This window comes from Lissotriton vulgaris, chromosome 11 (genome assembly GCF_964263255.1).
Source record: "Lissotriton vulgaris chromosome 11, aLisVul1.2, whole genome shotgun sequence".
NCBI lineage: Eukaryota > Metazoa > Chordata > Amphibia > Caudata > Salamandridae > Lissotriton > Lissotriton vulgaris.
In genome coordinates, this window is record NC_141699.1 from 444,510,014 (window position 1) to 444,582,102 (window position 72,089).

At 43.7% G+C, this 72,089-nt stretch overlaps 1 protein-coding gene across 1 annotated transcript; it reads right to left on the bottom strand.

Moving 5' to 3' along the window:
• Positions 1–22,656: 22,656 nt before the first annotated feature.
• Positions 22,657–27,496, bottom strand: LOC147679968 (uncharacterized). Its single transcript, XM_086944772.1, has 2 exons — positions 26,773–27,496; positions 22,657–23,282 (listed from the first exon to the last, which is right to left on the bottom strand). Exons 1-2 carry the CDS (start codon positions 27,494–27,496, stop codon positions 22,657–22,659), a joined length of 1,350 nt encoding a protein of 449 aa, XP_086800898.1.
• Between the last annotated feature and the right edge of the window lie 44,593 nt (positions 27,497–72,089).

Sequence of the window (72,089 nt, forward strand, 5' to 3'; positions counted from 1 at the left end):
TATTTCATAGGTTTGGAAAGCTCAAGACTATGAATGTACAATTATATATAAAGTAGAATGTTTGTCCTCTTGCCCAAAGACAGAAGAATTGCATTTACAAGAAACTGTTGAGAGAGAACTTAATTCATTGCTCACTCATCCTACACAATGGATTTCTCCCACTGTAGTAGTTCCTGAAAGAGACAGTGAAGGAGATGTACGCCTTTGGGTTGACATGCATAGGCCAACAAGGCAATCGAGAGAGAATGACATCCAGGTCCACACATTACTTATATGATAACTCAATTTAATGGTGCAAAGTTTTTCTATCGGCTCGACCTAAACAAAGGAAGTTGAGGAATCGGACAGCTAGATAACAACTTTTCTCTACAAATTAGTCTTTTGCACTGTAAGTGACTCAATTTTGGTGTATCCTTTGCTGCAGAATATTTCCAAGACATCATTTGACGTATCATACAACCTGTTGTAAATGACTTCAACTATACTGATGGGAAATTGGTTTTTGGAGCTACATAGAAAGAGCATGACAAAGCTCTCATTCAGGTATGACATTTCTAAATGATGCTGGATTAACTTTGAATGCTGACAAATGTGAATTTCATAAAAACAGTTCAAAATTCTTTGGCCACTTCTTTTCTGACCAGGGTATAACACTGGATCCAGTGAAAATTCAAGCGCTATTTACTGCTATTCCCCCACAGAACATGTCCTTGTTATGTTCATTCCTCGGGATGGCCTGTTACTGTTCTTGATACATACAAGACTTTGCCATGGGCAGTGCACCGTTACTAGAACTGACGAAAAAGAATGTTTTACTTTATTTGTCACATGAGTGAGATGAGAGTTTCAAGAGAATCAAGCAAGCCACCAAGAATGCCACTGAAATGGCCTACTTTGATCCCAAGCTTCATACAGAGGTTGTACTTGATGCTAGCACAGTTGGGCTAGGGGCAAATTATTGCACAGTACAATGGACAGCGATATGTTCGGAAGCGTGTTGTGGCATACACCAGTAAAAGCTTGTCACAAACTTAACATGCATATTCACAACCTGAGAAAGAAATCTTGGTAGTGCTGTGGGCTTGTGAATATTTCCATATGTTCTTATATGGGAAAACTTTCACAGTTGTGACCGATCAACAAGCACTGTTGACAATATTTGGCAGTCCAAAAGCCATGATGCCTCCTCATATTGAACAGTAGGGTTTGAGATTACAGCCATCATTTATTGTCCAGTGAAAGATCAAAATCTTGCTGATTATTTTTCAAGAGTGCCCGTACAATGCCATGGTACCCATCTAAGACAGCTGAAGTCTACATAAATGTCATTGTAAAATCGTGCAGGTCAGCTGCAATGTTATTAGAAGAAATTGTCACTAACATAAGCCAAGACATGCTGAAGTTTAAAAACATTATTACTCACCAATCATTAAACCAGCACTCTTGACCTCTCATGAGCAACAGTGTGTCTTTAAAATTCAGAAATGCCACTGATGAAATGTCTGTGGCTCATGAAGGTGTTATTGTCTGAGATACAATTATTGTCATTCCGGAGAGTCTATGAGAACAAATAATTGAAGTGGTCTATAAGGGACATTGAGGAAAAGTTGCCACAAAGAGAGCTCTTCGAGACAGACACTGGTTCCTCATCTCAATGAGAGGGTTGAAAGCGAGTTAAAGGCCTGTCATTTATGAAACTGTCTCTCATCTCTCTTTATTCAACACCATTTAAACATGTCAGAAATGCCTAACCCTGCTTGGGAGAGAATTGCTGATGACTCTTTGTCCATTCTCCTCTTGAGAATGGATATCATTTAACGGCCATTGTGATGAATATACCCATTCTCCATTGGTAGAAGCCCTTTCATCCATCATTCAAGAAAACTTCATTGAAAAATAAGAAGGCATCTTTGCAACATGTGATGTTACTGCGATCATGAAATCTGACAATGGCCCACCCTTCAATAGTCGAGAGTTCAGACACTTTCTTAGACATCGCAATGTAACGTATCAGAAAAGCACTTCCCTTTTGCCCCAGGCAAATGGCGTGGATGAATGATTCCTGAGTGGTAAAAAGAAAGCTATGCAGTGTGCTGCTTTAGAGAAGTTCATCCTCAAGGTTGTTTTGAAAACCACTCTTCGACATTACTGATCGACCCCACATTCAAGTGCAGGGGAAAGCCCTGCAACTTTGATGAATGGGAGAGCCATGGTGACTAAGTTACCCCAATGGACCAATCTCAGATCCAAAGACATTTACAAGGAGGATTCTGGTCGCAAACGAAAAATGAAAATCTATGCTGACAAGGAACATAATGTGAAAGATATCTCTTTCAAAAGAGGAGATAGAGAGCTAGTTCGACAATCCAGAAAGCAAATTCTGATGCCACGTTCAAGGCTGAGCACTTTACTGTCAAAACCACCAAAGGACAGATGGCAGAGATTAATTGGACAAGTGGACGCCCAAGGAGGCTCAATAAATAAACAAGAGCTTTTGTAAACCTGCCACCTCCAAGGCGAGCAAGGCCCTTGTACTGTGACAAGCTCCCAAGTTCTTGGCTTTGATTAAAGGAAGCAAAACCAAGCATGACATAATTTTCACCGCAACAAGAAACAGCCAAAAATATTGATTTGCCACCAGCGACTTTAGTTGCTTTTTCCACGAACAAACCAATTGCGTAAAAAAAGAACAGTGTTTTCTGTAAAGTATCTCTTATGCATAACTGCTTCCTGAGACCTCCCAGGAGGGAGGAGCTCTACCTGTTGCCTGCCATCAAAAGCGCCTGTCACCACCGCGGAGTGGGACGCGCGTTGGCCAAGGGCAGGCTGTCTGTGCTCATCAGCGATGGGAAGAGACTGGGCTGGGCCAGCCCCTTTCACATATTAATTGACCATTCCCTCCAAGGTGAGTGTGCATATATTTTTATTGTCCTGCACTGGTCAATATGGGGAAGTGTGGGGGATTACCCCTACAACGACCCGTTACATCTAGCATCGATAGTATGATGGAAAGGGTTGTCAGTATTGTGGCCAACGAGATTAAACTAACTGAGAGGAGCCTTTCGCTTGGTATTGGGGTCTCCCAGGTGATGGGTCCTATGCCAGGGGGAGATAATGTTACCACTTCACCACTTCGTAACTCGAGTGCCCCTTTGCACAATGTTTGTATTAACGATTCTATCATCAATATTGAGGTTTCTCCGGGTGTGGCAAATGATGGTGCAGACACAGCAGCTCCCTCCCTAAATCTGGCATCCACTCCAACATCTGCAGGGTCTGAGGCAGTTTCGGGGCAAAACGAAAGAGAAAGCCAGCGAAACCTGACATTACAAAGAGGAAACAATCAACTCACTTAAGTTCATCCCGTACTACACTGAGTTCTTAGATACACACTTCGGCCTATACTAAGACCTCAGAAGCTCCTACACAAACCTCAAATAAAGAGCTTAGCAAGTCCATCAGCACCCAGACTGATGTAGGATTTCCTCTCTTAGAGTGTTATAATCAAGGGGGCCCATTATTAAACATGACGCAGATACTATATATGGATGCATTAGAGACTTACTGGATAGTAACTTTGATAAGTTGAGGAAAAGATTGTACCATTTGGATATGTTTGTTGCTAATTTAAATTCACAGAACAATCCTACTGAGCCTGCTGACAACAGGATGGCGACAATGATTAATGCGCTTAATTCGAACCCCTATATTCTAGTCAGCGCACCAACAACTATTCAAACTATAGGCACTTGTGTAACCTGCAACAAAGTAAAGGATTGTTTTGCAACAGAATTCAGCAGGGAACAAAATTAAACTGTTGACACTGGTGGTGTTGATAGCTGTGTTGATAGCCGGTTAGCCAAAAACCTGTATTTGATTTGCAATCCTCCTACAATCTCTAATGGTGCCCTAGCCATTGATATTTCTGAAGGCATTAGAAAAGGCAAGGGTGGTTTAGCCTCCGAGTAAACCACAAATCCTAAGCATAGTCGGGATTCACTGGATTTACCACCAGCAGCTTGGCCCTATGTAGTGGTCCTGGCAGGAGTACCATCCCTCAAGGAAAACCAGGTTGAGACATGGGACCAATTACGTAATAAAAGTGTTGACTGGCTGTCTAAACATAAGGGATTTAGGGCAACATTTACTAATAACATCATTATGACATGCAGAGTTGGATGGGTGGGACAGTCTCCAAAAAACATCGAGGGGGACTGTATAGTCCTCAATTTTGGTACTCCATAATTGGTAAAATCAATAGTAATGACACAGGAGACCAACCCTAACATTCCAACTCAAATCTGGGCTTTGCCCTTGGGCTATTTCTATAAGCCACTTTTGAGGGCCTTAAATACTGAAGCTCCTCCCCTCTCCACAAAAGACAGGTTCTTGCCTTTGTCTGATTTGGATAACCAGGACTGACTACCCTCCATAGTAGTGTTATCAAAATCTACTCCCTTACAATCTGAACCCGCAGTTTGTGGCCCCTGTATTTCAACCGTGTCCACCTTTGACCCTGACCTCGACTTAAAAATATTAAGTTGGAATCTGGCCGGCCTGGCTTCTAAATAAAATTTGCCAGAATGGATAGAATTTGTTCAAAAACAGGACATTTTAATATTCCAGGAGACATGGGCCACTAGTGACTTATTTTTGGAGGGGTTTGAGCGCCTTAATTCCGTTGTTCCTATCCCAAACCTGGGTCGCCCATCAGGCGGCCTATCAATTTGGATAAACATCTCTGCAGGTGGGCGTGTAAAGGCCTTGGATACTAATAATGGTAACTTCCAGGCAATTATCTACAAAAGAGGGGTTTCTATTTGTGTTATTCATTTTTATAAAATTGATTTCCAGAACGCACCAAATATTAATTTTGACAATTTATTTTAATTCATAAGCACTATACAGTACTCAAATAGCTTTCCTAATTTGGTAGGGATCTGCTTAGGGGAAGGTTTTAACGCTAACATATTTAGTGGAAGCTACACTGCCATCCACCAAACCAGAAAGACACCCTTATGGAATAGGGGGATTGAATTAACAAATTATTTGGGCACCCACAATTTTGTGGATGTAATAGAGAGCGCCGCAGTGCCTGAAAGGGATAATCTTATTATACCCACATACAGCGGCAGGGGTAGTGCTTCTGTAATTGATTTTGTTTTTATATCCCCCTTATTAGAAGACTGTCTACTTAAAGCTGAGGTTATCAATACTATTCATGGAGATCATAATCCCATCAATGTAACCCTGAGACCTGCTCCTAGACCAACATATAGTCAGGAGTGTGGTGCAAGGGATCTGTCCCCCTCCACTGATAATCTTAGATTGGTTTGGCGTGTGGTTGATAACATAGTTTTATTTGGCAAGATGGTAAAATACCATTTGGATCTTGTTGGCATTTGTTTGACTTTTAAAGAACAAAATTCTGCCATAGTTGGCGCATCACGCAATTATGTGAGGGTATTAAACATATGCTCTTTAGGCCCTTAAGGAAACATCTCCAGGTCCTAGATGGTTTAACAGCGATTGTTCTGCAGCTAACAGAGACCTTAGAAGGGGAATTTGAAAACTTCCCAGAGACCAGGTTGCTATTAAACTATGTAGACAAAGCTATAGGGCAGCCATTAAACTAAGAAAGGAGGAAATAGTGAAAGAACACTGAAACAAATTAGCATGTGCCGCTACGTTGAAGGACGGGAATGGCTTTTGGTTGGCTGTTAAAGACATGAGGTCCTTACGACACCCCCTGTCACCAATTAGTCGTAATATCAGCAGTGAGACACGGGAGAATTATTTTTCAAAAATGTATTTAGTACAAGTCTAAAATAGGGCCTTGAATGTGAATCCGGTAGTTACCAGGGTTCAGATAACCCTTTCTGAAGTGGAGGAAGCAATTCAACAGAGTCTGGGCAATAAGGCCCCAGGCCCAGACAGCTTGCCAATTGATCTTATTAAACACCAGCCTGAATTCTGGGCGCCTCTTTTATTGAATGTTTTTAACAATTTAACGGCTTCTTCAGTTCCAAAAACATGGTCAACGAGTATCATCATGCTAATTTTTTAAAAGGGCAACCGTTCCAATCCAAGTTGTTACAGGCCGATCTCCCTAATCGATAATACACTGAAAATTTTAGGGAGGATACTGTTTCATAAGATCAGGACACGGGCCGAGGAGGACCACATTCTACACTCTTGCCAGTTGGGGTTTAGGAGCAACATCGGCACTGTTGAGCAGTGCCTAAACCTCAACTTGATTATTGGTAAATATATAATAGCTAGAAAATCCCCTATTTACCTTTCCCTTTTTGGACCTTACTTCGGTCTTTGATTTTGTCAACAGTTCACGTCCTTCGTCTATCCTTTTAAAATATGGCCTGGATGAGGTATTAGTGCACTTTTAAGCCTATTTACATAAGGACTTGTATGCCAGGGTGCGCATCGATAAGGGCAAAGAGGTATCGAAGGACATCAGAGTTGGTAGAGGGGTCAGGCAGGGCTGTGTCCTGGCCCCTCTGCTTTTTATTCTCTAAATCAATGATTTGAATGCGTCATTGGTATCACTTACTTCTGATGTCCCTATCTTTAACTGTAACATGCTCCCCGTCCTGGTCTATGCTGATGATGCGGTTTTAATGGCACACACCCCAAATGCTTTACACATACTGGTGCGGGGCTTTGTTGATTTTATGGCAAGTTTGGACCTATGCACCAATTTTAAGAAATCGTTTTTAATGACTTGTGGTTCAAAAAAGTAGTTAAACAATACCATTGTTGTGGATTCAGATAGTTTACAGAGCACTCACACTTTTTCCTATCTGAGGCTGGTTTTTGCTGGGAACGGTTTGTGGGCTGAGCATGTGACGCATAGTGGAAACAAGTTTTCTAAAGACATTAACAATATACTTACCTTTCCTCAACCTAGAAAGACACATGTAGTTTCTGCCATCACCAACATTTTTAAACTACAATGCATCCCATCTGCTACTTATGGTGCAGAATTTTGGGGGTTTAGGCAGTGCAATAGAATTCAGGAGGAAGAAAATTGATTTTGTCACAAATTATTGGGTGCCCCTATCTCCTAATCACAGTATGCTTGTCACAGTGAATTAAAACTCCCTTACATTGAAGACTATATTAAAGCCCGACCCGCTATATTTTGGCTTGCGGTTTCGAAGAATTCCGCGGCAGAGCTAGCAAGGCAAATAACAGATTGCCTTAGCTGCGATAAAGGAAAGGAAATACACTGGCTTGCTGGTGTTAGGAAGAGTTTGATTAGTGTAAATATTGAGTGGATATTTTTAAACCCGACAGACTCGGATGGCATAAGCCAAAAAAGTCTACAGAAGGCACTTTACGCAGTATATAGTAAAACTAGATATGAAACAGAGGGACGGAAACCCTCAGTAGCTAGATATATAATGATTGAGAACACCTCCCATTTATCCTACGGTTACTTACCTCTTAAGATCAATTGCCCGATGGGAGAGGGGTCTGCTTTTCAGACTAAGGGTTGATACAATGACATTTCTGCTCGGTTTCCCATTGGGGTTCAATTCTAATCTCGATTAATCTCCATGCCCCTGTATTGCTCAATGTAAACAAACAATGTTGCACTTTTATTCTTTTTTAGTTTTTATTTGAAATACACAAAACAGTTCTTGATGCTATTTTTTAAGACTATACCCCTGATCGATTACAAGGAAGCATATGGGCAAATTGTTACTCTGAAAGCTGAGGAGTTAACCTTTCGTGTTGGTTCCTTTCTTAAAGTGGCAGTACGCGACCGCAATTCAATGTGTGTGCACCCTTTGAAATCTATTCTTTGCAAAATGTTCTTATTTATATTGCAGATACATCTTGTTGAGATCTTTTTTATATTTTATTTTTAACTACCATGAATTGTATGATGTATTTGTTGAAGCGGATTTACATGAACTCTGTCACCATTTTTAATTGTCTCCCCTTTGAATTGTATTGAATTGACAGATGGTGACTTCGCAAGGTCCTAGGAAGTCCCTTTCAAGAGATTATTCTCACTTCAGACATGTGGCTCATTACTCACCAAACATCAATGTCACTGTAGAGACTAGGGCCCATATGTAGGTAGCCCAATACAGGTCGGCAACAGCCGAAATTACCGAATTTTGGCTGTTACCGACCGGTATTTAGGGTTTGAAATGTAGGAGGCAGGGTTAAGGATTGGGTAATTACCGATTCCTTAAGGAATCAGTAAAATACTGATTTCTTATTTTAAGGAATTGTTATTTACCGAATCCAAAAAGCTATGTAGGAGGCACTCAAGTGAGTGCCTTCTTGCATTCAGTATTCGTTATTTACCACCAATTACAAGTTGGTGGTAAATATTGAAAACCTTTAAAAAAGCAATGTTGTGCTTTTTTAAAAGTGCCATGTGGCAGACATACATGCCCTTAGGGCATGTATGTGTGCCATATGTGCACACATGCACGAGTAAGGGGTGCAACAGGGTGTCAATATGACACACTGCCACCCTTGAATATTTGCTCCCTATTACCGATTCGGAATTTACCGAAAATAGTGAATGGCTTCCCATTCATTCCTATGGGCCTCCAGGCCCATAGGAATGAATTGGAATTACTGAATCCGTAAATACCGATTCTTAAATACCTAATCATACCGATTCGGTAATATTTACCAAATTGTTTCCTACATACCATTTACTGATTCTGAAATACCGAATCAGTAAAATTCGGTATTTTAGAATCTGTAAATGTAGATTACCTACATATGGACAAACAGTGAATGCTCCTGTGATTGTTTGTGTCTCCACATTGCCTTTGCAGATCACTGACACTTCAACTGCCAGCTGTTCATTTCCATAAATGTATTTGTAATCATTTATGTATTTCTTTATTTATAAAAAAGAAGTTATAACTTTTTATTTAACAAAGGGGGAGATGTAGTGTTGTGCAAATAATGAATGACAGAACTCTTTTGATTCCGGATGAACTCTGTAGACCTGTGAGATTGGTGTTGGAGGGTAATGATGTGAATATAGGTTTAGAACACTGAGTTCTTCTTTACACACTGAAGAATAAAGATGTGTATACCTACTCTCCGTGTGTGGTGTAGACATTTGTGAGTGCACAGGCAGGATGCTACACTTATGTCTTACTAAGAGGTGACAAGAGTCCCTGTGAAGGGGGTCTCTTTTCGGCACAGCTCAATTTTCAATTCAAGATTTGAAATTATGGTAGTGTGTATTTCATACCTTTGGTCTGCACCATACTAAAGATTATTTCAAAATGTTTTCTTTCATGAAGAAACAAGTTTCTTATGGTAACATGACAGAATTCCAAATCCATTGTTGTCCCACCTGAGATGATCAGCTTCTGACTGAAATATTTTAGATTATCAGATATGTTTTGCAGTCTAGGGTGAAGAATGTCATTGTCTCAAAAGGGAGCAAGTTAAGAATGCTCAGAATAGAAGGGATATTGTCAAACTTTCCTGCACGATTTTCTAGCGTGTCCACTGCATGAAGTGCTACCTTGAGGAAGGTCCTGATTTTGCTTGGAATATGAACCAGAGGATAGTTGTTTCAGTACAGTCTTAACAGAGGTTGCTTGAAATCCTCTCCCAGGTTCACCGCCTAATCTGCCAGTGCCTGACAGGTCTTTCTTGGTCTGTGCCAGGAAATATATAGCATTAGGGGTGTGAGAAACAGTCACAATTCCTTGCAGGGTGAACCACAAAAGTCATTAAATTAACCTGTGGTTAACTCACTGGTAGCTTGCCACAAAAGCAGTCAGGCTTAATTTAGAGGCAATGTGCAAAGCATTAATGCAGCACACAAACTGTAATAAAGAAAAAACACAAAACAATAAAAAATCTCACACCAATTTAGAATAAAAGAGTACATATTAATAAATTATTTGACACCACAACAACAAAAAAACAATTAGTAGAACCGAAGTTATGAACTTTTAAAGTTTAAACTGAAAAATAACACCTAAAAGATCAAATCACCAAGTCGCACGAGGCAATGTCAAAGTCGAAAAATATGGCTGATCATGATGGAGCTCGAGTAGTAAAAAAAAGTGGATTGGGCCCGGCCCATACTGATCCAACAGTAATTTGTTGTCATAGTTTAATATGTATAGTGATCGATAGAACCACAATGCTGAGGGTCTTTACCTGGTTTTAAAAGCAGCATTATCACAGTTTCTCATAGTGTGGGTGGGCGCACACCCTTATCCAGGGTTTTCTAATACAAAACAAGGATGTGCGGTGCTGGGATGTGCTTGTATGCTTTATAGAAAGCTTCTGTGTAGCCATCAAGGCCGGATGCCTTGAAGTAATCCGTTGAATCAATCATCTGAACTATCTCTTCAGCTGTGAAATGTTCACCAAAAAATTGCTGGTGCTCAGTAGTGAGCCAGCCCACGGCCACTTCATTTAGATAGGCCGTACACTCAGTGCTGTCAGCGTCCAGTTGTGTAATATGGAGATTGGTATAATATTTAAGTAGTACAATCAGTATGCCCACAGTGTCCCTGACTTGAGTACCATCCAGTCACAGCAGTTCAGGTATATAAGAAGCTCCCCTGGGTGACTGTTTAGACTCTGGCAAGCATGCGTCTTGGCCTCTCTCCTCCTCATAGCTGCGGGCTCTGGCATACTTCCACAAGTTGTAAGCTTCATGCTTCACAATCTCCCTGAACTCTGTCAGCAATATAGTACGGTGGTGCAAACAGACCCCAGTGTCTTGTTGAGATCTAAGTCCCTCTCAATGTGAGTTAATGTACTGCGCACGTTACACAATACCCTGCCATATTTCGAAATGCATATATACCTCTTATGTATGCCCTGAAGGCCTCCTGTAGGTTAACTTGGGATTGAACTGAGTCCCTATTAAGTTCAAAATATTCAAGGATGGCTGCGGGAAGTTCAGTGTGAAAGAGTTCATCGTGAAGTTCAATGTTGGGAAATTGCCATTGGCGTTCAAGGCCTCCTGCAATAGGAATATGCAGTGTCATTGCAAATGGTGAATGGTCAGAGAGCGTCTGAGGGAGGTAAGTCACAAAGCTGAGCCACGATGTGGGTGTAGCTGAAAGTAGCCAGTAGTCTATGTATGTCAAGGTGCTGTGGTGCACTGAGTAGAATGTGTAGGCAGGACTGGTAGATTGTTGCAGGTGCCAGGGGTCTCTGAGTGTGTATGTATTGCATTATGTCCAAGAAGATGCTCAGTGAACGGGGTTTCCATACTGAAGCATGCACCATGGTATCTAATGCTGGATCCAGGAGCAGATTAAAATCACCCCGCCCCCCCATGACAGCATGATAGACCTGGTATCATTGGCGTGAGTCCCCCTTCCATTTTTTACTGATTACCTCCTCTATTTTTTATCTGTTTTGCTGGTTAGATGCTTTGGGCACTGTGCCACTGCTATTCAGTGCCACAGTGCAAGCGATCCTTATGTTAAATTGATGTATTGATTAGTGACTCCAAGATTGGGTTATTTGATTTACTAGTCAGACCCTAGTACAATGCACCATGGGTGCCCGGGGCTAGTAAATCAAATGTTGCTGGTGGGCTTAGAGCACTGATTGTGCCACCCACCGGAGCAGCTTGTAAAGTGTGTCTCAGGCCTGCCATTGCAGAGCCTGTGTGCAGTCTGGTACTGCCATGCTGACTGGGCAAGTGCACCCACTTAACCACTAAACCTTCCCTTTTATACATATTAGTCATCCCTATGGTAGGCCAAGGACAGGGTGCATTGTAGGTAAAAGGTAGGACATGCCCTGATGTGTATGGCAAGTCCTGATAGTGAATTACAGGCATTTTCGTTTTTCACTATTGCAAGGCTACCTGTTCCCTATAGACCAGAATGGGCAGTTTGATTATAACATCTTATAACCCTAACTGACTCAGGGAACTAGGTATAAATTTTAGTTTAGTATGCCTCAACTCAGAATGATAAAGTACATATTTTAGTGAAGTTGGTTTTAACATTCTGTGTTTGAAAATACCACTTTTAAAAAGTAGGTATTTTCTTGCCTAACTATCCAAGCCTGCCTCTGCTAGGTTGTGTATTCCTTGCCTGGAGTTTGAGTAACAGGGGCTGGGGTATTCCAAGAGACAGGGTGAGTCAGCACAAGGCTGAATAGAGAGATCTGCATGCAGATGGGTGAGAGAAGTTGCACCTAGGTCCTGAATAGGGCTGTGCCTTCCCTCCAAAATGCTGGATCCACCTCCTGTGGTGTGTCTGATGTCCCTGGCCGACACTATGAAAGGAAAGAATGAGTCTTGTCAACAAAGTGCTCCTGGACTGACCAGAACTGGTTTGGACTAGGTACAGGGCCCTCTGCCTTCAGAGGACAAATGATTTGGCAGTATAAATATGGGGAACCAGACCCCAAGGCTTTAGATCACTTCTGGCACAAGACAAACCTATTATCAAGGAGAAGAACCAAGGAAGCTGCACGAGTTTGGACTGCCCCTCTGCCAGTATGCTGTTTGTTGGGTTGGCCTGCAGTGGTCTCTTCATTGCCAAGGAAAGGAGAAGGAACTTTTAAAGAACTTTCATCATCTTGCAGAATATTACTCCATGGGCTTGATTTGAGCTTGCCTTCTGACTGAAGTCTCAGGTAAACCAGACTTCATCCCCTTCTCTTTGCCTGAATCTGGAACTTGCTGTTTTAACTGCAACAGAAGGAATTCTGCAACACCGACAGCGGTGAGCGACGCCATCATCTGCATTGAAGCCATGAGCGCTGCTCTGACTTGCAATATAGACACAACGCCGGCTGCCTTGCCACATCGACGACAGCGAAACGACATTGTAAGCCTGCCATAGCTGTAAGCACTGCTCCGCTTGCAATGTCGGCCCGACCCGATGCCTGCTGATGTGCCACATCGACTCTGACTCCGACATCATCGCTGAGCCAATCGTCGCCGTGGGTGGTCAAGAATTCATCGACATTGTGACATCGTACGTAACCGTGGTTTCGGCGCCATCGCGACGTTACCTCCTCTCCGGTCAGGAACTGAAGCCTCCCCTGCCTGCGCAATCATCCAGGACACTGATGCATCATCTTCCCCGAAGTAAGAAACCAACGCCGCACCTCCCCGATGCCGTGAGCTGTCTTTGTTTTTGCTTTTCAAAGGTACTGTTCTTTGTGGGTCTGTTTTGACTCCGGGTCCGACGCCACGCACCTTGGGTTCGGCGCCGTACTGTGGGATTCCTTTAACCTTGACGTTGTGATAACTCCAGTTGGGCTTATCTGTTGCTAAAGACCGCTTTTAAATGAATAACCTATTTTTGAACCATTTCTACCATCTTGAAGAATTATTATTGAGTACAGTAGTGTGGATTTTTGTCATTTATGGTCTTGTGATAAGTCTATATAAAGAATACTTATTCTTATAAAACCTGTGTTGTGTCCATCTGTAGTGTTTTCACTGTATTACTGTATGTGTTCACAAATGCTTAACACACTGCCTCTGAGATAAGCATGTCTGCTCATGCCAAGCTATCAAGGGGGTGAGCAGGGTATATCTAGTAGTGTAATCCCTTTTCCCTGACCTAGAAGCAAGGTTCCCTACTTAGTTAAAAGGTGTATCCATTTCCAACTAGAGACCCCCAGTTCTAACAGTGAACCACATTGACACAGTGAGTCAGGGCCTGGGGTGTCTGAAAGAACACCAGTTATCAGTGTTTGGGGCATTAATGTTGACAAACAGAATGCGGTGCCACGCAAGGTGCCCCACCACCAATACATATCTGCCTTCCTCATTTAAATATTTAGCACAGGGTTGAAAAGGTATGCTTTTATGAATCAAATATAAACAGGTGCATTTGGTATGGCACATGAGCACAATAGTGACCTAGTACAATCAAAGAAACACAAACAATCCAAAAATAGCAACCCCCCTCCCGCACCCGGCGGAAACATGCTAAGTGAATACCAAGAGTAACAAAGAACAACAAAGTATTTCCCCACTGCAGCTGTGGTGTAAACCTAGGGGAGTAGCAATGCCACCATGGGTGGCCCTGCTTAAAGAGGTGCTTATTTTAGCCCTGGGATCTTAGATGGTTCCGTACGGCCTGCATGTTCAAAGCATCACCTGCCAGTCTTCAAAAAGAGAGGTCCGTATAGATCAATAGTGGGCCCAGGAGGCTGTCTATCTCCGCATTCAGTGTGTACAGAAACAGCTCGGCAGGAAAGGTTCCTGTCAGTCCATCGGGAAAGGTTCCTGCAAGTCAGGCAGAATTAGTTCAGGGGTGGTACACCCCTGGGGCACACACTTTCCAGCTTGCTATTTGGAGAATGCCCTTGCATCTACTGCAGTGTAAAAAAACAGGCCTTTCCATCGACATCCACATTTCGTACCCAATGCATTTCGAGAACAATCTCTTCTTCAGGGGTCACTGTAAAACATTTGTAAAGAACAACCCATTACAAACAGTGTGATTTAATCAAAGCTGACCCTACTTTAAAACACCTTGTTACATTTGTCCTAAACACGAAAACACGCGCTCCGGCTCTCGTGCAAAATATGTGCAAGATGATATACAACTGAAATTACTAGCTTAACTTTTTACTAACCATTCTCAACCTCAACAAAGATACCACTTAATCTGTTAGGACGTGATAATTTTAAACCTACCTGGTGTATGAGAACAAAACTCTCACACCGCCGAATCTGCCAAACGTGTCATGTTGGTGCATGCACGGGGGCACAAGGTGTGTCACCATGCCTACATGCATGCCCAGTTCCTACACGGGATGGACTTGACATGCCGTGTAAGAACTTGCTTTGGCATTCCTATTGCAGTGCCTTTTTCAAAGGCACAGCAGTGGGCACCCCAACGGACCTCCCGCCATAAAACAAGAAAACTTATATTCAGGCAGGCAGCCGACGGTCAAGTATGGCGGTATGGGGCGGTGGCATGCTGCCCCGCTCTCGTACCGCCCTACTCGTAATCAGGTCCTAAGCCGTTTCAATATGTTTCTTATTTTCCAACTTCTTCTTTGAAGAGTCGGAAGTTTGCTTTGAGTTATTCTTTTTGGAATTACTCCTAATTTGAGGTTTGGTAGGCCTGGCTCCCAAATGATCTCTACCTATGGATGCATGTTTATTTTAATGATTTTAGGTAACTCTTGGTCTTGTTCCCCCAGAGTTAAGTCTCTGAGTCATTGATGTACCAGCTGCAGATTCTGATAATTCCTCCACCCTACAACTCGGACTCTGTAAAATCGCCGACTGGATGCAAAAAAACTTCCTAAAACTTAACGGCGAAAAAAACGAGTTAATCGTGTTGGGCAAAAATAAAGAACTTTGGGGACCCCAACATTGGCCAACTGAAATGGGCACCCCCCCTACCCCGGTTACTCATGCTCGCAATCTGGGCGTCATTATTGACGACTCACTCAGTCACGTTGGTAGCAGGAAATTACCACCTGCCCTGACCTAGTATAAAGTCGGGAGACAGCCTGCACCAGAAAAGGGAGTCCAGGCCAGGGCCGCACCTGAAGGGCAACAGATACCATGAAGCCACTGATCATGCAGACGGGGTTCCCAAGAGGGCCACAACACCCACCGTCACCACCCCTAGGACCCTCCCCCCCCCCTCCGGGCCCAACACCGGGCACCCCCACCTTCCCCGGACCAAGGTACTGCACATCAATGTCACGAAATCATGAACAAAAGCATTCGCCTGATATCGCACCTTTACAACAATCAACATACATGTGAGTACAGAAAATCTGATTAATTCATTCACCATTGAAAGCCCAAACAAAATATCACATTCAAATTTGTCTCTAAACAACTATTTTGAAGAGTCATGGCGGGGTATCCCTGGACAATCTGTGAGTCACAGCCTGCAAGTCAATGTCCAAGGTACAAAGGTGTGTCAGGCACTCATCAAAGGGCAGAGAGAGAGAGAAAGAGAGAGAGAGAGAGAAAGAGAAAGACTAAACAAGGAGTGCAAGGCCAATCGGGCTCTTGGCTCATTCTAACATGCCAACTGCTGTATGTGTTTCACAATTGGTGCACCCCAAACCTCAGACCTGGCATCAAAGTCAGCGCGAAGGCCACATCACATTTCAGAAATACAAGCAGTAGTCAGACTAAAATTAGGTATGAAAGTTCCTTTGTCTCAATGCACAAGGCGGAAGGACAACCAAACCTCCGACCTTGGTCCTGAATGCGGTTGGCACACCCTGCGTGAGATACAATACCAGCCTCTGACTCCCACACCACGAACTGCGCTAATAAAAGACCAACGTGTCCACACCCCACACACACTTGTCCCTGCATGAGCTTCACCTGCAAGGGATGCCCTTGACACATTGATTAAAAACAACCCATAAGTCCAAACGCTGCACACACATATGACTCATTGCCCAGAGCTGTGGCATATCGTCCACCGAACTGCTCGCCGGTCTGAGGATTGCCGCTGCTACGAGACCAACAAACGCAATGGCAGGCATTCCCGGGCACATGCACAACCCCTGTCATGTGGAACTTTACCGTGCATGAATGCTGCATCTGTTGGGATCACTGCCAATGGTAGTGTTGCAAATCAGTTTCTATCTGAGTTTCCATCTTGCCTACGTCACCTGTGACCAGCCCTGCTTTCACTGTTGCTCATGCACATTCGAGTGGCCCATGAATTTCTGCCTATCCAACGCAACAGTAGCTGAATTGGATTATGACATGACAGTGCGCCCCCTATTGGCCCAAGAACATGAGTGTCACTGGGATACCCGTCCATGCGATCCACTGATCTTTGGGGTATGTGCTGGCAGTTCTGCATGGGAGATTGCACAACTCCTCGTGGGCAGTGACCACATCGAGACGCTCCCCTATTAGTCTGTTGCGGATTGGTGAGACGGCGTGGACTGAGCACATCTGCCCGGACTAGTTAATGGATTGGCTCTCCCTGGTGTTCCTTGAACTATACAAAGACGTACTCTTGGAACAGATTGCCCATGAAGCTGCGCTCACATTCATGGATGAGTAACTACATTCCTGCAGCCACATCGGATTCTCACCCACAGCAACGGTCCCCAAACCTTATTGCATCTGGGGGAATGCTCACATATCCCACCACAACAGTTGACATGTCTGGCTTCGTCTGGACTAAGAATGCGTGTGCGTGGAACTACGCATATGTACACACACCTGTGCAAGGTGATGCAGTTCCATGGGCGGAGCAGCACAGCGTTGTTTGGTAGCGTTCCCTATTCTGACAAACTGCTGGGGAGAGAGTACACACTGGCAATGTAGCACGAAATGTGACCTTGTCGGACACTTTCACCGGCTCACTGTCAGCAGAGCAGACTGTTGGCACAGACTGGTGGTACAGCACTATGCAGATCCCATCGGCTGTGAGTCGTGTCGCCTGACATGGGGTAATGAGCAGACACCAAACATCACATGACTCTTCCAGCAAGGGAAGGTGGGCTGAGACTGTTGCCATCCGTAATGATTTGTGTACATTTTTGCCTCCCCATTTCTTGCACCTCGGCATGTTCCCATGGCATGTATAAGTGTCTTAAGCATTTCCCTGCATGTAGTAGCCCTTGCCTTGTCCATACTGACACGCACATGCTGATAAAGTCTACGCAACTTCACTAGTGTCCAACTGTGATGTGTTGATTAGAATGACAAATAGTGTGCCTCAATGAGCATTGTCTGTACACAGGGAGGGACTGAATACCACATGTACAATGGGGGTGGGTCCCTTTTGACATCTCCACCTCTGTGAGCTAGAATATTGTGTTTGGGATAGTTGCTGGCAGAACTGCACACTTACATGTCTTCAGCAATGTGAGTATGGTGTCCAACCTCTGGCCATGTAGTGTAATGTTGTACATCCAAACAGACTGTGTCCACACAGTTGCGTGTGAGTAGGTATACAAAGTGACGTTCTGTTGTCACATGTGATGGAGGACACCACTTCTGATCTGCTACCGATTTTGTCATTTCTACACACAGCCCTATTTAATACATGGACGTGTGCCTACGTTGGGGGGTTGCGAGAGCTAGTTCGCACCTTCACAGTCATCTAATTGGCCATGTAGCTCAGGGTCAAACATACGCATTGATGTCATTTACCAGGGTTTACCTTCTTGTGCAATCAATCTCCCTACATCCATCCATACTTTCATACTTGAGTGAACATAGACATGACACATCTGTGTGATTTTAAATGTTTTATTCACATTCTGGTGAATGCCGGAGCTGGAGCTGTACATGAGAATGCAAAGCCCACATTACATGGTAGCCCAGAGGTGGGCCAAACAGAGTCCTTTGGGGAATGAAGAGTGAATTAGAAGTGGGAGATTGCAGTCCGCAGCTGGATTGATGTGTAATGGCAACCAGTGAAGATATGGCAGTTCATGTCTGGGTCCAGGTGAATGTTGCAGAGTGTTCTGGTGGACAGTGGGAGGTGTTGTCTCAGGGTATGATGCATAGGGTTGAACCAGGCAGGGACAGGCCATATGGCGGGGATGGATGCTACTACCTCCTTCCTCACACAGTCATTACCATCCAAATCTTACTACTCTGATACATCTTCTGTGTCCGGTGTGTCAGGTGGATATGGTGGTGTTATGGCTGTATCACTGTGTGCCAATGACACACCAGGGTGCAAAGGTGATAGGTCTGCATCACTGTGTACTAATGACACATCAGGGGTCAGAGATGTGTGTGTCAAAGTTCCAGCTGCAGTTATCTGGGACAGGCTCAGTGGCAGCATTGGCAAGATGAGGAACTGCAAGGCATGACAGCTACATCTTGCTGGTGTTCAGCTGTGGCAGCCATATTTCCAGCCTGCACGGCTCCATGGTCTCCATTGTCTTGCACATCTGTGCCAACTCTGTGCTGTCATCGCTGGTGCCTGTCTGACTGGACAGTTCTTGTATCCAATAAATGGGGCCAGCGATGTCATCCAAGGATTGTCGCGGAGCATGATGCAGACAGTGGGTGTCCGTTAGGGACTTTAAGTGGTCCCTGATGGGACTCAGACACCCTTTTATGGCATTGGGTTTGGCTGCCACTAGCTTGAACCCCACCCACAGCTGATCAGCTGTCTCCTCCTGGCAACCCAACACACTGTGTTTGAATACCATGTGTTGTTTGGGGGGGTCCTGGGAGACAGCTGTGGTGTGTGTGTTTCCTGCTGTGTTGTCTGTGCAGGGGGTGGGGTCACTTCAAGGCACCTGGGCTGCCCTGCTCCTGTAGATGGGGTGCGGAGGCTGTCCATTAGCCGTTGGAGGGTGTCTGAGCATATGTGCAGGTTGTCCTCTGCATCATCACTGATGAGATTTGTGGTCTGCTCTGCAGTAGATGTTATTTGTCCCTCTGCAATGTAAAGGGGAGATGCAAGTTAACAGAGTGTCCCATGTATGTTGACACTTTGTAGATGTTTACATATGGACTGCATGGCAATGTACATAGTGACTGTTTTGGTGGACCTGGCTATTTGATGGCAGACAGTGGAAATTTCGACTACATGACAGATGTGTGGTTGTAGTCGTAAATTATCCTCTCACAGTTCCATGCAATGCCAGATGGGAGTGGCCAGTTACTACCCACAAGCTGAACCAGTTGTGTCCTCTGTCCTGTGCTGTAGGTGTTGCATTTTGTACCACATTGCCGTCAATGTTGATGTTCTGTGATTGCTATGTGTGTGTGCTGCATTGTGGGAGATTCGCCCCTTTGACTTGTGTGTTTTCGGGGGCTGGGATGTTTGCGACTTGGGTCATTTGTGCTCTTAGTCAGATTTTGTGGTTGTGTGCATTGTTTGTCTTGTGATGTGTAATGGACGTCATGGGTTGTAGGTGCACGTGGATGTGTCAGAGTGTGACCTGCTCCTTTACGGATGTGATCCACACTGGGCACCTCAATGTCGAATCAAGCACTATGTCAAATATTTTGACTGCAGCCATGCTATCGGTCATGCAATGTCACTTGCATAGTTAGTGTGGCTCACACAGTCGCTGCTTTTCTGGATTCTGCACATGTGCATGGGTAGGTTGTGGCATTGGTGATATGGAGGTTGCCCATTTGTGGACATTGTGGATCGGGCCCTACTTGGTGTTTCTATGTGTGCTGCAGTGTGACAAGGGTATCAGGGACATGTTCCACTATCATTGTGCATGTGCAGTGTGCTACGCATGATTGTGCATAATTGCCATTGTGCCAAACTCCCCTGTTCGCCCAGTCCCTGGTCATTACTCAAGCTGTTGCAGTTGGGTCAGGTCATAACGAGCTGTGTCCATACCCCCAACTCCTTGCACCGTCTCCACACTGGTGACTGTGGCCACCATTTTCTCCAGCTCATCCAGCTCCACCTGTGGCACAGGACTCCCACCTCCAGTCGCCTTTGCTAAGTTCCTGTTGGCTGTGAGTTTCTGTTTGGTCTGGCTTTGCACATCATGTGAGCGCCTCTTGACCTCCTCCATTGACCTCCCTGGCACTCCGACTGCATTGACGTTGTTGATGATGTTCTGCCATATTTCTGTTTGTGTTACCAGTGCCACAGTGGAGGTGACAAACAGTTGTTGGTAGTGTTCTGTCACCTCTGTGTCGATGATCTGGTCTTCCTGCGTACTGAACCCCTTCTTCCTCTTCTCCTTGCCTTTTGCCAAATACGGGGTTCCTGACTGGTGCTCCATTGAGCATGTGGGGGTCAGGTTGTCCTCTGCACTTGGTCCGGGTGCATCCATGGTGCTACGCAGTTTGTTTTGGTGTATTTTTTTGTTGCTTTTATAGTGCATTTCCCGCATGAGATGTGGGAATTGCAGGTCTGTCGCGGAGTTTTGTATCGCTATTTGGGGCATCACAACCTTTTTGGCGTTCGTGCTTCTCATTTTGTGCGTCATATCGATTTATACGTGGTCATTTGGCGCTTTATCCTGCTACTATCGCATGGTGCCGCTGGATTGGGAATAGAACGTTAAGACGGTGTTATTTTCTCATGATAGACTGCGATATGCAAAGTTGTGTTAATCTAAATTTGCAATGTTTATTACACATTCTTGTGAATGTGCCCCAGTTGGTCTAGATTCCTCAAATCAAAGGGGCATCTCAGAAGGAAATTTTTCAGCACCATTAGTAATCAAGATTTATACCTACCTTATTCTCATTAGATAATATGGATTTCCCTATAATAGTACGTGTTGCAATGTTATATGTATTTCATCTAAATTCAATTTTGAGATCTGATACTTGAGGAATGCCTGTCTGTTTATGATTGTCTTATCTAGGTCTCTCTTTAGTTAGAAACTCTGTTATAGCACCCGTACTTGAATTTTGCTGTCATTACTTGTGCATTCGCTTATACTGATATTGTATATCATATTTTAAATGTTAATGTTTTAATGTGTTCCATGTGATTATTTAATTGGGGTTGAAACCCAAATAAACATTTTAGACTGACTGACTGGTATTTATAACTGCAAAAGCCAATCGCCCAGAATAATCCAGACCCATACACAATGAGACAACACCACTGGATAGCATAAAAGGCCACTTTTTATTCCATAGATCAGGCAATTTTTATATCCATAAACCAATAAACAGTTGTAATTTTCACTTGTCTTCAAACCAATGAATTTGCATATTATGCCAAAACCATAACCTTTCTTTTGCACTTGTTTGTTTATAACGGTATTGTTCCAAACCAATATAACTTATTTTTCGTTGAAATCACCCCCATGTTTCGAAATCTTTTCACTTTCCCTCTTTCTTTCTTTTTCCCCCATCTTGTACCTCCCACCACCCTCTCTCCTGAAGGACGGTCAAGTCCGCTCTAAATCTTGACCTCCCCCTATTCCGCCAAATTCAGCTAATAGGATACACAACCATTGCCTGACCTAATGTGGCTACTTTCTTGTTTGACATATCTAATGTTCATAAGTAACTTTGTTAACAGTATACAATTTATTATTTAACATTTTGTCAACAGGGGTGGGTGGGCGGGCCTCGCCGAAAAACGCTCCTGCCTCAACTACGGAGCCTAAAATGGCGCTCCTGACTAACTCCTACGCACTGCCTCGCGCGCGCTGCCCTGTCTAACGCGTCATCGCTCTGGGTCTGTACCACCGGGCGAAAATCCGCGGGGGGAGACTGCTTCGCTCTGCTCCCCCCGAGGATTACATCGCCCAGAATAATCCAGACCCATACACAATGAGACAACACCACTGGATAGCATAAAAGGCCACTTTTTATTCCATAGATCAGGCAATTTTTATATCCATAAACCAATAAACAGTTGTAATTTTCACTTGTCTTCAAACCAATGAATTTGCATATTATGCCAAAACCATAACCTTTCTTTTGCACTTGTTTGTTTATAACGGTATTGTTCCAAACCAATATAACTTATTTTTCGTTGAAATCACTCCCATGTTTCGAAATCTTTTCATTTTCCCTCTTTCTTTCTTTTTCCCCCATCTTGTACCTCCCACCACCCTCTCTCCTGAAGGACGGTCAAGTCCGCTCTAAATCTTGACCTCCCCCTATTCCGCCACACAGGAAAAACCTTGGATTTTTCCTGACCCCACCAACAAACCCAAACCATTCTTATCATAGTATGTTGTTACCCATGTCAGTTTGCTTTGCCCTTGCTCTTTTTTTTGTTTTTTTTTTGTTTACTCCTCCCTTCTAGCAGACACCCACAGATCAACTTTCAAACATTTTGATAGCTTGTCTCTGATCTCCAGTATGTAATACGCCATCCCCAACTGTATTAAGTGGACACCGTCTTCCCTAAACAGATGGCCGTCTTTTCCAGTGATGCTGTCATGTGCAATTGTCTGGATCCCTAAACCCACACAGAAGATCTTCATAGCCCTGTTTACCTTTTTTCTGGCCTTTTCCATGGCGGCCTGACTCCTTGCATTTTTCCATTGCTGCCTAAACACAAATTCAGTCCATACTAGACTGGTCCCTAGCCAGTTGTTAGAAACCACAGCTAAATCTAATTGCATGGCTTTGATTATGCTTAGCCCCGATAAAGCCACTAGGTCATTTTCCCCTAGATGGAGAATGAGCATATCAGGACCGCCTCTGTCATACCTTATCTTAGCCAATAGAGGAAACAAGTTCTCCCAGCGCATACCCCCTTTACCGCACCAGTAAAGTTCATGTCCAGCGCTGGGGATACCAAGGTTCCTTCCATAGATTTGATGATCCGCAAAGATCGCTGCCCATTTCACAAATGAGTGTCCCACGATCCAGATTTGTTTTTTGGCCGGATTCAAACCCCGAATGTCTCCTAGATGAAAGAAAACAGACCCAATAAGAAAAACTCAACATACAACTTTATGCTTAACAACTTCTAGTTTGGACTACTGTCCATGCTTCTTCTACAGCATATGTGCTGTTTTTTTTTTTTTTTTTTTTTTTTACATAGCGTGCACAGCAGTTAGAACTCCACCTTCCTATCCTTTTGATCGCATTCCAACCCAAACCCAAACAGGCTGCTTCAGACGCTGCTCCTATACGAAAGGAATGTGTTGCATAATTCATTGGATTGAAGCCTAACAATAAAAGTGTTCTTCTCATGACTACCAGCAGCTGGTGACTCGAAAGCTTACCGCCTGCCTCGTGCACAAAGATTGGTCCACCCAGAACACCTGTAAAAAACTGAAAATCCCTCCACTCTTGTACTTGGCAACAACCTTGTATGTGAGTCACATTTAGGTGTATCCACACCCCTTGCCCCAATTGATCTGTTTTTGATTTGCCTAACCATATTTTCAAAGTGTCACCTTCCAAGCACACATCCCTGCCACATAAGCCGCAATCATTCTTTAAACCTAAAAGTTCAGAAACTCTAAAAGCTCCAAAAAAGAGCCATATCATTACCAATCTAAAAAGCTTAATTTCATGAGCGTTGTAACAAGCTTTGTGTAAGTACCCCAACATACGTTGGAGCAATTCAAATGTTATTGGCGCTCTTGTGTGTGAGCTTGACGCCTTCACCCTCTGCAATCCCTTCAAAAATCTCTTCACCAATATATGGTTATTTGGATCCCGGCCCCAATACAATTGTCCGTAGAAGGAAATCCCTGCTAGCTTACCCGCTATGGTGTTATGTGACAAACCCCTGTCAATTAAATGTAAAACAAAATCAAGTATGAGGGGGATATACATCTCTTCTCTTTGTACAAAGTTATAAGTGTCAACATAACTTAGAAATTCATGCCATGCCAGCATATAACTTCGTTGAGTGGATGACGCTATTGAGTTCTCCACCAGCCATAGTATCCTCATTCCCCTAGAGCCCAGATGCTGATAGGTACCGATGATTTCTTGACTGCTGCTCCCGGGGCCAGCTCGCGAAATCTGTCCCACTGGGAACGAGAGAGCGCATCAGCAATTGAGTTATTGATACCTGCAATGTGTGCTGCGCGAACAACCATGTTCAGACGCAGACTTAACAGCATGAAAGCCCTCAAAAGGCCTAGCACCCTCCTGTTCTTGGCTTTCTGCCTGTTTATTAAGTGAACAACTGACAAGTTGTCTACATGAAAAAGGATTGTTCTGTTGCTAAGCTCTTGGCCCCATACCTGCAAAGCCACTAAAAGGGGAAAAAGCTCCAAAAACGCTATACTGCGACCTTGGGAAATCCATTCTTCTGGCCACTGCTCAGCGCACCAGCGCCCATCCCAAAAAATGCCAAATCCATGTAAACCTGACGCATCTGAGTACATTTGCACCTGCCACTTCATACTTTCTTCGATGAACAACAGTGGCACTCCATTGAAATCCGCTAAAAATAACAACCAAATCCTTAAGTCCTCCTTTATGTTTTTGGTGAGCCTGATTCTATGGTGTGGCAGAGTTGCTCCTGACATGGCCATTCCCAACAACCTGCAGAAAGTCCTTCCTGCCCTCACTACTCTGCACGCAAAGTTCAGGTATCCTAATAGTCTTTGTACTTGCCTGAGTTGTAATTTGTCTACTTGAAGGGCCTCTTGAATACATGACCTAATTTCCTCTAACTTCTTCTTAGGAAGTCGTGCCACCATTTCCACTGTATTGATCTCTATTCCAAGAAAAGTAATCTGTGTGCTGGGCCCCTCTGTTTTGTCTCGTGCCAAAGGCACCCCAAATGCTTCTGCCATATTCTGAAAAACTTGTAACGCCCTCTCACAATGTCCGGACTTCGCCAGTCCCATAAAGAAAAAGTCATCAAGGTAATGGCACACTTTGCCTACCCTACACTCTTGCTGAAACACCCACTGTAGAAATGAACTAAACAATTCAAAAAGGGCACAGGAAACTGCACATCCCATAGGTAAAACCTTGTCAAAATAAAAATAACCATTCAGCTGCATGCCCAAAAGCTCAAAATCTAAGGGGTGTATCGGTATTAATCGAAAAGCAGATTGAATGTCGCATTTTGCAAGCTCGGCCTGATCTCCTAAACTTCGTACCATTTTTAGAGCCTCGTCCACTGTAGTGTACGAGACTGCTGAGTCCTCATCAGCATTAAAGTCATTAATAGAACTACCCTCCGGCCACGAAAGGTGTTGAATCATGCGGAATTCGCCCGCCGCTTTTTTGGGGATTACCCCTAGCGGCGACACCATGAAATGAACAAACGGCATCTCCTCAAAAGGCCCAGCTACTCTGCCTAAGCCTACCTCCTCACCCAGCTTCCTGCCCACCACCTCCGGGAAATCTCTAGCAGACCTCAAATTCTCCGCCCAACGCCTGTATCTGGGGCCCTGGTAACCAATTCGAAATCCCTCCTTAAACCCCCAATAAAGTTTGGCAGCCGCCTCGCTGTTCGGGTACCTGTCCAGCCAAGGGATGAGCAATTCCCATTTAATTGGGGTAAAAGCCTTTTGGTATAAGAGGGAGTGGAGCTCCCCTGCCCCTGGCTGCCTGGATTTGTGGTTGTGGGGTATGCTCGGTTGTGTCTGCTGCAGGCGTAAGGCATTGAAATAGCATATGTCTGCCTCCGCACTGGGAACATTCGTGTTTGAATCTACAATATGGCCGGTTACAATACCCCCTGTTGTAGTTCCAGCAGGAGCCCAATCCGCTTGTATGCCCCCTTGTGACAGTCCCCGCCCCTCCCTGGGCGGCGCGCCCTGGAAAGGGCCGGTACGCCACCGGCAAACCACTAGCTGTGTGGGTGGTTTCCGTAAGCTGAGAGGATGACATCCATTGCAACCATAATTCTGTGTCTATATCACCCCAAGGTTTTGAAGGGTTCATGCTCATCCTGGCCCTGAACTCCTCGTCATAATTTAACCAGGAAAAACCACCAAAATGCATGTGGGCCTTGCGTACCACATCCATGTACTTAAAGAGTGAAACTGCCCTTTCCGGATATTTTTCACAATAAATGCTGGAGAAAATTAAAAATGCCGACGACCAATTGTCTATATTTCTCGGCACCCTGGGACGTCTTGCCAATTCTAATTCTTCCTCCTTGGACCCTTCTCTAGATTGGACATCTCTGTGTAGCAAACGGAAAACATCTACGTAGTCATGTTGCCATATCTTTTGTTTTGTCTTGTGAGACAGGTGAGTACCTAGCGGCATTGACACACCCATGTATGGCAGCCTACCTGGCACAGGTGAACTATCTTCCGTGTGTTCTAGACTAATGTAGTGGGCTGACTTACCAACCTGTCCACTTGCCTGTGTGGGCGCCGCTTTACTGTGTATTTGCGGTACCTTGTCCTGAGCCTTTTCACCCCTAACCTGTGAAGAGACATCCCATGCCCCCCACCAACGTGGCTTACCCTTGGGAAGCTGTTCCTCGCGTCGTCTCAGTTCTTCTTTAGAGATCCGCTCGAGATTCTCCTTCTGTACTCCAGAGTCCCCATCTTCATCTTGAACCTGTAACGATTGAACAGAGCTTGTTGTCCCAGCCCTCCTCCCAGAGCCCACTGCTACAGCTGATTGTCCCTTTTGAAAACTTCTCAGTTGTTTACTAACATTTCGCTCCTCTAATTGCTGTGGAAAAGTCGCTATTCTCTCCCTTGTGCCTTGTGGAGCGAAGATTTGGCTGCTTCCTCCCGGACGCTCACCATCTCCTACAACCCCATCATAAGTGTCCCAATCAAAAACAGGCTCTCGCTCCAAAAACCTGTCCGCCTGTTGTGGATCCGCCATAAATTCCACATTAAAACCACCTTGGTCAGTGGCCGCTCTGTCCTTCGCAAATTCCTTACCTTTCGCTCTCCTGCTACCTGTCGTATTCGTGGTCTGACCTTGCTCCGCTCCAGAGCCACCTGACACCTTATCTGCCCCGTCTACTAGAAGTACCTTGCTGCTGGGCTTCCTTACTTCCCTATGTTTCCGCTGTGCTTCAGCAGTGGAGGCATGTTCTACCCACACCCACTGTCCTGATAAACTGCGGCCCAACTCTGTCTCATCTGGCGCAAAAACTAATGGTGCCTGGCGCGCCTCTGGAAAAATATATTCTCTGTTGAACCTGGTGTGCTCCAGCCCATTATCGTACATGTATTGTATAAAATCGTCTTGGCCTTGCTCTGCCAAAACCGCATCTCTAATCTGAGAAACCTCCCCATCTTCCTTTGGCAGCAAGCCTACCTGCCCTGTTGTGAAAAACTCAGAAAGGTCCTCATTGGGGGGGTCTGAAAGTCCAAAAACATCTTCTGTATCCTCAAAGTCCTGTTCCCTGGGCCTGGACGGGGCACGTGGTACATTCATAATTGTGCAGGCGCCCCCCGCAGCCTCCACATCACTGCCACTCAAATAATCCACTAGCGGCTGGGGCTGGGGAGGCTGTGTAACTAAGGCAGGGTGGGGGGGGGGGGGTACAAATGGGGCCAACTGTTTCTTTGCGGCCCTCAAAGCATTGTGGCCCTGTAAATACTGGCACTGGCCTGGGGCGGGGCGGCCTGACTGTAGCTGCTCTGGTCTGTCTGCCCCTGCCCGCCCCCACTCGCTGGGTGCCTGTGTCAAGCCCACCCACCTCAAAAACCTCCCTCCCAAATGGAGTAGCCAACTCACCCGGCAGCCTGACCACACAGCCAGTCCCTCGTAGCAATGCAGGGGATAAGGAGCGGGAAGACTGACCCCTCCACAGACCTGCTTGCCGGACGTTCCCCGCTGCCTGCCGAGCCCCTCTGGCTGACCGCGCTCTCCTCGGACCTTTCCTCGTGGCTGACGTCTGCCTGCACGCGTCAATGGCTCTCTTGACTCCGTTCGCCGCCTGTCTCCTCGGGGGTCTGTGAGGTGGAGGGGAGTCAGCTGCGTCGCCGGTGCCTGCCGCCAAAAGGTCACTCCTGCCAGCTGCCGCTATGACGCGGAGCGCCTCCTGCAGTGCCTCCTGAGTAATCATGTCCGCCTTGAATTAGTCAAATAAATGCCTGCAATTCAAGGGAGTGACCCGCCTCGCCGAAAAACGCTCCTGCCTCAACTACGGAGCCTAAAATGGCGCTCCTGACTAACTCCTACGCACTGCCTCGCGCGCGCTGCCCTGTCTAACGCGTCATCGCTCTGGGTCTGTACCACCGGGCGAAAATCCGCGGGGGGAGACTGCTTCGCTCTGCTCCCCCCGAGGATTACATTCCAACACTGGTGTAGGAGTTTGGTAGCTTAGTGTTCCTGTTTCAGTGATCTGTTTATAACCTGTTTGCTACTAGCTCAAATCACTGCTGCCTGCCATAGGCTTCCACTTTTCGACAGTGTTGCATTGCTTTCCAAGACACCGTTAGGGCACCTTTGTTCTTGATGCCACACTGTTAATGTAAAGGTGTCCACACCTCCCAGCAGTGCTGCTATCCTTTAATCGAAACAGCATCTCGGCCTCTGAATAGTGCAGAAATACATTTAAAGAAACATTGCCAACACTTCCGTACAGAGTTGTAATACGTGCTGCACTTTGTATTACTACAAGCACATTTCACTAAGGATGTTGTGATCTGATGGTGCTGGCATTTCTCAACAATGCTGCGATTGTTTTAGAAAACAGCATCTTATTGATATGCAGGCCTTCTTTGCTTTAATATGACAAATTTGTCTCAACGGTACTGATATTGTTAGGTTGGACATTATTACACGTATCGTCAGCTAAAGTGGTAACAATTAAAGGGCTATTACTTCCCCTTCTAAAGCTTCAAGCCTGAAAATAAAGCAGCTTGCTACCAGCCCAAGTTTGAACAAGGATATGGCAGACACACCCTTAACACTTATGTCATTGTTAAATTCTATGCCAATAAATCTATAGAACAATAAATAAAAATGGACAGAGGGGCAAGGCGATAACAGAGGCAGAGACAGTGAAAAGTGTCTTTGTGTGTATGTATAAGCGTGTATGCGTACGAGAGAGAGAGAGAGAGCGAAAGAGGAAGATTTAGGGAGAAGTGAGAAAGAAAGACAGACACAGAAAGGAAGGGTATTGAGGAAATAGCGAATGAAGTCAGAAACAAAAAGGCAACTGGCAAAGTAAGAGAAGTTATAAATAGAGGATTATAGGTAAATTATGTGAAAGCAGTAAACAGAGGAGAGAGGTGTACGGGAAGGCAAAATGAAAGTGTGAGCATGAGAGAACAAAAGAAGAAAGAAAGTTGTATAGAGAGGATGGGAGAAAAAGCAGGAAAAAGATAAAGGGGAAGGGAATGAGTGATACACAATAAAACAGGACGTAGATTGCTCAAGGAAGGGAGATGAACAAAAAAGCAGGGGCCTTATTTATGAAGGACTTTTTCCCATGTTAAAAGTGACGCACCGGCGGCGCAAGTCCTTCATAAATAAGGCCCCAGGTGTGCAAAGTATAAGAGAGAGATGCAATGTGAGAAAACAAGATAGGTAGAGAAAGCACAGTGGTTTCTTTTTAGCGAGATTTGAAGCATATCACATTTTAAGAATAGTTAGGAGAACAACATGTTTAAACCTAAGATTGTGATTTTGATTATTTTTTAGAATAATCCAAAAGAGAATAAACCTAAGTCTCCTCATGAACTGTTCTTTAAAATACTTTCATATTTTGTCTGACGGTCCTGGCTGCAAATTTGTTATTAAATATATTTTTTTAAATAATACTGGTTTGCAAACAAAGTTATAATTTCCTCCTCAAAATTAATGAAGTCTTGGAAAGCTGAGTGCTATTCATTAATGTGCCTAGGTAAGAAACAGACATTACTCATGGAAAACGAGGAGGTAACTACGCTAGCCAGTCTTATTATTGGTGTTTATAGAACAGCATTGCTTGAAGGTCAAAGTGAACTTGTTAACGTCCATAGCCTTTTACCCTGTGTCTTATCTTGATTAGAATTGAGATAACTATAGTAACAATAACAATAACAACAATAACTCTGCTGTGCTGCCTTACATTGTTCTTTTATTTAGAGCTCACCGTGCCCTACAGGCCTCGTTGTTCACATGATGTAGGGTTGTTAAATTGCACTACTGAATAAACATTAATATTTTATCCAGACTGAGATTGCATTCATTTAACAATATCACATTTGGAACAAATTTAAAAAACAGACATGCGTTTCCCCACATTTTGGAGGGTATTTATGTTTAAACATTTCTACATATTTGAACCCCTTAGATATGCCCCTGCAGAGAAGCGATTGCACTTTCCCATTAAGAATATAGGTAATAGTCATCAAAAGTGTAAAAGCTCTACAGACATGAAGTCTAAACTCTTCTCCCATTGGAGAGCTGCCTGAGCGAACCGTTTGCATTCACAGCACAAACGAAAAACACCATGGCCATGTATACTAAGCACTTTCGCCGCCTTGCATGACTTTGTCGAGAAATACAGCAAAATGCAGCATTGTCGAAGGTAGACCATAGGTGGAGCTTAGCATTCCTGTGCCCCAACCATGGAATTTGATGCAATCCCAGGCAAACTCCTGTAGACCTGGTATTTCCGAAATGGTGCTCCTACCACAGAGAGGTGTAACAAGTAGAAAGACCTTTTTTTCTCTTCATTCTTTCCTCTTTCCATTTATGCTGTATTCTGCAGCAGACACAGAAAGAGGAAACTGCCTCTAAAGATTGTTTTTGTAAAGGAAGGAATTGTGTCAGAAACGTCGTGGCAAGTGATCAAAGTTACTTTCCTGCAACAAATTTTGATCACACAGCAATGTGGTTTCTGGCACAATATCATATTAAGGGCTTATCAAGGTCCCTAATCTTCAGAGGACCATCTCCTCCTCCAAAATTTCAGTGCAATGGCAGATTCTGGCAGTCTCAATATTTGGGCTGGGACTTCACATGCAAATTCACAAGACAGACATAATATTTGTTTCCATGTTACTTTAAAAAAAAACATTCTACTTATTGATTGGAGAAACATCTTGTTGGCGAGTAACAATAACTAGAAACTTGTGTTTACCATCCAAAGAATTCCAGTGACTTAGCAATCATTTGAACATAGCCTTGAAAACGTTCAGCTGCAGGGACAGAACATGTGTTGGCTGAAAACAGGCTTACATTTTCTATGAAGCAACACTCTCAACAAATTTATAGCCTTTATGAAAGACGATGATATTGTTTGTATGTGTGTGAAAGCAATAATACCTACATTTCTTGCTTACTAAAACACTTGCAAAAGTTTCTTATTAACCCCTTTGTTGCTAGGCCTTTTCCTCCCATGCTAAACCTTTATTTGTCTATTTGGGGTAGTTCATGTTAAGGCCCCGTAACTTTTTGTCGACATCAGATATCCACATTAAATATGTGTCCTTTTCCCACATCCTGAGGATTTTAAAGGTATCTAGGGTTTGTGGATTCCCATCAAGGGGACCAAGAAATTTGCCAAAATACAGCAAATGTTTGTTTTTGGGGGGAAAAGGGAAAAAAGTGCTGCAGAAGAAAGCACCTGTTTTTCCCCTGTAAATGGTATCAATGGAGGATTTATGTTTCTAAATTCACCATATTTCCATCTTTCAGGAACAGGCAGACCTTTGTCAGAAAACCAGATTTTTCTACACCGTTTTGGCATTTTACTGGGAAATAGGCTATTTTTGCTATTTTTTGTGCTTTCAACCTTCTTCCAATTAGGGGTAGAAATGGGTCTGAAATGAATAATGGATCCCAGGAAGCTATACATTTCTGAAACATAGACAACATTCTGAATTCAGAAAGGGGTAATTTGTGTAGATCCTTCAAGGTTTCCTATAGAAAGCAACAGTTGAAATACAAATATATATAAAAATTGAGTTAGAAAGAAACAGCCATTTGTGCCAAAATTTTCACCTGTAACTTCTTTTAACTATGGCAGATTTTTTAAACCAATATACCGTTATATTTTCTGGACTTTTCTGGTTGCATGAATAAATAGCGTTTGTAGGTTCACCACGAGCCCAAAGTACCCAAAGCCAATAACTGAGCAGCACCTTGCAATTGTTTTTCATTGTGTACCGAGTATACAACAATTAATTTGGTAAACAATAAAGATTGAAAAAAAGGTATCAAGGAAACCTATGTGTTTATGAAATGGGAACAAGATGTGGAGTTTAGAAGCAGTCATTATTTGTGCATCTCTGGGTTTGTGCGTACCCACTCTAGCATGTGAATTAGAGGGCATTTTTCGAAATGACTTCTTCTTTACACACTGTCTTACATTTAGAAGGCAGAAATGCATAGAAAGACAATTGATCACAACACTTGTTCTGCGAATCTGTTTTCCCCTAAGTCTCCTGATAAAAATGGTACCTCACTTGTGTGGGTAGACCTGGTGATTGCAACAGGAAACAGCCCAATACACAACGTGGACCCATCACATTTTTCCATTGAAAATTGATCCTTTTTTGCAATGTGCCTAGCTGTGGGTTTTGGGCCCTAGCTCAGCAGGCACCTACAGAAACGTAGCACTCCTGTAAAATTTTGATAACCAGACACCAAGGAGACTCAAGAATGGGGTTCCCATCAGGTTCTCTTACTCAGAATCCCTTGCAAAACTTAAAATGTGTCTAAAGAAACACATTTTCCTCACATTTCAGTGATGTAAAGTTCAGAAATCTAGGGGGAGCCACAAACATTCTTCTACCCTGCATTCCACCAAGTCTTCTGATAAAAATGGTTACTCATGTGTGTGGGTAGGCAACGTGCCTGCAATAGGAAATGGGCAAAGGCAACATGGACACTGCATTTTTCCGCTAAAAACTGACCCTTTTTTTGCAATGTGCCTTACTTGGGATTTTGGACCTTAGCTCAGCCAACACCTAGGGAAACCTATCAAACCTGTACATTTCAGACAACTAGACACCCAGGAAAAGCCAGGATGGGGAGACTTGTGTGGCTCTCACCATGTTCTGTTAAGCAGAATCTCTTGCCAACCTTAAACTTTGTGGAGAAAAAAACACATTTACCTCACAAATTCTGTGATGGAACTCTCCGGAATCTGAGGGGAGCCACAAATTTCATTCCTCCCAATATTCTCCCACATGTCCCGATAAAAATAGTGCCTCACTTGTGTGAGTAGGCTTAGTGCACGCAACAGGAAAAAGACCAAAACATAGCAAGGACACATAACATTTTTCCAAAGAAAACTGACCCCTTTTTTGCAATGTGCCTAGCTGTGGATTTTGGGCCTTAGCTCACCTAGGGAAATCTAACAAGCATGTACATTTGTGAAAATTACCCATCCAAATGAGGTACCATTTTTAACGGGACACCCAGAGGAATCCAGGATGCAGTGTCTTGTGATGCTCTTACCAAGCTCTGTTACTGAGAATGTCTTGCAAACCTCAACATTTTTCTAAAAATACACATTTGCCTCACGTTTCTGTGATGGAAACAAGGGCGGCTCCTCTAAGGTGGAGAAGCTTTGCCTCAAAATAAAAATTAATTGATAATAATGCCATGTTATTATCATTTGATTTTCCCCTAGTGGCTCTCTAGGGTCAGAGCAGTGCAAGGCTGCCCTCAGAGTAGGGGAGGAGTGGTAGGCACTCTCCAAGTGAGCATGACGGTTTCATCAGCCATTTGGGGATGGCCAAACCGTCATGCACACTTTGCATGTTCTCCACCACCTCTAATGCACAGCCTGGGTGGAGAACATGCACAGGCCCCCAGTCACCATCTGAGCACCAAAACATGGAGCTCAGGCCAAACACAACGCTGCTATTAGCAGCATCGTGATTGGCTAGAGGAGTCTGGAAGCCTGGGTGCTTCCTGTTCCTGCATAATGTCAAGAAGGACGGAGTAGAGTTGGTCACAGGTAAGGTAAGTTTATTTTTCTTTTATTTTCTCCCTTTTATTACCCTCCCCACCCCATCATCACTATTGGATGGAAAGCTCTGGATAGTGTGCAGAGCCACAAAATTGCTTCCACTCAGCATTCCTCCAAGTCTCCCGTTAAAAATGGTACCTCATTTGGATGGGTAGGCCTAGTGCCGGCAATACGAAACGGCTTATGGCGTATTGTGGACACATCACATTTTCCACTGAAAAATTACCCTTTTTTTGCAATGTGCCTAGCTGTGAATTTTGGGACCTGACTCAGCCAGCACCTAGGGAAACCTAGTAAACCTGTATATTTGCTGCTATGCTAACTCTGTTAAGCACTCTAATGCCTTTGGGTCAAGTTTCCAATAAACAAAACTTGCTAAATAAAATAAAATAGATAAACAAGTAAGAGAAGCTACAGAGAACTAAGCAGCTTTAGGTTAGAGTACAAAAAAACAAAACTTTTTATTGGCCTAACTTTACGTTGCAACTAGCTTCTTCTGTGGGTTCCAACCTTTTCGATTACGAGGGCCCACCATCTCGTCTATCCTGGATTGTGTAAAGATACTCTACATTTCTTCAGAGGGAATCCAGCTGGCTCTACATTCCAGGATGGGGCTACAGTTCCACATCTTCATTCATGTGTTCCAGCAGCTGGGTCATACTAGACAGAATAAATGAAGCACAGATACTGTCTGTCTGAGTGTTACCACAAAGATAATTCATAGTTTGGTCCCTCTCCTCCATGACAGTCAGAGTTGCTTCTGAGCCTATCTGCCAAGTGTAACCTATTGAATAAATGTGGCAGGTGCCATTGGCACATAAGTTAGATTATACACATGTGCCATTATGGGACATACCAGCATGTCGCACATCACCATCTTGTGCCACTGCCCAAGCAAACACTGCACACTTCCAACTCAACAGGTAGTTGATAAATGGATCCAACTTGTTCAAGGTCATGGTCAGTGTAGTGTCCCATAAAAATATTGCGTGGCGTGTCATACCCCCTCTAAGAGCTTATCCCATAATGTGTGCTGCGTCAATCAATCAATCAATCAAACATTTGTAGAGCGCACTACTCACCCATGAGGGTCGGAAGGAGCTGAGGGGGGTTCTGATACTGGTCAAACAGCCAGATCTTGAGAAGTCTCCTGAAGGTCAGCACGTCCTGGGTCGGACGCAGGTGGATGGGGAGGGTGTTCCATTTCTTGACAGCGTGGTGGGAGAAAGATTTGCCCCCAGTGGTCGTTCGGAGGATGCGTGGAACAGCGGCGAGAGCGAGGTCTGCGGACCGAAGCCAGCGGTTCGGGGTTGGGAAGGTGAGTCGTTTGTTGAGGTATGTTGGTCCAGTGTTGTGGAGAGCTTTGTGAGCGTGGGTGAGGAGCTTGAAGATCATCCTCTTGTTGACAGGGATCCAGTGCAGGTCTCTCAGGTGGGCAGTGATGTGGCTGTGGTGGGGATGTTGAGGATGAGGCGTGCAGAGGCGTTCTGTATCTGTATCTGCATCGAAAGACCTGTACAAAGAGATAGAATGAGTGGATTTACTGTGCAGAATTAATTATTTCATTTTTGATTATTTGATACTCTGCATTGAATCTATCTGTTTTAAATTACCAATAAAATATTTTTTTTTAAAGTGGAGCTCTCTCTGAAAAGATAATGTTTTAATAACAACATAATATGTCTATGTAACTGACACAGTGTTTTAATAATTAGAAAATAATATTTATTTACATGTGATTATTTTAGCATGAAACCCTATTTTACTGGCCCTTTGTCTGTTTGCAGTAAAAGCTGAAGAAAACATTGCATTTAAAGTTGCATAAAAGGTTTCATACATGCAGGTTGTTTTTTCTTTTCTGTATTTTTTCTTGTCATAAAATTGTTGAAATTTGAGTCATTTCATAGTTTTGTTTTCTTGTACTGTATCAATCTGTGTGCCTTAGAAGGAAGCCATGTTGAGAAGTGCATGCAATGTGTAATAATCAAGGATGTTTCCTGTTGCTACACCTATATTTATATTAATTTTTCAATGTTTTATTGTTTGGTTTGCTTCAATACTGCAATGTCATTTCTCATAAGGGGATAATTATTTATTAGTAATATGGGCGGCTCCCAAAGTAGCCTGTTTTAAGCAGCAAATGTTGATTGGATTATGTCATGTATCTTTGCTAGTACAGCCCTATCATTTCACACTATGTCAAGAGCATTGTTTTCCAATCTAAAACTATAAATTGTGCCTTTTCTGGGATGTGTTACAGACTTTTCTTTGACTTGTGCTTGAGATTCTTCATTCCTTTCTATGAAGGCAGAATATGTGACAGTCTATTTTTTTTATTAATCCTTAAAGACTTTTTCCTTACTTCCATACTGAGCAGCACACATATGGGACTGTTTGAACTGAGTAGATTTATACTATTAATTAACTATATTTCGATTGTGTCTTTTTCTCTTATGTTATGGCCTCTCTCAATTTGCTATATTTGTATGCATTGCTGATGATGACTTGAAGTTATATAACTATATTTTGCCTTCTGCAATGATTATTCATTTTGACTAAATCTTTCTGGTTTTGACTTGTAACATTGTTTTGCAAAAGATTTCATTTGTTTGCACGAGGTCCTAATGCTTTGGGTCACATAAGACCCCAATACTGTGTATTGGCCCTTTGATTTTATAGGTGCTAAGCACCGCCATAACTGACAGCGAGAAATACTGTCTTATATGCATCCTAAATGTCATGTGGCAATGATCAATGAGATCTAGTAGAAGCTATATAAAGTAGAGGCCTTGGGTCTGAAACACAGCGTGTGCTCACAGAAGCACGCTCTGAGAGTGAAAAAGGAAGATATCAAAGTTCATTATGAATCATAATTGCTACTGAGCCACACAGTGTGCATTTTTCAAGTGCTTGTGAACTTCAAGACAAAGACGAGGCAAATGGTTGAACCTTCTGTAAGTGACCTCTCCAGGTCTGCTCATAAGCCCACAATTAAACGTTTGCATGCCCAATTCCAATGCTGGTAGTCTTAAATCCACCTCATTCTTTTTAATCCACTACCAAACACTCCCTGTGCCTTTATCTTACTCCTATATATTCATAGTTTCTTTCTTTCTGAAGGTTGTGATGTCTTTCTCTTCCTCAGTCCTACCAATCTGTGTATTTTTCCCTCTCTTACTATTGGGAAACGACTGATGAGGGAAAATAACTGCTCGTCCACCAAAATAAGTGCTGGTGGCCCAAATGAAGGACTTGGCTCCTCCAGCAGTTGGAAAGCATTGAATGATGTCACAATGCTTCACTCGATCTCAGTCAGAACTTCCAGAAAGTTTCAGCTTTTACTATTCCAATAACAATTGGATGCCTTGCTTGCTCCTACCAATGTCCTGTTCTTGACGTGGAGTCAAACGAATTCCAGTGTAGCTGCACTGCGAGACTGAAAGAGGAGTCTGCTGTCCCTTACAGCCATATGTCTGTTTTCTTCTGTTTCTTTAGTTGTAGCTGCTTGTATGAATTCACAGATGGAATCCTGCCTCATGAATATTGATCTTGGATGCTGTTCTGTTAAGAAACATGAAGAACACAACACAAATTGACCACTTCACAGCAATGGAGCTGTGAAAACACAGCTCTGTATGTTGGCTACATAAATAATAAAATAATACATGCACCATATGCACTGAAGAGATTTTGAGGGAGATTTATTTAATTACAGAGCAACAGTGGGCAGCAACAAAATGTTATGCTGTGCATTGCATTAATGGGAGAGAACAGCACAGAGATATTTTATTCAAATATGAACTGCCCCTGCTGTCTTCCCCCCCACCGGCACACAAAAATGCAGTCTAGCATAGGTTTGTACTGGAATAAATTCCCTTCAGGTGCAAAGTCCCATGCCAAGAAAAACTTTAAAACATTGCACACATTGAATGTGTTTTGTACGGTGCAGTGCAGTGAAGGGTTAGGAGAAATTGAAAGATTGTCCAACTTTGTGCCTGCCTCAGGGAGGTGTTATATATCAAAGCAAAGGCCGTTCCAACAATTATCGTAGATGGGAGTTTACATCTGAAACATTTGCGGTTAAGCTGAAATACCTAAGAACTACCCATGGAATGTCCCCTTGATAAAATGTAACGCAAAGCAGCAGGAGGCATTATTTGTGCTAAAAAGGGCACTTTTTCAGTGCTAAAAAAGATTTGCTCCACAAAGTTTACAACCTTTCAAGACTTTACAGTGCTTTGCAGTCTTTGGTGTCTTGATAAACTGCCCATTTGTATTGAAAAATCAGTGTTGTGCTAAACAGGATGCTTGGTGAATGGAGAATCTCAAAACCCAATGTACATAACTGACATTGCAATTTACAAATATGTTATCGCATTACAGCAATTATATTGCAAGATCTTGCATTCTGAAGACAACTGGACAATGGAGGGCTGTTACAAATGTTCTTGCATCTTGCAAGTAAATGTATAAAGGCCAGATGTAGGTGGCCATTTACCGACCGGTAACGGCCGATTTCGGCCGTTACCGACCAGTAAATGGTCATTTGTAATGTAGGGGCCCTACTTTACCGATTCGGTAAATTTACTGAATCGGTAAAATACCGAACCAGTATTTTTACCGATTTGGTAAGTTCCTGATGTAGGTGGGACTCTTCTGAATCCCACAGGCCTTACAGAATCGGTATTTTACCACCCAATCCAATTGGGTGGTAAAATACCGATTCCAGGAGTGCATGCACATATGTGCATGCACACCTGTGCCATGTGACACACAGACATGCCTTTAGGGCATGTATGTGTGCGACATGGCACACAAGCCTGTAATTGGGGTGCTAGAGGGTGTCAAAGTGACACCCCCTGCACCCTTGCAAGAATAGGTAATTACCGAATCGGTAAATACCGATTCGGTATTCCACATAGATTCCTATGGGCTTCAAGGCCCATAGGAATCAATTGGGAAACCGATTCGGTATTTTCAGAATTGGTAAAAAACGAATCTTACAGATTTGGTATTTGCCGATTCAGAATTACCTACATTTCCCCCCCTCTAATTTACCACTTCTTAAATACCGAATCGGTATGATTGGGTATTTTAGAAGTGGTAAATTAGAATTACCTACATCGGACCCTTAATGTTTAGTGTCTGATGCTGTGATTAAATCATTACAAACACAGTAAAATGTTGGACAAAGCGGTGAAACTTTTCAGGCACCCACCCACAGACATTAGTAGACATAGGTTCAACCCATCATCGTTGTTTAGCTCACTTCACCACCCCAGTTCAGACCCAGCCATATGCAAATCAGTCTTGGCCCTGTTCCTCATGGGAACAGTCTAGCCCGAACTGGCAAGCCAAGCCAGTCCTGGGACAAGTTTTTGGGTTTCACCCCACTTCAGCCAGGCTAGCTTGAATCCAGTGGCAAAGTGAGCAAGGGACCCACGTCTGGGCTTACCCTGGCATCTAAGGGTGAACATAGCAAACTCAGTAAGATGATGGACGTAGTGCTGAAACATTTCAGATACTCACCCCCAGTCACAGATCTGGGTTTAATCCATTATCATTCTTTTGCTCTCTAAGTCACCCCAATTTATGTTATGTTATGTTATTTGTACTTATAAAGCGCACTGCTACCCTAGGGTGTCCTGGCACTGAGTACTGGTGACCTGGGAAGCATCGAGCTGTTTTAGTGAGAGAAAAACCATGTTTTTAAATCCTTGCGAAAAGAGATGAGATCTGAATATTGAAATGAATATGCTACGACAACATGGCGCCCATGTAATACGCAGTACTTCTATTAATTATATGTGCGAGAAATCGAACACGTTCAATAGGGAGTTTGGAAACTTGGGAGACTCTCTGTTTCCAAATGAGGCTTGTAGATTGAGCATTTTACGGTCGGGATTGTTCATAAATTGAGACTTTGAATAAACTTTTACTTGTAGTGATAGTTATAGTGATAGCGCTCAAGTAAGATGTATAAGACTTAAAGAAAATGGCGCTCGTGTTATGGACTTGCTGCTGGGATAGTCCTTTGCTTATGTTGCCAGCGCTTTAGCAAAATAAAAACATTGCAGCAACATGGCACCGGTGCAATACGCCGGAATTCGACCAACTAGACACGCGAGGACTCAAACGCGTTTTATGGTGAGTTCTGTATACTTGCGACAGCTTTTTGAGTTAAGATGAGATTTTTATAGGTATGTGATAGATTAATACCGGCATTGGTATAACGTGAGGGGTGGGCTTAATGGTAATATGTGCAAGGAGTTCGATGGCGTGAGCCTTATAATGGATTGGCTTGTGATGTCGCTTTTAAATTTTTTGACATTGTATTTGATTAGTATAAATGGGGTTCTTGGTTGCAGCATGGTGGTATGCTGTCTTTATGTTATTAGACAGTTATTGATAGTATATATTCATTCTTTACCTTTGGATATGTGCTAAATTGTGAGCTGTGATGAGGTTCTATTGGATTGGTGGTGAATTAAATCTTGTGACGAAATTATAATATTGATGGTCCTTTGCATGATTGGAAATACAAAACACAGAAATCCATCATGGTAAGAGATTTATGGACTTTAAGACTATTAAATTATATTCGAATATCAGATATAAAAGGAACCAGAATATATGTTGTGTTTATTTTTGGATCTAGAATGAAGGAGTTTTTTGATTTGAGCAACGACTTTATTTGATTGTCACATATGCGAAGGACAGTCTAGGGTGTGTTCCTTTCTTTTTCAAACATTAGATGAATGTATTCTAATCACCCTGGAAGCTGTTGCACATAGGTGTGTGATTTAATGATGTTCTGTGGCTATGAAAAATATGGATATCAAGAAATAAAATCGATAAAATGCTTTATATAGGATATTTTTGGCACTTATGTGCATGCTTTATGGTTGCACTTATGGCTGTTTTAGTGTTTTCTCTTTTGTTCTTTCTATTTCACTTTATTTTTGGTGATGGTTTTAACAAATTAGGCCTGGCGGACCAATTGGGGGATTATAATAGAGTTCATATTTGTTGTTACAGTCCTGAGGAAGTCTTTGGGTCACACCCTTTGACGAAACACGTGTTGGCTGTTGATTATTGTATGCATTACCAAGATTCAACATGTGCATCAACAAGTCTTTATGAACATCCTTGAAATAAGAAAATAAAAGATAAAGGACTGATTTCTATAAAGGAGTACATATGGACAATTGAGTTGAACGAAAAAATAATTGTATTGATATTTGTGAACACTTTTCAAGTGCTCGGGGTTCCTCTGTTGTTTCAGTGTAGTAACATCTCACCATTACCATCTAGTTACAACTTAATCTCCATGAAGAACGGAATTACTCTGTGTGACTGGATTTACCTGTTGTTAAAACCCACAAAATACTAAATTCTATTTTTTAACACCTCCTCTTAGCAGGTGGTAACTGCATAATGCAGTCTCTGTGTAGAGGGAGGGTGGCGTGTGGGAAAAGGGGAACGAGAAATTAGGTTCTGGCAGGTGCAATGTATGCTTCCCCATGCCAGAAAAAATTGAAAAAACAGGTTTAAATGCTGAAAAGCGTCATGCAAATTTTCCGGCCATAAAAACCGGGTTCAGTGTTGCAGCACCCCGGAAAACCGGCACACTCAGAATCAGGTCAGTGGAATTCCATATGGTAATTCCGCTCTGAGTGACTCACAACTAGGTCTAAGAAAGAGAGACTGATTAATAAATTGATGGTGTGATGGATACAGAGAAGGGCATAGAGCATTAGGAGTAAGGGCTAGAGTGAGAGAGACAGTGTGATGGAGTGAGAATGCTTTTTAAATTCCTGTTAGTCAGGCTGCAGAAGTCTTAAACATTAGCAGGAACATCATATTATGTAAAGAAAATCCCCAAGCTGCTAATTACCCTTGAATCTCTGTCTCTGACATTCTTTCATCAGATTGCTTATGCTTCCACCAGACTGGCATGCTCGGCATGTTAAGCTAGTCCTAAAATAAAACCCATCATCGGATCAGCTAAAAGACCAACAAAGGCGAAGCAGCGCCAATTACAAGAAAGGTCTGCATGATTCCGGCCCGGAAGAATTTCATCCTTAACAAGAAGAGAAGCACTGCAAGAATGCGTCGTGCTCTCGGTAGTTTGTGTAGCGCCGAGGTGACCATTAACTAGAGGACTTCGCAGTTTCCAGATGTTACCCCTGAAGGTGAAAGGCAGGATTATCTATTTCCACTGCAACAGCAAATTCTGCAGCAGTGACCAATTAGATTAAACATACAAAAGAGGAAATAAATAAAATTCTGCGCAGGCAAAACTGTGTCAGAGTGAATTTATAGTGGGGAACACAGGAGAGCAGAGGCCTGACATTCACAGTCAGGAATGTGTCAGCAAAGACAAGAGAATCGTGAAGCTGTGACAGCATCTTTCCATATTAAGAGCAGAGGGCGCTGAGGGCGCAGAACAAACACAAGGAAGAAGAGGGTGGTATTAATTTGAAGACAACGCTTTTTTTAAACATTTTTTAAATTAGGAATCAGCTTAGAGTGTCTGAGCTCTGCAGTAATGTTTCTGCCCTCAAATTTCTGCAAGGAATAAACTATGGTGACCCTGCCAGATGTTTGAGATCTAAAACATTTTCATGGACTTCTTAGCAGGAAAGGAGGCCATAGTGAACGAGATGACTGAAAAGACTATGCATAACGGCCACTGCCTATGGATACAGTCTGATTTGCATTGACTGCAAGGCAAAGGAGCTGACCCATAGATTTTCGGACAGAACAGTTCTTCTCTAGAGAAATGGGGATTCAACGCATAACTTAGTATAACCTCAAAATTACATAAAATAGTAGCTAAGCTCACATAACTTGAGGTCCTGGATATTAAAAGACTAAAACAAATGCAAATCTTTAACAGCCGAACACCCTCTAGATGAAATGTATGACAATGAAATTTGATATGCCACCATCATGAAGTGCAAAACACTATAGGAGAGGCCACAATTAGGAAATTCGGTTGAATGTTTTGCCTTTTTAAGTGTTTGCTTCGAATGTGTCTACATAAATGGCCATTTCTCAGTACTTACTAGCATTCTTTATGGTTTTGTAATCCCTGAGTTTCATTGCAATTTAAAAATGTAATCTTGATTTAAGCAATCGACTGACTCGTGTGCCCATTCAGAAAGCTACTACTGCACATAAAACAGATTTCTATATGCAAATACCCTGATTGTACTGCCCCTACCCTAGAAAGTTTTTTTTTTAACTTTTAAATGGTATTAGTAACGCAAATGTTTTAGATGAGTAAGTCTACTTTTATGAGTGAGGAGTGTGCGCTCCACCATAACAATGCATGACAAACTGTGTACAACCACAGGTGTTGGCACCAAATATCGAGCTAATTACCTACGTAACCCAGGTTATTGACGGGTCTGTTACCCAATTAGGAGGGGAAAATGGGAACACTAGGGTTTTTTTTAAAGAACCCTCACTCATCAACCTAGTTGGTGACATGCTACATTATATCACCTTAAAATACAGAACTTCATTTTTGGACTAGGGGAAACATGATTCAAATATACAGATTAATAGTAAGTCTAACTCCAATCTGATGGTCTAGTCAGATTTTAAATTACTATTTTGAAAATGCCACTGTTAATGGCCCTCCTTCCCGTGTGTTCCTCCCAGACAGTGGACAAAAGGGTCTTGGGTGCGGGTAAGGGAATTACTCTCCTGAGAAGGATGGCCTTGGTGGCTGTACGTGCACTTCCTGACCTTCAATGGGGTAGCGTTTGGTCTGTTCTGCCCCTTTCTGGCTTCAGAAGAAGCCTACCCTGTCACTAGCAAATGCAGCTCACACCAGGCCTGCCGGCCCTTTATTTCACTAGGCAGACTGTAGCCAAATCCAGGGTGGAGGGAAGAACTTAGTAGAAGCAGTTTAGGGTGAAATAAAGGGGCTGTTCCTCATAATATAATTATTTTGTATATGGCTATATTTTCTACATATACTTGGATACCCCTGACATTTAGTGGGCGTCCATTCACTTCTGTGTTCAATACAGAGCATGCAAGGTGTTGAGGGCCTATCAACTGTCCAGCACTTAATTCTTGCTATCTGTTGGTCAATATGCATTTGCCTCTTCTTCCCTCCTTCCCTAGTTATTCACCTTGAAGTGCATGTGAGTCGTGTACAAACAATGCTTTTGGGAGCCTAGGAGGACACCTCCCCTTCACTGCAGGGCCATACAGTGCTTAATTTGTAAAAGTGAGAGTGCTGGGTCCCCATGCTCTGACCAAACGCCAGCTTTCAGTGCAAATAATCACCTGAAATACTCAGGCTGGTAGTCTTAAATCCACCTCATGCCTTTTTAATCCACTACCAGGCACTCCTTGCCCCATTTATCTCACTGTTGCACGTTCTCCCGTTGTGAAGGGTTTTCCATCTTTCTCTCCCTCTGTCTTTCTGATGTGTTCTTTTTCCCTCTTTTGCTTTTGGTAATTATTTGTTGTGGGAAATAAGTGCTGGTCCCGAAAATTAAGTGTCAGCGGCCCACACTGGCAACCACCAGATAACATGAAGCACTTGGGCTGTACACCATAGGCCTGGAAGCTCTCCTGGATCAGGGAAGATATCTTGCTCAGTCTCTGAGGTTTGAAGGGATCAGAGCCCTGTTTCCTCCCCTCTATCAAGGGGGAAATACATGTATGCTTGTGCTACAGTCTCCTTGGGAGACTCAACACCAAATGGGTTCCCAGGAGGGAAAGCTCGATTGTGCTTGGGGTTTCTAGGTACTACAGGTGAGCCTTGCTCCAGCACTCCTTTTAGCAGTGCTTATAATGCAATTCACGAGAATTCAACAGTGTTGAAGATATCTTAGGTCTATTGTGTTTTTTTCAAATCCCCAGAATTTTGCTTGGGAATGCCTTGCTGCCTTTCACTGCAGTTGAGACTGCTACTTTCTCCTCTGTAGCGCCAGATTAGTAGTAGAGGGCTGAACCTGCCTTCCTGTCCAACCCCGGTGGTCCCTTAAGCAGGGGGTCTACCTGGAGGAAGACCTTCAAGGTCCTCCATGACAGAGCACTCTCCATGCTTGCCCTGCCTCTCTTCCCAGGGCTTCATCCATTTGCAGGATGAATGTGTGTTCTGTAGAGGCAACTCCTGGGATGCCCACATGTGGAGCCGTACACTTCAGAGTATCAGCAAGTCTAACCTCTACTGTGCACCCCCAGTTAATGTTTACCAAACCACTCACTGTCACCTTTCAGATCATATTATTTATTTGTTTATGTATTTATTTATTTATGTGTTTGTTGTTTGTTTAGAGGCCTGGCAGCTGCGAAGTGATGCTAAGTAGCTAGCTTCTTTTAATTATGATCATGCTGATGCGCGTTACTTCTTTTTTACCTTTATTTATTTACTTTTCTAACATAGCTGTCATAACACACCCATGTGCGTCGAGGGCCATCTTGGAATAGAGGCACCATTAGGAGCCATCTGTGCATATGTTTCTTGACACCCCCATTCATATGCAAACGAGGAAAAACATTGGCAAAGGAACTGCTCTGCCTTTTAAAGCATGGAGTTACTAATTTTGCCAATGCTTGTTCACCATCAGATTTTGTCCAAGAGCAGCAGATAAACAATACAGAAAAGGGAGGAAGAATGAGGAAGACCCATACATAGAACCTTGACATGGAAAGAAAGCAATGACAAAAACAACCTGCAAGAGTGTAATAAAGAGACAGGAAATGCACGGTGGTGAAAGAAAGAGGCTTAAAGTGGTATCAAAAAAGGCAAGGTTGATATGTTGCAGCCCGGCATTCAACAGCTGTGGTGGCGGGCTCCTGAGAAAAACGAGAACTCCTTTATACAGACAGTGTTTCTGTGTATTGAGGTTTGCTAAGCAATATCCATGACAGTAGTTTATGAATGAGAGATTCGGCGAAGAGTCAATCAGCTCAAATAAAGGAATGAACTTTTAAAGGTCGGTGCACTGATTCTCGACCACAGAAATTGTTTGTTCTAAGGCTAAGGACAGCGTTTGGCAACAGCTTATCGTAAAGAGTGCTTTTAGAAGCTCAGCATTGACCCTATTTCTTAATAGAGTCACTACAAGAAAAAACAGAGGGGCATATTCTCAAGAACATGTGATAACAATCGCAAAAGTAACTTAACGCAACTTCCAACATCGCAGTGTATTGCAGGAAAATGACGCCGTGTTAACCAAGCATTCTCAACACAGCGGTACCATGCGATAGCCTCCAGATAACATGTCAAATTTCCGCGTTAAAATCAATGCCACGCTGCAATAATGCGAAAAGCTAGCACAAAATATCCTGCAATGAGGCCAATCGTGGTACGAAAAGTAGCGAAAACCAGCGACAGGCATGAAAATCCCACACGTCTGGTGGGAAAATGCATTATAAAAGGTACAGATACAATACACCAGTTACAACCTAAAGTGTGTAGAAACATGGATGCACCCTGACCTAGCGCAGAGGCTAATGCAAACCCCACAACCCCCACAGACCACCAGCAAGGAACAACAGGGTCGGGGAAGGCCAGGGAGAAGAGGGAGAAGAAGAATGGGTGCAGTACGCAGGAAAAGCGGATAAGCGTCATGGACGTGACAGAACACTACCATCAAATGAACCACATTTAGACTACCATGAATGCAGTCAAATTGTCGAGAAGGCCAATCGAGGAGGCCAAGAGGTGCTGGCATGATGTGACAACCTTAACCACGCGCAAACCCGCTGCCAACAGGAAGGCTGAAACAGAGACAGGAAGTGAGAGTCCTGCTCCACCGGAGGAGCTGGAGGAAACTGAGGCCACCGTCATCAGTGTGGAAACGGTACAAGAAGTCAGGAGTACGGACACAGCTCGAGTGGACCTGACACAACATCAACAGGGTGAGTAACGACCAGGGACTGGGGGACTGTTGGAGATGAGCCCAATGGCACACATGCACTAAGAGGTCTAGCACAGTGCACATCCACAATGACCCAGGTTCATGTCCATGTTTCCCGTAGCACACTCCAACACACACACATAGCTAGAACAGCACACCCACATTGACAACAATTTGGTACAATGCGCAAACTTAACTCTGCATAGCAGAGGACACATCTGGGTCTGCACTCACGCGCAGAAACAGGCATACAACATCTGACAGAGGTAGAAACTGTGAAATGGAGAAGTATGGGTACAACCTCACATCCGTCATGGAGTCCAAAGGTACATGGTCATGCATCCAAATCCTGCACCTCCCAAACAGGGATATATGATGCTACATCCATCGCAAACCGTTACACCGCAAGTTTTAACCACGCAGTTTTTACATTGCAAATACTATTACATCGCACGTTTTTACATCGCATGCCGTTTCAATGCCAATTCTGTTTTCCCTATAGTATGTACAACGCATACGAAAACATTGCCTGCCATTACAATGCGTTCTTTCTTTTTTTTGGTTCAATAACTCCCTGTGACAGGATGCAGGGAAACCATTTGTTTTGGGTGGCTGGTGTATTGTAATAGTAATACCCGAGTACGAAAACTCAGTCATTAAAATTGATACCGCAGTATTTTTCCCACCATTTAATGCATTGTTTACTATACCAAAGATACTAATTTTAATACTAACAGTAGGAATAGGAAAGTGAGTAACTTGTAACCCTCGCATTAAAAGCATAAATAGTGTCCGGCAATTTTATTTAGCACCAAAACAAACGTCCTACAACACTTTCCAAGAATGCATCATGACCCTCAGGTGTACAAAATGGCTGATTTTCCGCCCCCCCCTAAATTTCAACTTTGTTTATTTATCATGTAAATTTACAATTTCCCCTGCATAAAGCCACCCATAAAAAATGGTACATTAAACATATTTTACTTCTAATAGTTACAATACGTCAGGGAGGGTATAAAAGGAGGCGTCCTCCATTTATCCAGCCAGTGGTGACCTGATTCCACGGCACACCAGACGCGCTTTGCAGATGTTGTGACTACTACCTTGAGCAGAGGCATACAGCCAAACCAGTAAGTGAAAGAAAGTCAATGAATATTAGTAAATCCAATGTATTGTAGCAGTTAATGTACTAAAAGTATGCATTGTTAATCCTTTACAGAGCTTTGACTCCAAAGTCTACTTTTGAGACGGCGCCAATATCAACCAGAATTCGGCTGTAAAGTTTGTAAGTAAATCAACAGCAACCGATAAAATGTGTAACGACGATGTTTAAAGTAAAAACGTTAATTGGATTATATATATAACACAAGTTTTATCAGAATAACAACGGATTGACGTAAAATCAATCGATATGCTGGCAAACATTTGAACTTGTTCTATATCGTCCTGTGTGGAATTGAACATGCAAAATATGAGGTTAATATTTGCTACATGAACGCTCGAATGTAGTATTCCGGCACAAACAGTGTGATTGTCTCACGGAGTGTACTCAATAGTGTAGGTGTAAAATGTCCTAAACTTTTTTTCTGTCACCAATGTAATGTGTCCAAAAAACCTAATAATACTTTTGTTCCTTACAGCAAAGGACATCAACTGTGACAAACCTTCATCCAGGTATTAAAATTTCTCCTAAATTGCCATCAACTAATCCAACCTTCCAAAAGCTATACAGGTAATCCAAATGTTTGTTACAAAGTGTAATAGTACATTAATATTGCTCTTAACCGAATGTGCTGTATAGTACCATCACCTTTTTAAATGTGATAATAGTGTTCTGTTGCTCAATACCACCGTGGTTTGTGCATAGTATGATAATGACAAAAGTAATAACCCCCATTAAGTTTAAAATCAGCAAACATTGCTATACAACAAAATCTACTTTGGTGTCATTTATAAGGCTCTGACTACAGTAGGACAAAAGTTAAAACCAATTCCGAAATATAGTTTGCAAATGAACCTATTCCAGGTTGTGTATATAGCAAAGATGTAAACTGACTGAACCATAGAGCAAATTTACAAATCTTATATTTGCAAATATAATCTCAATTTTCGCCATTTTAGGCAGTAATGTACCTAAAAGCGTCTAAACTGTTTTCAACTGACAACAGCAATTCATCTACATGTTTGTGTATTGAAACTAATATTGCTTTTTTATCTCCTTTTTCCCCAGCTAATGTCTGTCCAAAAGATGGCCAAATACATCACCTCTAGCAAAGGAAACCACCTACTTAAACATAGTGGTTATGTTTATTGCAAGGAGAGATATTCAGAGCCCAGGTGTCATTGGAGGTGTGTGCAATACTACTCCACCGATTGCAGAGGCAGAGCGGTTACTATGGGTGACTCTGTTTTAAGAAGCACAGACCATAAACACTCTGCCTCTCCAACAGCAATTGAAGTTAGAGAATCTATAAATGAAATCAAAGTAATTGCAGGCAACTCCAATGAACCCTGTGGTGCAATATTAAGGGAGGTAGCTCAACACATTCTTGAACATGTTGCAACCAGTATGCCCAGTATTCCAAATTTGTGAAGAATTATACAACAAAAAAAAACATGCAAATATCCCTAAACGAGTTACCCCAAACCTATTCAGATATAAGTATTCCTCAGCAACTCTCTGTCACTGTTTGTAACAAACCTTTCCTATTATATGACAACAAAAAGCCCCAGAAGCGAATTTCAATCTTTAGCACCCCCGTAATCTTGTTGGAGAACAGTGATGTTTGGATGATGGATAGTTCATTTAAAAGCACCCCCCCCCCTTTCAGCTAAATATACACTATTCATGGATACATTAACAACACAGTAGTCCCCTTGATCTACAGTTTGCTCCCATGAAGCAATCCTCAAAGTATAAATCTACAAGGGAGGGTTTTAGAAGCCAAGGATTTATAGGCGCACTGCTATATCAGGCAAATGAAGAAATAAAACAAAGTCAAATGGTGCTACTAGGAAAGGGGAAAAAGCCCTATAACCCCTCGGTGTTGTGTGGGAAACTCCCTCACAATATACAATTTAAGTGTCTGAACCTAGGCACACATACAAGTAAAACTTTGTTTCCCTTTTAGTAGAGTTCAGTACAATAAAACAATTGTGCACAGCATTGAGTTATATAGACGTTGTGTTCTTTTGTTCTTTTTATTCAGTTGTTGTATGAGCAAACAGAAACCAGCCTATACGTGTTTCATCGTGTGCGGAAGTTAATTCCACCACTCCTCAGGGCTGGGGAAGATACAAATGGTATGTGTGATTCATAATGCCCACCATAGTTACAGCAATAGGTGAGCATACCTGTGATTTCGAATGCCAGTGGAAACCAAAAACCACTGTGTTGCAAAATAAGATCAGTTTCAATAAGTGTCACTGTGTTGAACAAGAACGGCATAGACCTGAAAAAGTGACTTCTTAAAGCAATATTCATGCTAATACAAAACACATTTAAGACACATCCTAAACATTTAATCCTCACTCGAAATGAGTCCAACAATTCTTTTACTGTCCAAGATAGGACTGGAGTAAGTACTAGATTGTAAAGAAGAAATCATTAAATATCTGAAAGTTGACATACACAGCTATGTAATCTAAGGTGTGAAAAAGAAGAAATAAACCAGAGAGGACAAGCATAAGAGTCTGCATCCTAGAGTGCATGAAAAGAATACCATATAAATAAGGAAAAGCGTTTACCGCGCTGCTGGTGATATTTCTAACCCGGCTGGGCTAATCCGTGGAATATGGTAAAAGAATTCAAATATAAGTCTAGGAGAAGGTATAGGAGAGAGGGGAGGCGAGATGCCAACAGTAATCTGAAGTGTATCCAGAATGTGATTACCTAATGGTGAAGGTACATAGAAAACGTGGATTTTCTCCATCCATAAGAAAGTCTAAGAAAAAAGGGGCTCACCATGTTGCTGGTTCGATTATTCTCAGGCTAGCAAAAATGTGGTCAAAGAATAAGAAGACTCAATTTGGCATTGTGTGTGTTAGACAAAAAAGTTTAAAGGTTTTAGTTATAAAATTTAGAGAATGTGTAGGGTAAAAAGGGTGGCTGGAGGCCCTAAGGCAATAGTAAACGTGAAAAAACAAAATTACTTCCAATAATTAACCAACGGCATGAATGGCAGCACATATACGGAAGAAGCACTAGACGAGCTATGTGTGGCGGTGCTCCTGGCCATATCACGAATGGTGACATCCACCTGTAGATACATGCGCATAAACGTGTATCATGAGTAAGCTCTACACCAAATAAAAAAAAAACATGTGAAGCATAACATAAGGTTAGAAGGACGTGGAATAACATAACTTTAATGACTAAAAAACACAATTGCGCCTACGAATGCCTCGAATATTTCTAAAGATGTGAGGGAAAGCGCTCCAAACTAACAGAATAATAATCACCAGTAAAAAATGTGCGAGAGGTCGCCCCAAAGGGTGTAAGACAAGAAGTCATACAGTAAAGTAGTTTGTCAGATCCTATAGAATAAGGTGGACAAAAATACTACCGTCAAGTAAAATGCTTCGTGTCAAGTCGTGCTGTGAGTGTAAGGCGATAGTCTTAGAGGTTCAATCTACAAATCAAAACCATGAATCAAATTGGGAATATTAGGGGAAGTGTGGGAAAGTAGAACAAGGCGCCGTACAAGTCTTACCTTAAGCGCGTGTGCTCAGGACCTCCTCAAGGCAATCCTGTATTCCGGTATGGGCAAGTGATAGTAGTCGTCCGAGGTAATTTGTTGAAATCTGAAAGCGTGTTTAGAGCACTAGATCGATAACCCTAACGGGCAAAATTAGACAGGAAGTGAGTATGAAAAATCCCTAAGAGCTTCTAGAAAACAAGAAAACTTTATTGATCTAGATGGACGACATCTCATACAGGCGCAATGTCAATACTAGTGATTATGAATATAATAAATGAGAATCGTTAGTGTACGGGACGAGTAGGGAAAGACTGGAAGTATTGTAAGAAACCCAGTACGCGCTTAGAGGGGTAAAACTCAAGGATATTAAGCAAACCGCCCGCATTCTAATAAGGTGTAATAAAAAGATTTACTTTACCGTGACGGATCTCTCCCTTCCATTTGCTCTCTCTCGCGACGAGTCACGGAATGACGTCAGGAACGTATGCGCGTCAATGTCATTGCTATTGTAAAAAGGAAAAAAGGACAATCATTATCATTGAATCAATCAGTCAATCATTCACTGCATTTCTAAAGCGTGCTACATACCCGTGAGGTTCTCAAGGCGCTGGGGGGCGCTACTGATCGAAGAGCCAGGTCTTGAGGTCTTCTGAAGGCCAGCAGGTCCTGAGTCTGTCGTAGGCTGGTAGGGAGATTGTTCCAGGTCTTGGCTTCGAGGTAGGAGAAGGATCTGCCGCCGGCGTGTGGTTTTCCAGATACGAAGAACTGTGGCGAGGGCGAAGTTGGCTGAGCGGAGGCTTTGGGAGGTGGGGGTGTGGAAGCAGAGTCGGTTGTTGAAGTATGTAGGTCCGGTGTTGTGTAGTGCTTTGTGTGTGTGGATGAGGAGCTTGAAGGTGATCCTCTTGTTGACGGGGATCCAGTGCAGGCCTCTCAGGTTGGGTGTGATGTGGCTGCGTCAGTGGATGTTGAGGATTAGTGGTGCCGAGGCGTTCTGGATTTTTTATAGTCGTCTCAGGAGCTTGGTTGTTGTTCCTGAGTAGAGGGCCTGGTCATAGAGAGGGTGGAGTCGAGGATGACCCCGAGGTTGCGTGCCTGGTCTGTGGGTTCCGGGGCGGTGCCTAGCGATATGGTCCACCAAGAGTCGTCCCAGGCTGATGAGGTGGGTCCGAGAATAAGGACCTCCGTCTTGTCTGAATTCAGCTTCAGTCTGCTGTCCCTCATCCAGTCAGCTACGGCCTTCATTCCTCTGTGGAGGTTGGCTTTGGCGGTGTGGGGGTCTTCGGTGAGGGATATGATCAGCTGGGTTTCGTCGGCGTAGGAGATGATGTTGAGGTTATGTTGTCGTGCGGCGTGGGCGAGCGGTGCCATGGCGATATTGAACAGCGTCGGGCTGAGGGAGGATCCCTGTGGAACGTTGCAGATGATCTCGGTGTTTTTTGAGAGGAAGGGTGGGAAGCAGACTCTCTGGGTTCTGCCGGAGAGGAAGGATGTGGTCCAGGCCAGGACCTTCTTTTGAATTCCGGCGTCATGGAGGTGTGCTGATAGGGGGCGGTGGCAGACATGTCAAAGGCTGCTGATAGGTCCAGGAGGATGAGGGCCGCTGTTTCTCCTTTGTCCATCAGGATCCTGATTTCGTCAGTGGCAGCGATGAGGGCGGTCTCGGTGCTGTGGTTGCTGCGAAAGCCGGATTGGGAAGGGTCCAGGATGTTGTTGTCTTCGAGGTAGCGGGTTCGCTGTTTGTTGACAATCTTCTCTGTCACTTTTGCCGGGAACGGGGGCAGGGAGATTGGCCGGAAGTTCTTGAGGTTCTTGAGGTCTGCCTTGGGCTTCTTCAGAAGGACGTTGATCTCAGCGTGCTTCCAGCTTTCCGGGAAGGTTGCTGTCTCGAAGGAGCTGTTGATTGTTTTCCGGAGGTGGGGTGCGATGGCTGTGCTGGCTTTGTTGAAGACGTGGTGAGGGCAGGGGTCAGATGGGGATCAGGAGTGGATGGAGTTCATGGTTTTGATGGTTTCTTCGTCGCTGACATTGGACCAGGCGGTCAGGCGACTGATGCAGGTGGTGGTCGCAGGGGTGGTGGACTCGGTGGTGGGTGCGGGGGTGTCGGAGTTGAAGCTGTCATGGATGTCGGTGATCTTGTGATGAAAGAAGGTGGCCAGGGAGTCGCACAGGTCTTGTGATGGTGGGATGTCGTTGGTGTTGGAGCTGGGGTTGGAGAGTTCTTTCACGATGCTGAAGAGCTCTTTGGTGTTGTGTGCGTTGTTGTCTAAGCGGTCCTTGAAGGCGGTCCTCTTGGTGGTCCTGATGAGTTGGTGGTGTCTGCGGGTGGCGCTCTTGTGGGCTGTGTGGCGGTCTGGTATTCAGTCGTGGAGCCATTTCTTCTCCAGATTCCAACAGGTGCGCTTGGAAATCCGGAGGATTCTTGGTGAACCAGGCGGCTTTCTTATTGGTGTGGTTGGTTGAGGAGGTCTTGAGAGGGGTGAGGGTGTTGGCGCAGTAATTGATCCACTGTTTGAGGTTGGTCGCGGCGGTGTCTGGGTCGGTGGGGTCGGCAGGTGGTCTCAGGGCGAGGGTGGTAGTCAGTTGGTCCTTGGTGACTTGCCCCAACAGTGGCGCAGCAGCTGTTGGGTGCGGTGGTGTGTGGTGGGTTTCCTGAAGGTGAAGTGGACGCATCTGTGGTCAGTCCAGTGGAGTTCGGTGGTGTGGTTGAAGAAGACGTGGGGGCTTGTGGAGAAGATGGGGTCCAGCGTGTGTCCAGCGGTACAGGTGGGTGTCGTCACGAGCTGTTTGAGTCCGAGGTTGGCGAGGTTGTCGATCAGGGCAGTGGAGTTTCTGTCGTTGTTGTTCTCGAGGTGGAAGTTCAGGTCCCCGAGGAGGATGTAGTCCGTGGAGGCGAGAGAGTGGTTGCTGACGAGGTCTGCGATGGTGTCGCTGAACTGTGGTTGTGATCCGGGTGGTCTGTAGATGAGTGTTCCTCTGAGGGTGGTGTTGGGGTCGGTATGGATCTGGAAGTGCCTGTGCTCGGCGGTGGTTAGGATGTCATTGGTGTTGGTCGAGACTCTGAGGGTGTCCTTGTGGATGATGGCGCTTCCCCCTCCCACTCCGTTGGTGCGGTATCTGCTGGAGATCTTGCAACCCTGTGGGATGGCTATGGTGATATCTGGTGCTGAGGTGGTGTTCAGCCAGGTCTCCGTCAGGAAGGCGACATCGGGGCGGTAGAGTCTAGGAGGTCCCAGAGTTCGATGGCGTGTTTGCGAGCGGAGCGAGTGTTAAGGAGGATGCAGCGGAGGTGGTTGGGTTCTCTGTTTGTTGGTTTGGTGGGTTTTATGCTGGTGAATCTGCAGTTCCGGCAGGCGAAGGGCCCTTGGGTTCGCTTTGGGGTGGCCCGGTAGCAGGGGTGGTCTCGTCCGGTGTTGAGTGTGTGGAGGGTGCTGGAGTCGTAGTGCAGTCTGGCGTTGCGGGGGCGCGGGGTCCAGGGGTTCTGGCGCTGGGCACGGTCCAGGCGCGGATGGGCGCAGACGGGTTTGCTGCCTCCATAAGAGGCAAAAGGGGCAGGGCCACAGGGGAGCAGCAGCGGGAAGCGGAGAGGGCAGGGGCACAAGAGGAACGCCTAAAAACATAGTAAATAATCTGCAAGAAACAAATGCACAGTTGGGAAAAAAGGTTAGCAGTACAGAAAGGAAAAACAGTTACCAGGGGCACACCAGCGGCGAACTCTTGGCAGTGACGGCACAGTGCGGCAGAGTCTCGGGCACCCAGGAGGAGCCGTGTGGCATGGGGAGTGAATCTGATGTAAAAACTTTAAAATATGTATTTAAAAAACACATTAATAGCAAAATGTAAAAAATGAAGCATTAAATATGTAAAATAAACAGTATCATAAATTGTATATGATTTTGTATAAGCAAGCTTACCTTTGACATGTTTTTACAAATAAAAGCATTATTTAAAAAAAAATTCTTTGTGTCTTTATTAGTTAAATACATAGTTTATATTGTGTTATATTACAACAACATGAAAACGTACAAACCTAAAAGTAATCAGATATTGATTAAATAATACACAAATAATATACAACACTTTATTTCAATAAATCAAGACCCTCAAAAGAGTCCGTCCTCAAGTTATGTTTGTACTTCAAATAACTTTTATTAGTTTTAACTTCCCCTTCCTATCGACCACCCTCATCTGTACTTAAAATGTAATTTAGCAACACAATATGTATTTTAGTCATTTAAAAGTGTCTTACTGTAACGGATCTCTCCATGCCATCTTCTCTGCCTCGCAACGACCCAACAAATGAAAAAATGCACACATGAACGCCAACGTCATTGCTAACTGTAAAAATTGAAAAAGGGCAATTTTTCCCATTTTCTTCAATGTGAAACCATGGGAAAATACTTATTTAATATTTATTTAATGTACTTTTAATGTAATAATTTGTGTATGTTATTTTAAACAATTTATTTATTCAATGTAATTTGGGCATAAATATTAAGGGTAACAATACTCTAATATTAGTAAGGTATTAATGATTTTCAATTACAAATTGTGTGTTAAGGGTAACAATACTTTAAGATTATTAATATATAAATGTTTTTTAATTACAAATTACGTGTATTAAGGGTATCAATACTGTAATATTAATTAATTAATTAGTATTAGATTAAATATTACAGCAATATTCTGCTATTAATTAATTAATTATTAGATTAAACATTATTATTAGATTGCACTTTACAGTTAAAGCACATAAACAACTACACGTCTGTGACATACTATACAAATGATTACATTTAATTTTTTACTACATTTACATGTACTGTAATTTAAAAGTGTCTTACCTTAACGTATTTATTTATTCAACGTAATGAGTGCATAAATATTAAGGGTATCAATATTCTAATACTATGAAAGTATTAATGATTTCTGAACTATTAATTAATTAATTATTATTAGAGTAAACATAAATTATTATTAGATTGAACTTTACAGTGAAAGCACATAAACAACGACACATCTATAGAGCTACTATTCAAATTATTACATTTACTTTCTTACAACATTTACATGTACTGTAATTTAAAAGTGTCTTACCTTAACGTATTTCTTTAATCAATATATTGTTTGCATAAATATTAAGGCCATCAATACTCTAATATTATGAAGGTATTAATGGTTTCTAATTAAAAGTTATTTGTGTTAAGGGTATCAATACTCTAAGATTATTAATGTATTCATGATATACTATAGAAATTATTACATTTACTTTTTTACAACATTTACATGTACTGTAACGAAATACACTATACAAGACATACTCTATACCATTTAGTACATGTACATACCGGGCCGTGTGTGTTAATAGCATGCAATGTAAAAGTCACTGCGATGTAATAGCATGCGTTTTACAGGCATCCAATAGAAAGGATTCTGCGATGTAAAAGTTGTGTTGTGGTGGCACCGCATAGTAATGCCACCGTTGTAATGTACATTGTCATTCAGTCTGCATGTAAACAAGGACAATGCGTCAACATACATGTAAACACAATGTCAACATGCATATCCCCATCACATTGCAGAGGGACACACAACACCAACAGCAGAGCACAGAAGACCACACATCAGTGATGCCGGAGAGAACCACCCCACCTTCAACACCGATGCCCTACAACGGCCCATGGACATCCATGCAACCCACCACCAGGACCAGGGTAGCCAAGCTACTCAGAGGGAAACTCAGACCCTGCAACAGACCAGACAGCAGGAAGCACCCGCAAGCACGTCTGGCTCACACCACTTCACCTAGCCACACATGGCACCCCAATGCCAGGTGTCAAAACGCCAAAAGGAGGTGGCCCAACAGATGTGGGTGGGGTCCGAACCCATGGAATGTGAACCAGATCACATACCTGGATGTCTAATATATTTCAGGGATCACCTACACCTACACATTCCCAGTAGAGAACCACAAAAATAACCATCACACACCCAAGTTGGCTCTGCGTACGACGGCCCAGTCCACTCCCCTTAAGTATTGAGGGGGTGACAACAAAGCAACATGCAACAACAACTAATACCAGGGGGTCAGAAATGATAGAAGTGAGTCAGACAGATTGGATCACAAAACCAGGACTACGCAAAATAACACCAGTGAGAGTTAGTTAGTGGCTGCAGGCCTAGTCAAGGCTCCAGAGCACATGGAGAAAAATATAGTTCCCATCAGAAGCCACACTGTACCGCCCTTTTTGTCATCATTTGGGATCTCCTTACCCAGGAGACGAGACGGCCGGTCTGTTGTTACCGTAACCGATGAATGTGATATGTGGGAAGTACAGAGATGAATGCAAGTGGCTACTGAAAAAGCAGTGTATAGTGATTAAGGTGAAAAAAGTGAAAGGTAAAATTAGGTGAACTGGGTAGAAAAAGGAATTTATTATTATCTCCCAATCCCTAAGATTAAAAGGCAGGTGTGAGTGCGGATTTGAAATAATAACCACACTTTATAATGGTCAACATGTTTCTGCATTTCAACGAAAAAAGTTTCTAATGCATTCTTCAGGACCTTGTTGGAAAATCCACTACTGCTTTGTGAAATGATAATCAGAAAATATGAAAAAATATCACCTGAGTATCCCAGGCGTACTCAACCGTATACTGTTAATGCATAGTAGCATTGGATCCAAACCGAAAGACAAACAAACAGATAAACAGAAAAACAAAAGAGCATGAATGAATCCTACTCAATTAGTTCCTGCTTCAAAACATGCTATAATTGCAACATGTTCACTCATACTAGGACACATGCTCTAGTGTACACACTCACCCATGTGACCCTTAGACCCTTCTCAATTGTTTGTTGTATGTGTAACAAAGCAACATGTCCAACTCCAACACTCTGCCTGCGGTGACATGTCTGCCTCCGCTGTAGACAGCACACTGTAATGTCGTAGGGCCCAGGGCCCTCATGCATACAACAAAACCACAGGGACACATGCAGATATTATGTTGAACTGGTTTTGGCCACGTGCGCCCAGACCCTTTATTGGCAGGGCCACATGTACAGTGACACCTGAACTGGATGTATGTGGGGGGAACGTAAGCCAGCCCGTACGGACTGCTTGGTGTTGGCAACAACCTGAACAGTGGACACCAGTGAAACAGAAACATAGAAAACTGCACAACACAGTCAACTGCTTCGCAACATGGATGTAGCCGGAGCAAGTAGAGGGGTGACCCAACATACAAACAGTAGAGTCCTTGAGTTCCAGTTCTCTGAGGTTGGGGAACTAGAGCTGAAAGTGCGCTCATGTGATGAAAATGACTAGGATTGTGTCCCATCCGGATATTCCTGATGCAGACGCAGTGGCATGTGTTAGACCTGCATCATCTTCAACATCAACATCACAGGTCTCCCACACTCCCTGAGGTGACTTTGCTGTGCAACCTCTCCACAGCACAAAACTCAATCAGTGACGGTCTATGGGTTGCAGTGCACTGAGTTAGTGGCACCTGGAATGCTGAGCAGGGTAACAGGCAGATGATGGCATCCACGACCAGTGTGAGCAACTCCATTAATCTGTCAGGACCACTATTTCGACTCTGGCAGATGGCAGTTGGAGAAGGTCCTAGCGATGGTGGCGTATGTCTCCTGTGGTGATGCTACATCTGGGCCGGTCAGGACTCGATTGGATATGTGAGCCCTAGTGGACCACAGATGAGGCTGGAGGCAGCAGAAAGCACAGGGCCACGACACATGGCGCTGACGACCCCAAGGCCATCACCTCAGAGGCCATCAAATATCTCAGAAGAAGGGGTCCCAGACATGACCAGCACAGAATTAGTGGCCCCGGATGTACAGCGGCCAGCACAGGCACCAAGCTACGGGACGTGACTTGTGGTGCACTGAGGTAGGGCCACGCGGACTGGGCGGGTCCTCATCGATGTCAAAGGTAAATGTGGCGGAGGTTTGCAGGGGACAGTGGAAGGTTTGATATTATCCGGAAGCAACAAATGGTGGGTTGGAAAGCGACGGCCTCATTTCCAGACCCAATTCGGTATCAGCTACATGAGGATGAAACTACCCCCTAGTCCATAGCCTCAGATGCCACCAAATTACGACCAGTGAGTGTCCATGAATGTCAAGGAACAGACTTTGTGTCACTGGGGCTGAGAGGGGATGCAATCTGCAATGATGCTGGTACACTGATATGCACTCTGCCATTGCTAAATCAAGACTCAGTCCCAAATATGTTACCTACTGGACTGCAGTGTAGGCCGGAGGCAGTGGTAAGCAGTGGCTCACAGCCACGTGTTGTTGGCTCGCGATGTACAGAGTTAGTGACACCAGGGCAGTTGTTGGTAGTGTTTGATCACCTCCGCAACTATGATCCTTTTTTGCTCCTGACTGCTATGCGACATCCTCTTACACCTCTCCTTGCATGCAATATGTACTCCGCTCTTAAAAAGAGTTGCTCAGGTCCAATTGTGCAACTAACTCACCCGCAGTGTAGGAAGTAGGTGTTTCCAGCAAGGGGCCACAGAAACATGTGGTTGTGATGCTATACATAGACTTGGTGTCACCACATCAAAGGGGGTACAGTTATGTAAAGTCTGCATTGCCATGTGTACCCGGCCATTGCATGATCAAGACTCAGTTCCAAATGTGTGACCTACTCGAGCTTAGTGTGGCCCGGGAGCAGTAGTCCGTATGGGCCCACAGACAAGTGTTGTTGTGATGCTATGTAGAGACTTGGAGGCACCACGTCCAAGAGAGTATAGTGACTTAACCTCAGCCTTTAATAATAATGTTCCCTGCCGTGGTGTAATCAAGACTCAGTTCCAATTGCAGGTCCTACTTGTCCGCTGTGTATGCTGGTGGAGTAGGTCAACAAGAATGAAGTTCTGCAGGTCTTTGTTGAGGAGGCTGTGATGGTCAGAGGAGGCTGCCAAGGTCGTGGGCCTCGGGCATATAGCTTGTTTATTTATTTATATTTATTTTTAACATTTATAGAGCGCACTGTTACCAAACGGTGTCCTGGCGCTAAATGAACCCTCCCCTAGCCTGGCCTGAACTTAATGAACGAAAAGCCACGTTTTCACATTTTTGCGGAAGGTCATTGAATCTGTGATCTGTCTAAGAGCCAAAGGGAGAGCATTCCAAGGCCTCACTGCCCCCAAGATAAAGCTTCTGCCACCCCAGTGTGCTCTCCTTATACCCGGGGTCGTGATCAGCCCCAGATTGGCTGACCTAAGATGTCTACCAGGCCGGTACCATTGAAATGACTGGCCAAGCCCACGAAGGGCCTTGAAAACTATGCACAAGGCTTTAAAGGAGATCCGTTTTCGTACTGGAAGCCAGTGCAATTTCACCAATTCCTGGGAGACTGAAGCAAACTTTGGTACGCCGGTGATGAGACGAGCTGCTGCGTTTTGCAAGGCCTGTAGTTTGTTAAGAAGCCCCTGTTGGGCATTGAGCAATAGGCTGTTGCAGTAATCAAAGCGGGATAAGACCAGGGCAGTCACCACTGTTTTTATGCACTCATCGGGTAAAAAAAGAAGGATCTTCCTGATAATTTTCAGTGCAAAATGGATGGCTGATGTCATTGCATTTACTTGGGGCCTAAAGGTAAGTTTATTATCGATCACAACCCCTAGGTTGTTGACCTTGGTGACCGGAGAAGGGGGTAAACCCATCCCTTCAGGCTACCAGTTTGGGCTCTAAAAGTTATCACTGGATCCGAAAAGTAGAACTTCGGTTTTAGCCGAGTTAAGCTTTAAACAGTTCATAGCCACCCAGTCGCTGACTGCTGACATGCACTCTTGGAATTTACTAGTTATGCCTTCTTCTTTACCTGGTAGCAGTGATACCACAATCTGCGTATCATCCGCATATGAAGTAAGCTCGAACCCATAGGATCGAATAACTTGGGCCAATGAGGAAACATAAATATTAAAAAGGGCGGGACCTAGGGAGGATCCCTGGGGGACCCCGCAGGGAAGCACGAAAGGTTTAAACTCAAACTCCCCCAGTGCCACCACCTGAATCCTATTGGTAAGGAAGGCTTTCAAGATCTTGAGAGCTGTGGTGGACCGTATCGAAGGCCGCAGATAGATGTGGTGGACCGTATCGAAGGCCGCAGACAGATCCAGCAGGATCAGGGCTGCTCTGCCCCCTACGTCCATCACTTTTCTAATCTCCTCTGATGATTTAATTAGGGTAGATTCGGTGCTATGACCTGCTCTAAAACCATGTTGTGATGAATCAAGGTCTTGTGTGGCTCCTAAAAATGCGCTAAGCTGACTTTTCATGGTCCTCTCAATTAGTTTGGCCGGTAACGGAAGCCTGGCAATGGGACGGTAGTTATTGGGGTTGGTAATGTCCAGGTTGTTTTTTTTTAACAAAGGTAGGATCGAAGCCAATTTCCAACTAGATGGAAATTCACCAGCCGTAAACATGTTATTAAACATCGTAGCTAAGGTGGTGGCTATCGGAGCCGCAGCTAGCTTTACCACTGTGGCCGGACATGGGTCACGGGGAGAGCCTGATTTTGTACCTAGCAGCAGTTTCTTAATCTCTTCCACACTCACCGGGGAGAAGTTTAGAAACTTGACCTCATATGAGTTGGCAGTTGAGATCTCAAGCCTGGCAGCTGGCTGGTTATCCATGACTTTACCTTCAAGGGAGCTAAAAATAGTCTCGGCCTTGTTTAGGAAAAACTGAGCTAGATCCTCACACAGTTCCAGACTGGGAGGTGTTGCAGCTGGCTTTGGGGTGGCCAGACTCGAAACCATATGAAAAAGCTCCTTAGGCGAGCTCCTGGCACCATTAATACGGTTGATGAAATAACTTTGTTTTGCCTTCCCAATCTTGTCTTTATATACTACCAGACTTCATTTGAGTCTTTTTTTGTCCGCCTCGAGGTAGTTTTTCCGCCACACCCGTTCCAGTTTCTTGCAGATGAGCTTATGCTCTCTGAGCTCCTCTGAGAACCAGGGGGCTGACAGGGTCATGCGAGTGGGGTGGCATCTTTTGGGTGGAGCTAAGATCGTGCATGCGTGGTCCAACCAATTAGAATAAGTGGCAGCTGCTTTGTCCACGTCTAGTGGGAGCGTAACCATAGATGATTCCAAAAGATCCTCCAGGGATCCTCTTTCTATCTTGTTCCAGGCCCTACAAGTCCTAGTTATTTTCCTGACCTGCCTATCACTAAGGGAGTTAGCAGCGGAGATGTTGAAAAGCACGGCAGCGTGGTATGACCAAGTAACTGGATGGATTGTTGAGACCTGTAGGTCCGGGTGGGTCGTAAATATTCCGTCCAGGGTATGACCCGCAATGTGAGTAGGACCATACACCAATTGTCTTAGATCGACGCCGTTCCTCACCTCCGTGAGGGCTAATGTGTCCGGGTGAGAGCTATTCTCTAGATGAAAGTTAAAATCCCCTAAAACTGTGAAGGTCTTTTCACAAAGGGCTTCCTCTAAGATATTTCCCAATGAGCCTAAAAACAATGTCCTGGTTCCAGGTGGCCTATAGAGTAGACAACCCCTGAAAGATTGATGGTTAGACAAAATCAACTTAAAGGCCAGAGCTTCACATAGTTCGGAAGACACTGGTTGAAAAGTGCCCTTGATGGAGTTCTGGTAAATAACCGCCAGGCCACCTCCTCTTTTCCGAGATCTATCCTGCACGTAACTGAGATAGTTTGGAGGAGTGGCCTTGACGATGTCTGGGCCAGATGCTGCATCTGTCCAAGATTCGGTGACAAATGCAATTTTTATTTCCTTGTCCTGAAGCAACTCAGCGAGATCCGTGCTATGTTTGACCAAGTATCTGGCGTTGAGTAGGAGGCCGCTAACATACTTTGTTCTGACCTCGACTGTCTCCTTAGTAATATTAGCGACCGACCGGACTCAGCTTAATAAGATTGTCGGGATTACCCTATTGCACGATGGGCATGCCTCCCCAGCGTCCTGCGTATCCTTGTAGAACTCCAGGCATAGACAGCCCGATGTCCTTCCTCCTCCCTGAATGCTTAATAGTACATACAGAAGCTATACATTGTGACTTGCCTGGCGATTGCCAACCAATGGTCCTGGCGATAGGCGCGGGCCCGGCGCCGACGGGCGCAGACGGGCGCAGATGGCTTGCCTTTGGCGTGCCAACGGCACGCCTGCTGCGCGCGTCCGCTGCCCGGTCGCGCCAGCCCGATTTTTAAAGTGCTGGGTACGGAAAAAGACTAGAACGCTCACCTTGGCCCACTCAAGATGGCGGCCGTCCGGGTGAGTGCCTAATCGTGTTTCCCTCCCTTCAGGCGCTTCAAATTGATGCCAAATGAGCCCCTGGGTTCCCTGATAATTAAGTCCTATATAATGAGTCTAAAAGCACCTCCCAACCAAATAATTAAAATGCAGTTTAAAACGATCTAAATTCATACAAGTAGCAGCAAACAATGACTGTGTAAAATCTAGCGAAAAAAGGAACAGTTCAGTGCAATTCTCGCCAAGCTCCCGGCTCACGCCTCAGGAGCATTCAAGGCTGCGCGGTCGCGCCAGACCGATTTTTAAAGTGCTGGGTACGGAAAAAGACTAGAGCGCTCACCTTGGCCCACTCAAGATGGCGGCCGTCCGGGTGAGTGCCTAATCGCGTTTCCCTCCCTTCAGGCGCTTCAAATTGATGCCAAATGAGCCCCTGCACCTGCAAGTGTGGTCCCTCTTTGACACACGGCGGTGTCGGCAGGTGGGCATTGATGCCTGGGTGGCAGGGGCGGGCAAGACGATTTCGGGGACCAGCGACCTGTGGTGCAGCAGGTGCACAGGATCACATGCACCACACTCACGGCGTTGGCCTCGTGGTGGGGTAAGAAGCACCGCCCTGGCAGAGATGTTGGGCATTCCGGAAGAGGACGAGATCCAGTGTTTTGTGCCTTTTCTTCACACCCCTATGCTGGCCTGGTATATGCCGGGCCAGCCCATTCTGCTCACACTTACGGGGGGAACGGAACTAGCTACTTTTCCTTGATCTCCCCCATTGGCTGGGGTGACATGGTTGCATCCACTGCACTCCATACACTAGTGGGGTCTGTCGACATGGATATGTATGTGATCTGCTTACTGCAGTCTGTCCAGCACAACCATGCCACACTTGCCATTGTGTACATTCATGTTCAACGGTCACTTGCCTCCTTAGCACATGTCTGGTCCGCACCTTTTCCCACATCCTGCTATTGTGTGGCTGAGGTGACATGCTGTTGATGGCTGAAGTACATGGCTGGCCCAGGTTGTTGTGCTGTCATGTCAGGTGGGTGTGCATGTTGTATGTGAGCTTGTGACGTGTGCATCCCCAGAGTTGTGAGTTGCATGATTGTGGATTTGTGGTGCGTGGTGTGTTCATTTGGTATTGGCCAACGAGCAGTGCATTTCTGTTGGTGCCATCCTGGTAGCGCAGGTTGATGATGGACTGTCAGAAGGTGTAGGAATCATGCACACTGCCTGGGGTATCGGCGGCTATGTTGGCAGGGATTCCTAGGTCGTCCAATGTTGCCTGGCGATTGGTTGCATACGTGCGTTTCAATATCAATTATTGTGTGCAGTGTTTCCAGGGGGCACAAGTAGGACATGTGTGCTATCAATTGCTCCCTGACACGTGCGGGAAGCCAGATATGGCATAGGCACCTTGCTTAGTCTCTGTCTGTTCCTGCGCAGTGTTTGGGGAGTATGGCTAGTGGGGTACCAAGCTGATGGTGTCATCCATGTTCGTTGCAAGGGACTTGTATTGGGCTGGCTCTGTGACTCGTGCGGATGTTGGTTAGAGGGTACCAGTGGCCAAAAGGCTCATCACGGCCAGCAGCTTGGTCTGAGGTGGGATGTTGGTTGTCCGCTGTGTTGATACCTTCAGCCTGTGTACAATGGTGGTCAGGATGCGGAGGAGGGTGGTCCCTTTGGGCATGTGGTGGGCAATGACATTCTCTGGTGTTGGGTCTGCGTGGTTGGGGCATTTTGGGAGGGTCGCTGTGTTTGCCTGCGCTGCATCAGTGTTGGTCCGGGGGGCAGTGGGTTTCCGGGGGGGTGGTCCTGAGAGAGGGTGGCTGTTGTGGCCCTCTTGTGTGTCTGGCCCACATATACAGTGGCTCCAAGTCATCTGTTGTTCTTCAGGTATGGCTCCGGGCTGTGCTCCTTTTTGTAGTGCAGGCTGCCATCCACCTTTGCACCAGGTCAGAGCAGGTGTTCGTTTCCTGGTGCTAACGCACCTTATTGTGAGTTTTGTGATCTTATCACAGATCAGGCTGGTCGTTAAGAATGTTGCCGAGTGGTGTAGTCGCAGCATTTTGCACGGGAACGCCTACTCTGCATCTCATTAGCAATAGTTGCCGGGGTCATCGGTGACGATGTTTTTGCGGCTGCTATCGCCGGAAAACTGGTGACATCGGCTCTTTGCACCAGCTAGTGAATGGGGTGGTAAATTTATTGCGACTTTGGCTGTGATAAAGTGCCGTTAAGTCGTCGATTGCTCATTGAGAATATGGCACAGAGATATTTAAATTGAAAATTCAAGGAACACAAAACTGTGAAAAGTTGTTTACACAAATGGATTAAAACTTCGTAGCAGAGACTATTTCTTTGTTTGGAAATACCACCATGGCAGCTATAAATACTGAGTTTCCACACTTTGAAAATTCCCATAAGTGTTGAACCTACAATCGCAGTCCAGACATTTGTGATTTATATAGCAATGCATTACAGTTTTCTGACCTCTGAGATGTGAAGAGACACATATTTAACACGATTTTCAGTGGATGCGGAAATCTATAGGCTATTGTTAATATAGGGTTTCTAAATGTCAATTCTTAGTCTCCTTTAAGCCTTTATTTTTGCTTTTTGAAAAATAATATATATCTCCAGACGAATTGAACCAACAATATTGCTTTCATTATTTATTTTAGTTGAGGTAAAATCATTCTCAAGGGAATGAATGCCTGGCATACCTTTAATAGTGTTTCCTCGCTTTATTTTCTTATTTGTTAGATACGCTTTTGTCAATAGCATACAGAACAAGCATTGAAAAGGCCGAGAAGTCTGCTTTGGACAGCTGGAGTGTTTTATTTTTACTCATATACTGCAACGAAAACTTAAACAAAAACACACAAAAAAACCAAGAAAGCATGGTACTGCCTAAACATGGTATCCATACACATGCAATAAAAATGTTAAACTATACAAATTAACCATCACATAAAATGTCACTAAAACGGCATACGTGCTTAGAAGGCAGGTGTGCTTACAGCATATATATAGAAATACTGTTTAGTTGTAATGCACATCACAGAAACATACTATTGACTTTGAATTAATGTAAAATAAAGGATGTCCAAAAAATGAAATAAAACGAGGAAAATAAGCAGCCTTTTCAAGTGCAGTTCATTAGGCGGGTGTACACGTTTAATCAGGGAGAAATGCTGTTATTCACGGTTCAAGAGAACCAGTGGCTAGAGACGGCTGAACCAGTGCCCAATGCTGCTTGCTGTGGTTGTTAGAAACAATATGTGCATAACTGCTGAACACAGTGATAGCCAACCTCAACCATGGACTAGCGCGCTTGACAATGAGGAGCACACTACTTAGGAAACCCAAAAATAGAAGTTAATCGAGTTGTATTGTTTATTACATATTGGATTTATTCACGTGCTCTCAAGAAAAAAACATAACAACAAACCACTGGATTAACCTCTAACTTTGGGTTTATTGGTGTGCTACTCATTGTCAAACGCCATATACATTATTTAAACTACAATAAAACACTGATAGTATGATTCAAACTAGGGCTGTTTTGCTTATGTGGATGTTGATATGAACACCATTTTCAGGCTACCAGACAGAGATGGCCCCCAACAGCCAGTTAAGACCCTCAAACCAGCAAGCCCGAAACTCCACATGGCCTTCCATAGTATCTCCGAGGGACTGCACTCCCCTTAGTGATGAATAAGCAGCTAGATGAGTATGTGTTTCTGAGAGAAACCTCATGATACCTCATTGTGGTTAGCAAGATTTAGTATTCTTTGAATGCTACATCTATTGTTTTGTCCAGGATACTATTACATGTTTCTTTGTGTTGTAGTAGTGCATTTGTGATTAGTTGTATTGTATTGGTGTTCGTTGACGTTTGCTGTATTTTGTGAATTTGCTGTTTATCGTCTATTGCTACTTATTTGTGTTTTGCGAGTACCCATAAGAAGTCTCCGATGTCAATCAGCTTAATAAAAAGATTTTTATGTAAAAAAAATGAAAGAAACAAAAGCAAGATCATGAGTGTATGTGTAAAAATCTGTGTACATTGGCTGTTTGAATTCCTGAACTGTGTATCAGTGTCACATGCTAGGCGAGCCAAATGAAGAAGGCTGTGAAACATTGAAAGTTATTGAACAATAAATCCCCTTTACAAGAAGTGGGCAGACGCTTGAAGGCTAGAGCCTGCCTCGAGCTCAAAGCCTGCTTCTGGCTCAGCTCGAGGTAGTCTTGAACTCTATAGCCCAAAAGAGCCGAGCCCGGCCCCATCCCGATAGAATTCTTGGGGTCCATGCAGTTCTTGCCTCTTGCTGTCAAGCAAGTCCTACGGCCAGCAGCTCTGCGCTCATATGGGCATATTACCAAGCAATAGCGATAATTATCGCTATGCATGGTTAGGGGCTAAAATTATATCGCCACGCTCCGACGATATTATCAAGGTTTATCTCAAAAGCGGTAAAAATCCTGCGAAATGCATGAATATCGCTGAAAAATCAGCGATATTCATGCATCATCGTGACAATGCTCTTAGCCATGTTATCCACCTTCCATTGGATAACATGGCTAAGAACTGCTCTGGGCAGACGTTAGCTTTTGGAGATATTCGTGCTTAGGGCGAATGTTTCCAAAAGTAAGGCTTTGTTGATAATTGGAGATAGCGATATTAGCGACTGTTTTCAGTCGCTAACATCTTGGCACGCCCACTTTGCATGTCATTAGCGATAAATATCGCTGACATGCAAAGTGGGCCCCAAGATGATCGCTATCTCCTACTAACTGTCGCTAACTGGTGTTAGCGACAGCTAGGTAATAGGGCGATAAAATTATAGCAGCGTTAGCGGGAAAAAGTCCCGCTAAGGCGCTGATAATGGCCCTTGGTAATATGCCCCATAATTCCCATGTGTGCCGTCAGTAGACGATTGAGGGATTGGCTTTGGTACAAAGGAAGATGACCACTGGCTAGCTCAGCTCTTCAAGTGGCGAGGAGTGTTTTTGACCTCCTGATCGACTTCTCATCTCTACAACGCCACCCTGGTGTGCCGCTGATGTGGGAAGTCTCCTGCCCCAGATGATATCCCATTTCCTCAGGTGACTGCTTTATTATGTGTTATAGCAAGTGCTCTGTCTGACAGGAGTAGTGCCTGCTATTTTGATTTACTTGCCGCCTGAACACCTGAAGGAGCTTAAGAATGCCAGAGTTTTTTTTACTATTCCTGTCTGCAACTTTCTTCTTGCAACTAACCACTTGAAGGTGTACAGCTTCTATATACTTTGCTCCATAGTAACTGCAAAATAACTAGTACACTCTGTTATTGGATGTTCTTCTAAAATATACACAAAGATCTTCCTCATCAATTTTTCACATTCTACAGAGCATGGTTATTCGAAGTCAATTGTCTTTGAATATTGCTATCATTTTTTGAAGAAAACACAATATTTTAAATGTAATTCCCCTTTTTATGGTGGCAGACTCCAAATCACTAACTTTCACGGATCCTAAACCTTTTTCTATTCTGCTGCATACCATGGAAAACTCAGAGCCCACTCAAGCATCCCAATTTCCATTAATTCTTGTTTCTGTCACAGGCACTACAAAATCGACACCAAAGACATGTGGCACCTTTAATATGGCATCTAGAAAAAGAGTGAAAAAAAGACCCTACTTCACCAGATAAGTCTCCTCCTCATATTTCTCTGGAGCTTCTTTTTGAGGAAATACATGCTCTTAAACCTTATGTGGAGGAAACAAATAGACGCATTTAGACCCTGGATGATAATGGTCCATCATTGAAAGCTGAGTCACATCGATGAAAACAGAGAGCAGATTCTATACAGATTATTACTCAACAAAACAGATTATTACTCAACAAACCACATTAATATAAACCGAGGAGTGTCATCTTAAGAAACAAGTGGATGACCTTGAAAATAGCAGTCATCAGAATAACCTCCGTATTTATCGTCTGGTAGAATATTTAGAGGGACCATATCATGTTTCCTTATTCTCAAACTTTCATTCATAAAGTTCTTTGGTTGCCAGAAATACATGTGTTAAAGATTTACTGAGCTCACAGACTTGGTTATACCCTATGCACTCCATAATCTTCTCAAAAACCTAGAGGTGTCATCATCCTTTTTCTGCAATACACTGACTTGTTAAAGGTCCTTCAAGCAGCTAAAAGTAAAGGCATGGGTGTCATTTGGAGGTAGTCAGGGGTCACAGTTGTGATCTCTAGCTTGCTCCCTGCTACTCCTGACACTTCCTTTGCGATCCCTGGCCTCAGACGGGTCAAAACCTTTGCCTCCTCTGAACCCAGGGATCACAAAGGAAGTGCAAGGCATAGCAGGAAGCAAGCTAGAGGTTACAGTTGTGACTCCTGACTACTGTTAAATTATGTCCATGAATAAAGGTCCTATTTCTCAGTTGGGATCCACTTTATTATTTTCCCATGACTTAGCTAAGACCACAGCTGACAGAAGTAAAATATTTCTTGAAATGCACCCGGCCATTTACAGTTTTAGCACCAAATTTTGTTTCTACAATCCCGAGATTATCTATAGCAATAAAGCTTCAACATATTAAGATCCTGCTCTGTTACAGACATTTTTGGATACTTGCAAATGTGAAGCTATGGATGGATCCAGACTTTCTATCACTAATTGACTGTTTTTCATCATACTTGATGTGATATCTTCCTTGTTACCTATCTATGATGCTATCACTCATTTGTACTTCTTTAATGCTCGTTATTGTATATTTTTTTCCCGTGTTAGGTGTTGTGCCTTCTATTACTGATTTGTTTCTACGTCTGTTCAGGTGGACTGATGTCCTCCCCCGACGTGTTCTGAAGTGAGTGTACCTAGAGTGTGTGGTAGGTGTGGAGCCAAGAATTCTCCCAAGGGATGATCCAGCTCACAAACTGGACAACCCTCACGAGATGTCAGACCACTTGCATTGTGAAATCTCAGCATGCAAAGAACTTCTGTGTCAGCTGAAGTGCCTCCTTTACTAATCTATCAGGATGCCTATCTTTTATATTGGAAACCAGCCTTGCGATATGCGTACAGATTGGTGATGTCATGAATATGTAGATAGCACTGTCACTCCCTGGATGAAGAACGAGATGACATTTGTACATAATCCTAAAAGAGACCTTGTATATAATATTCAGGGCTTTGTGCTAATGTTGTGTAAAGCTAGATGTGTAAACAAATGTAGTGTCGGGGAAAGTAATCCAGCATTGTCGCACACGTAATATGCAAAAGGTTACTACTCAAAAATAGGACAATCTAAGAAATGAGCTGCTTAACTACATGGGCCAAACGCGGGAATATAACAATTCCTCTTCCTATTCCACCCTATTTTTGTAAAAAAAAACATTTCATTCACTCATTTTTTTGTGGAATAAGAAACATCCCCATATGTCTTTACTTACATTTAACAATAAGGAGGAGTAAACTTTCCTGATTTTCAATCTTACCAACTGCCTTCTTTTTTTAGGCAGACCACCCATTGCTTATCTGAAACTTCTTTAAACTTTTCTTCGCTTTGGAAAGATATTGAACTATCTTTTATATCACCATTCTCCTTTGAAGAATTTTAATTTTTTACCCAAAAACCTTTTACCTACACATAAAAATATTTGCAAGTTGTTCTGTCCAACATTTTTCTCCCATTTCTCAGAGAGGGAACAGTTTCTTCCATTATCAATTTGTTATAACAAACTTCTAAAAATAAATATGAAACCTTTTTTCTGGATATCTTGGCGAGACAGAGGTATACATTGGTACATCAACTTACCGTCAAAGACTCTTTTAATGTCTTTTATCAAGCACAACTTCTCTCTAGTTTTCAAAACTCTTTCCATACAAATTCTCTTCTTTAATTCAATGCTATTATATGGACCTTCTCCACACTTTCATCACATTCCCCGACCCTTACTTATTACAATGAGATGAGATCTTTGCCATTGTGTTCTTGTACAGCTTCTAATATTTACAAGTTCCTTTCTGCACTCTCAATC

Excerpts from the sequence above, each read along its gene's own strand:
- LOC147679968 (XM_086944772.1), bottom strand. The coding sequence starts at position 27,496 with ATGTACGATAATGGGCTGGAGCACACCAGGTTCAACAGAGAATATATT. Across the intron at positions 23,283-26,772 it reads CGAGGAACAGCTTCCCAAGG|GAGACATTCGGGGTTTGAAT; the intron begins GTAAGCCACGTT and ends TCTTTCATCTAG.